The sequence below is a fragment of the Rosa rugosa genome, chromosome 3, assembly GCF_958449725.1.
Source record: "Rosa rugosa chromosome 3, drRosRugo1.1, whole genome shotgun sequence".
Classification (NCBI taxonomy): Eukaryota; Viridiplantae; Streptophyta; class Magnoliopsida; order Rosales; family Rosaceae; genus Rosa; species Rosa rugosa.
The window spans coordinates 38,226,854-38,297,074 of NC_084822.1; the positions used below are offsets into that span (position 1 = coordinate 38,226,854).

The 70,221-nt window shown below is 38.9% G+C and overlaps 7 protein-coding genes and 2 long non-coding RNA genes across 30 annotated transcripts in view; 4 read left to right on the forward strand and 5 right to left on the reverse strand.

Annotated features, from left to right (window-relative positions):
- Window positions 1-1,885: 1,885 nt before the first annotated feature.
- Window positions 1,886-5,530, reverse strand: LOC133739081 (cytochrome b561 and DOMON domain-containing protein At3g25290-like). The gene is made up of 5 exons (XM_062166796.1): window positions 5,352-5,530; window positions 5,060-5,253; window positions 2,985-3,714; window positions 2,566-2,808; window positions 1,886-2,340 (listed from the first exon to the last, which is right to left on the reverse strand). The coding sequence occupies exons 3-5, from the start codon at window positions 3,609-3,611 to the stop codon at window positions 2,068-2,070; spliced, it is 1,143 nt and encodes a 380-aa protein (XP_062022780.1). The 5' UTR covers window positions 3,612-3,714; window positions 5,060-5,253; window positions 5,352-5,530; the 3' UTR covers window positions 1,886-2,067.
- Window positions 5,531-6,991: 1,461 nt separating this feature from the next.
- On the reverse strand, window positions 6,992-8,125 carry LOC133738318 (auxin-induced in root cultures protein 12). Its single transcript, XM_062165834.1, has one exon. The coding sequence runs from the start codon at window positions 7,989-7,991 to the stop codon at window positions 7,263-7,265; it is 729 nt and encodes a 242-aa protein (XP_062021818.1). The 5' UTR covers window positions 7,992-8,125; the 3' UTR covers window positions 6,992-7,262.
- A 4,854-nt stretch (window positions 8,126-12,979) lies between these two features.
- Window positions 12,980-15,369, reverse strand: LOC133736194 (protein NRT1/ PTR FAMILY 4.2-like). The gene is made up of 5 exons (XM_062163636.1): window positions 15,252-15,369; window positions 14,714-14,931; window positions 14,212-14,616; window positions 13,994-14,106; window positions 12,980-13,697 (listed from the first exon to the last, which is right to left on the reverse strand). Exons 1-5 carry the CDS (start codon window positions 15,367-15,369, stop codon window positions 12,980-12,982), a joined length of 1,572 nt encoding a protein of 523 aa, XP_062019620.1.
- Window positions 15,370-23,275: 7,906 nt separating this feature from the next.
- On the forward strand, window positions 23,276-29,031 carry LOC133738160 (uncharacterized). 22 transcript variants are annotated; one of them, XM_062165613.1, is made up of 10 exons: window positions 23,276-23,674; window positions 23,793-24,016; window positions 24,098-24,193; window positions 25,024-25,090; window positions 25,234-25,298; window positions 26,070-26,144; window positions 26,299-26,379; window positions 27,652-27,701; window positions 28,322-28,399; window positions 28,606-29,031. In XM_062165613.1, exons 5-10 carry the CDS (start codon window positions 25,260-25,262, stop codon window positions 28,709-28,711), a joined length of 429 nt encoding a protein of 142 aa, XP_062021597.1. In that variant the 5' UTR covers window positions 23,276-23,674; window positions 23,793-24,016; window positions 24,098-24,193; window positions 25,024-25,090; window positions 25,234-25,259; the 3' UTR covers window positions 28,712-29,031. The 22 variants fall into 22 exon arrangements, 12 of the variants coding, with proteins under 12 accessions (XP_062021597.1, XP_062021594.1, XP_062021595.1 ...); XM_062165610.1 differs by having other exon boundaries at window positions 23,277-23,674; window positions 25,024-25,156; XM_062165611.1 differs by having other exon boundaries at window positions 23,277-23,674; window positions 25,024-25,144.
- On the reverse strand, window positions 26,489-27,645 carry LOC133738163 (uncharacterized). Its single transcript, XR_009859993.1, has 2 exons — window positions 27,002-27,645; window positions 26,489-26,964 (listed from the first exon to the last, which is right to left on the reverse strand). It is a non-coding gene; the product is annotated as an uncharacterized LOC133738163 (long non-coding RNA).
- A 20,928-nt stretch (window positions 29,032-49,959) lies between the features above and the next one.
- On the forward strand, window positions 49,960-51,976 carry LOC133737692 (zinc finger BED domain-containing protein RICESLEEPER 2-like). The gene is made up of 2 exons (XM_062165199.1): window positions 49,960-51,756; window positions 51,857-51,976. The coding sequence occupies exons 1-2, from the start codon at window positions 49,960-49,962 to the stop codon at window positions 51,974-51,976; spliced, it is 1,917 nt and encodes a 638-aa protein (XP_062021183.1).
- Window positions 51,977-61,417: 9,441 nt separating this feature from the next.
- Window positions 61,418-62,269, forward strand: LOC133737694 (ADP,ATP carrier protein 1, mitochondrial-like). Its single transcript, XM_062165200.1, has one exon. The coding sequence runs from the start codon at window positions 61,418-61,420 to the stop codon at window positions 62,267-62,269; it is 852 nt and encodes a 283-aa protein (XP_062021184.1).
- Window positions 62,270-64,552: 2,283 nt separating this feature from the next.
- Window positions 64,553-66,470, forward strand: LOC133738200 (large ribosomal subunit protein eL32z). Its single transcript, XM_062165663.1, has 4 exons — window positions 64,553-64,691; window positions 64,914-65,008; window positions 65,883-66,064; window positions 66,155-66,470. Exons 2-4 carry the CDS (start codon window positions 64,919-64,921, stop codon window positions 66,282-66,284), a joined length of 402 nt encoding a protein of 133 aa, XP_062021647.1. The 5' UTR covers window positions 64,553-64,691; window positions 64,914-64,918; the 3' UTR covers window positions 66,285-66,470.
- Window positions 66,471-68,229: 1,759 nt separating this feature from the next.
- The window catches only part of LOC133738507 (uncharacterized), a 2,456-nt gene continuing 464 nt past the window's right edge, over window positions 68,230-70,221 (reverse strand). Inside the window, exons 1-2 of the long non-coding RNA XR_009860137.1 lie at window positions 68,683-70,221; window positions 68,230-68,598 (exon numbers count right to left, since the gene is read on the reverse strand). The exon at window positions 68,683-70,221 is cut by the window's right edge and continues 464 nt beyond it. This is a non-coding gene — a long non-coding RNA (uncharacterized LOC133738507). The remainder of the gene's footprint in view (window positions 68,599-68,682) is intronic.

Sequence of the window (70,221 nt, forward strand, 5' to 3'; positions counted from 1 at the left end):
GCATTTATTAATCACAACATATTATTTTATTACATTATTTACAAACTTTTTAACAACTTTCCTGATAACTTTCCTTACGTTACCAAACATCGGAATGAAAAGTTGTTGGGAAATTTCATTTCCCTTCCCATGAGAAAGACAAAGGAATTACTTTCCTTTCCGTGAACCAAACGAGACCTTAATCTGGAAAATTATGGAAGGATCTCCTGAAAATGAGAGAAACAATTTTGATTTTGTTTTTAATAGTGATTTGTAAATAACAGTTCAATACATTATACACATGAGGTGAGCCGGGACAGGCGCCCTCCTCAAGCCCCAGTTTCCTTAAATTGAGGTAATTGACCAGTTGGTTTGCTTCGGACCTCAAATGCAGTTCAAAACTACAAATTAACTGAAGAAAAATTTAACTGGTAGTTCAATTTCAGGATGAGTGATTGTGCAGATTAATTATAAGGTGGGTGGGTCACTGGTCCTCATCAAAGAAAGATGGCTTTATAAAAAGTATGATTGGTCTGAGCAGAGCACTTTAGGTTGCAGTTTATTTGTATACTCTAGCTTAGCCAGTAGACACCGAGTGACTGGGTGTCCCGCACCATGCTTCAATTCATTAGGGAATATCCCACCTATTTCACCTTGCTTATTATAGGTAATTTACTCACCAATCTAAAAGCACAATGCACGTCTTTTACTCCATTTTCACTCTAGGTCCTCACAATACTCTTAGAACAGTCCCACTTTAGTCAAAAATTACTAATTTCACCAACCGTTATGTCAAATTCAAGAGCAAAGAGTGTTTTAAATCACACGATTATCTTTAACCTACCAAAAAGGTACAAAAGAAGAAGACAAGGAAAGTTGGTTTGACTTCAGATGCTAATGAGGGCATCTGTAATTTGTAAAGTTTAGAAGAAACTGGAATCTGTAACAGTAACCAAATAAAAAATAAAAAAAATTACGCAGTAACCCAAGAACCTTTCCCTAAACAGTTTTTTAAACTCTCTTTATGCCCTTTAATTTTAATTTCTCATAATAGTGTCTTCCTAGTGAGAACACAAGTGTCCCCTGGCAAAAAGAGGTCTCTGCTTCCAAGTAACAAGGGAGGAACTAAAAGCCATGGAGCACATGGGGATCAATCAATCACAGAAACACAGCTATGGTACAACAGAAATCAAAAGCTAGCAGGAATAATCAAAAAGATGAAAGCAGCTAGCAGTGGGGTCCTAAAAGAAAGGTCAAGATGATTCTCAAAGGCAATAGCTTTTGCTGTTGTAGGCAACAAATGAAATCTACCCACTCACCAAAAGACACATCTATATTTCCCAATACCGTCAAGAAATTTCCTAGCAAGAAATTGACTAATGTGAGTCATGTGTGTAATGCAGTGCCCATCACAGATCAGATAAAATAGAATTATGAAGTACTGGATTAGTCACCAAAACATAATGATCGAGCTTATCATGACAAAAGGCATCTAAGATGAGCTGCACTAGTTCTCTTCTTACGCATGGGTTACAATTACAGTATTAACCTATTTTTTCCCTGCCGGTTGTATATAAAATGTGTGTTTATCTTTCTCATTACACAGTGAGAAAAAGTACGCGACCAATAGATTTGACATGACTTATTGAAAGAGGATGAACAAAAATTAACCAGAAATCAATGCATTACATGATGATGTTGGAATATAACCCAGATTTCCAAATAATTCTGCCACCAGAAGTAATATTTTTGATTATAGGCAAGAAGGCAAATTGGTTTCTATTTCAGAGGAAAGCTGCATGAAAGGGTTAAAAAAAAAAAAAAAAATTACGATTCTAACTGAAAATTAAATTACTCGCAGCAAAATTACACTAACCAAAGAGGCAATCGATAAGCATGTGGGAAATTGAACATATTGTAATATAGGTATATACTAAATATATATGAATCCTAAATAAATAAATCTGTTATACAAGCAAGAGACGGAAGAAAATCGAAGGGATAATGAACAAAGCGAGGCCACAAGGATATTACAAGATCAGTATATCTGCAATGGGAGACCTCGATCACCCTTGTCGACTGTTGACTCTATCCATCATATGGCTTGGTGGACTTACTTGACCTTCTGTTTAGTACAACAATCCAAGTCAATATTTCCAAGACTACGGCGATCCCACCCAACACACAGATGGCAATTATGTAAGCGGTTTTCCAATGGTTAGTAGGATTTAGTATGTCTAAGCCTTTGAAAATATTCACAATGCCAAGCACTAGAATCGCATATCCAACGCTGTGGTGGTAGATGTTCCAGTAGAGCCTGTACTTGTGATCCTTACCAGGTCTCAAGAACAATGCAAACATCTGTAAAAAGTCCAAAGACGGCAATTCCATCATAAGAAAACAACCAAAAAACTAAGTAGCGCAACAAACTAATCTGCCTCAACATGCCTAATCAAGATAACAGTACCGAACAAATATAGCACCACACAACAAATATTCAGAGAGTTCAAATTCTCAATGCTATCAATTACCAAATCACTTTTATCCGTTACTAATAGTGTAAATAAAATTGGGTAAGAATTTTACCTGCACAGTTGCAAAGGTGAAGAGGGTAATTCCGATGTTGCGGTGGGTAGTGTATTCACCCCTTCCAAGCTTCAGTCCGGTGGCCCAGCCGGCGACACCGATGGCATAAGCAGATATTTGGCAGGATATATGGAGATAAAACCATGCAGGATCCGCAGACGGAAAAGTCCTGATGTACCTTGCTATAATAATCCCCAGTGGAAACAAAAACCCCCAACTCACAGCATTCAGAATTCCATGAATCTGAAACACAAAACAGCAAATTAAGGAATCCCCAACTTTAACAAATTGATCAAATTGCCAAAAAAAAAAAAAACTGATTAAATTCATACCTTTACTCAAAGTTTCAGCTTTTAAGCAATTAAAACTATTTAAAAAGTAATTAGCAGTTATGAAAAGAATTTGGAAATTAAACTCACATTCCTGTCCTTCAACTTGGGATCGGCTCCGGCCCCGGTGACACCGGCATTAGTTCCGGTCAAGGTGAGAGTCCCCTTAGCCTGAAGATTGGGTGCATCAAAAGCATGCTTCGCCGGAAACCCATCTATGACGGACGGCCCCACCTGCCAGACGTGGTTCACCTGCCCAGTCTTCACCTTCACCTTGGCAAACAACCGGAAGACCCCGCCGGAGGACTCAGCGGCCGTGTCCCAGACGTCGAAGGCGAGCTTTCCGGGTACGATGGAGCTGTAGGAGCTGATGTTGAAGGTCTTGACGGCCATGGCGCCGGAGGAGGTTTTGTAGGCGAGGAGCGTTTGGGCCCCGGCCATGCCGGTGCCGGTGGGGTTGATGGCCCAGGAAGTCCATCCGGCGGGCTTGGCCGGCGGCGCGATGAAGGCGATGGCGAGAGTGGAGTTGGCGGAGTCGTAGTACCAGTGGAGGGTAGAGCTGAGGGTTGGGAGGTCGGCGCATTGGGTGTAGAGCATTTTGTTGGCGAAGGACTGGGAGGAGCAGCTCTGGGAATACGCGGGTGAGATTAGCAGAATCACAGTCAGTGAGATTAGCGTCGCCAAGTTCTGGTTAGCGCAAGAAGAAGAAGAAGCCATTGTTGGAGATAACAAACGCTTTCTCACTAAAATTTTGGCGGAATATATAGAGCAAGGAGAGACTGATTCCGTGTGCGCTACTAGCGCTAGTCTTCTGAGTCTCCTAATGAGAGAGTGACGCGTGTGAGATGCTTTGTTTTGGATTCCACGTGGACAGTTGGCAGCTCAAGTAATTTATGGAATGGAAATTGATTCAAGGAACCAAAAATCAGGAGGCAATAAATGGAAATTGAATGATAGCCAAGTAAGAAATTATAAATATAATGCCTAAATTGATTTTAAGGACTAAAATCACAATCAAGCAGAGGCAAAGAATCTGTTAGACTAGGATTTGTATGATTTTGGAATATTTACACGTGTGGGATTTTGGGAAATTGTATCCCTGCCCGCAGTGATTTTCTGCCCGATAAGATGTGATTGAATTGAGCTGATGCAAGGTTTGTGTCATGATTACCTCAATAATAATATTACATAATATTTTTTTTTGTTGGTTAAAATTTCGATTTCATTAATTGTTTGCGTCTATACTCTATAGAGAGGGAGGTTGGGGTTGGGTTAGGACTACGCACGTTAGATAGAGAATCGAATTCTCTTTCTTTTACAGAAGTCTATGCTTGAACAAAATTCTCAACAAAAAGTCAAAAACACATAAACAAAAAAGAGATGCTTAAACAAGGTTGACATTTTTAATTTGTGATGGAGAAAAATATTGACATTTTTTTAGATTTTCATATACAGTTGACATTTTTATGACTAATGAAATTGAATGGAAAAATCATTAGATTCTCTTGGTATCAGAAAACCGATTCATGCATGTTTAACTTTTTGCTTTTTCAGTTGGGATAAGAGGTAGACCTCATTGGCTATTCGATGTACTAATATCTGATATACTTATCTAAATTGCTTAATAATATGCAATTCCTTCTTCTGAAAAAGAAAAAAAAAAATTACATGTTTAACTTTTAATTACTTGGCAAAGTGCAGGATTCTTTTATGACTGTATTAAGTTGTGTGAAGAAATTACGCATACACTAAAGTTCCTCCTTTAATCAACCTATGAAGGCAAATCTCTTTATGGGCAACTTAATCCCCTCCAATAAAGAAGATTTAGTCTAGGTTTTAGCCTGATTTGTTTTCCAAATCATATGCATGTTCATTTAGTTTTTCTTAATAACCAAGTGAATGGGTTTTCCTAATTGTTTTTGCAATGACAATCGATAGATTCCAAGATGAATAAGTAATGTCAATTTCATTACTTGGATGCAGTCATGCAGTCAAGGAAACAAGTTGTTGGCATGATTGTCCGAATGATTCTTAATGTAAGAAGTGAAGAAATTTTTGGACTCTAAATTTTGAACTTCTTTGAAGATGACAAAGAGTCAAACTTGTAAGAAATGCGACTATGAGACGATAGCTCTTGATGTAAACAAAAAAGAAAACAAACTTACTTGAAATTCAATGAGAATGCATTTGCATGTGATGAACAAACAGCCGTGGCACTCAAAGGTCACCACCAGCCTAGGGTCTTCCTCCAACTGGGTTGCAAATATACTTGTTCGATCGCCTCCTTTAACCAGAAATGGTGGCTAAGCTAATTGCAAAGATGGAGAATGCTCTGGGCCACCGTTTCTCCCTTCGATGTCTAACAAGATGTCCAGGTTTAGAAATTATTGATATATACCGTTACAGTAAAACAGAAGAAGAAGCAATAACAAAAAGGACACAGACATTATATTTCACCTGCACGTAAATTACGGATGTCTGACCGATCAGTATATAGTTGATTGCCTGTAGAGTTGACTTTAGCCTTTGAGCTAAATATAACCTGGAATGTTCTATTTTATTCATACTTGTATGACATTTTACTATTTTACATATACGGTAAAAGAACGAAAGTAAAAAACAACAGCAAAGCACAAAACAACAAACTTTCAGACACCCTGCAGTCCTGCACCAGAAAATGAAACCTTCATACCCTAAACAACAAATTTTAACAAAGAAAAAAGAGAAAAGAAGAAAAAAAAAAAAAAAACCTGAAAACAACTACAACTAAAACCTAAGAATCAAACATAGCGAGTCACCAGATAAACAAAACACCAATACAAAAATCAACAATTAGGACGAACTTTAAAAAAAAAGAAGGATAAATTCTCTTCACGAGTTATATATACTCTCACAACTAACCAGGAGAATGTCATTCACACTTCTTATAACGACAAAATTCCATATATAGCAGTTTACTAATAAAATAATATACTTGATTAAAAACCTAGAAAACCCCCGAATTAAGAAGGGGAACCCCGTGAAACGGGGAATGGGATCAAATAAAAATGGTCCAATTATTCATCGAAGAATCCAAGATGCAAGTAAGAAGCCAAGTAGCTAGGGGTTTGGCTCATTTTGTTAATATCAATAATATGTTAAATTAAGTGGGGTTTTTTGCAAGGCAAGAAACCGACTAGCTACCGGGACTAGTGGACGATCACTGACTAAAACATAATTAACTCTTTCTTAATAAACAGTTGATCGAGCATACCTGTGTCATGCACAAGTATCTGCAAAATTATACTATAACGTTTATATTGAATATCTGATATTCTCGTAGATCTAAGACAAAAAAAGCGTGCCTACAACGAACCGTGTGTCTGCATTGAAAATTGATTAAGGAAATATCTGGTAAGTTTTGTACTGAAGCAGGTGCACTTGGGCATATAAGTCACTCGGGTGGTGGCTTTCTGGACCATTTCGTTTTTGGTTTCATGGAAAGGACCATTCATCTTATCTTAACTGGTAGCTAGCTTTCTAAATAAAGTTGTGCAAAGCTCCAGAAGGATATATAGTGGTTGTGCTGAGACGAAAGAGAGGGATCCTATTGTGGTGGTAATGGTGGCTGTCTATTAAAAATCGATCGTTACTGTCCAAACGTTTCACACGAGAATGAATTTCGTAATTTCCAGGCCATAAAATGAAAATTCAAAAGACTTCTCTTTCAATAAGTGACCCTTTTCGTCTTTATGAAAAAAATAAAGCGACCCTTTTTCATCGATAGGCTATCGACTAAAATAAGAATCAATTTTAAACTATTTTGTTTATGATCGCCACATCGTAATTATTATTGGAGGAAAAAAACACAGTTACTATTAATATTTGATCATCAACACAAGTGTTCTTTTTGTAAGTAACTGAAGCTAGACCACATGCAATGCTTTGATTTTTGGCCAAAAATGAAAACTCCTTTTTTGGCTTTGAGTGCTCCATTTCGAAAAAGCGACCCACTTTTGTCTCGATACAAAAAAATTAAAGTGACACTTCATGTTTATATGTCAATCTATAAATCTAACATATTCCACCAGTGGGAATCTTCTTTGAATAACAAATCATGAATATAAACCATATGGTAGTTCAAAAATTATTTAATTATCCATTCTCACAGATCTTTTTTTTTTGAGAGAAACCATTCTCACAGATCGTATCACATTTTGATCAGCAAATAACTATTAAGAAAGCTAGCTAGAACCGTATTATCAATGACAATGATCTATAAATAATAACAAGCAAATGGGACTAATAACTAATATTATTCTGGGAATACAAAGAAAATCTCCGACCCCAAATTAAAAAAAAAAAAAAAAGAACAAGAAAGGTCCAAATCTAGAAAACAAGAAGAGTCCCAAGGACCAAGAGCAAAATAGAGAACAAACCCACGTGTCCTCCTTCACGAATCCTCAAGGGCGCTCCACTCTTAGCACTCGTGGGACTAGCCGCGCCGCCACTAGTGGTGTTTGTGGTGTTGGTACTGCCGGTGCCGGCCAATCTCAAGAGACCGTACGCGGCGAGATTTTCCTTGCCCATTTCGTGCTTCATGATAAAGCCGTTGGACTGGTTGACTCCAGGGCCCACCTGCCAGACCTGGTTCAGCGTCTCTGCCTTCTCCGGAACCTTGACGGTGGCGAAGAGCGTTAAGTTTCCGTCGGCGGTGAGCTCGGCGCTGGTGTCCCAGACGTCGAAGGCGAGCTTTCCGGGATTCAGTTCGCTGTAGGATTTGATGTCGAGGGTTTTGATCATGGGGGTGCCGTCTTCTTTGGTGTAGGCGACTATGGCTTGAGCGCCGGGCATTTTGGTGCCGTTGGGGTTGATGGCCCAGGCGATCCAGCCGCCGGACTTGGGAGGTTTGGCGATGAAGGCGACGGCGAGGGAGGAGTTGGAGGCGTTGTAGGTATAGTGGAGGTAGGAGCTGAGGGAGGAGAGGGCGGTGCAGTTGCTGAAGGACTTGTTGTTCTTGAACTTGGCGGAGGGGCAGTCGGCTGACTGAGAGGGTAAGATTAGCAGAGCCGAGAGGGAGATCAGGAGGAGGAGGAGGAGGGGAGAGAAAGAAGCCATTGGAGAGAGAGCGAGTGAGAAATTAGTGTTTGCTTTGCTCAGTGACCCTAAAATTAATGTAGAGGAGAATTAGGTAGGGTTATTTATATCCATTGCTGGAGTGAGGTGGACAGAGACCCGGTGCTTCACTGCTTCGTGATTGGTGCTCCGAGATTTTAGAGCAAATGCACGCATATTTTGATAATTGCCAATTTTATCAAGGTGTGAATTCAAATCAGTGCGCGTCTGATTTCTAAATGGGCAGACTTCTTTTGAAAGCTCTTTGTTACCGTTCTGATTAAAACAAAAGTAGTAAAGAGTTAAAAAAAATTTCAGTAAACAATTGTGTTTTTTTTTCTTTTCAGTAAACAATTGTCTTAAATTCTAACAATTTGAATTAAATCGAATACGAATCATTCATTTACTTAAATATATGCATATACAACATGTAAACAACGTACTGCAATTCATTCTAAGGTAGTGAATGCTCACCATACGATTGAAACCTCAAGTTTCTTTACATTTTAATGAAATACCGATCAAGTGTATAAAGGCTAAAAATCCTTTGTTTCCTAGCATGGTGTGTGTATTGCTATTGAACATGGGTCACGACTCACGAGCACTAAATGAAGATATCCCAAAAGGGGATTAAACTGGGGGAGACATGTGGGCTACTTGCATAATGCAGAGAATACCGTTAGATGAGCACCGAATTTGGGCGGTGAATTCATGGGGGTCGTCGGTGGAATGGGGGATTGGTGAATTATTATGAATACATATGAGAAAATTCCATCTAATTAAGGACTTGTTTTTCTGCGTCGACCTCGTAATAGCAGGACTTGCTTTGCCTCCACTTTTATGTTGGAGACGCGACTTTATATTTTATCTATAAAAAAGCAAACATGTGAACAGCACGACTTGGAATTTGATTCCTCTTCTTTCTGAAAAACTACACCGGGCCACCCAACCTTTCCAAGTTCTAAGTTTCTAACAAAGGAAGGTAATGGAGTATGGATGGAAAAATATTGCGTGCATGTGAAAATGGTATATGCTTCGATGTTTCCATCTTCTTTATATGAGAAAACTCAGAAAAGAATGAAATCCCTTGTTGTTTTTGTTTTTCACATTTTCCTATGTAATCACTTATCTCAATTGAGTAAGAGTTTTAGTAGTTCGAGATTTTGCAAAAGAGGTAGTTTTTGGATACTATTACATATATTTTTGAAAGAAATTTTGTTTTGGAGAAATCTTATTATTACGTAATTAACTTGCGTGTATGAGATGTTATTTAATCTTAATTGAAACGTACAGGTAAAGAGAGTGTGAGTAAAAGATTGAAGAAATAGTTCGTAATAATTTTTAAGTTTATATGAATCATTAAATCAATTTATAACTATTTTGTATGTAATATGATGTGTGTGTTGTTTAGTCATAGTCTATCATTCTATTGTGTTCAAATGAAAATCGTATGCGGTTCAATCTTTCAATCTTCTTTACGGGATTGATGGTAAAGGAAGTGGAACACTTTTTTTTATTTTGTTTTTCACTTTTTCCTACATTGGAATCACATGTCTCGATTGAGTAATAGTTTTGTTTTAGTAGTTGAAATATATTCTTAAACTTTTGCAAATAAGATAACTAACGGATAATTTAAATAATAATGAGAAATTGCTCGTGAGCTGTGACATGCTGGTAAGTTATAATTCTAACATTATTAAAGGTCATGAGTTCGATTCTCATTGACATATGTAAGGGTGAGGTGAGCTAAGGGGTTTTATTTTTATTTTTAATTATAATAAGAAATTATTATATAGTACCGATCACCTTTGTATCGTATTCCGGATTAATGTGATCGGTTTATTTATAAACCTTTTCTTCTCTTTTTTTGCTCATGTATTCACCTCCGCTTACATGCCAAGATACTATTGGTCTGGTTCACTACCAAGATACTATTGGTCTAGTTCACTACTTGGTAATGACACATGATATTTCAATACCCACAGAATAATTACTCAACTATAACATATTATTTTAGAAAATTTCTTAATTTGAAGAAAATGTTTGATTTTACGGTTGATAATTTGCTTGACTTTTTCATCGTAAGATATGTACAAGTAAATGCGTGACGAAAAGATAAAATAAGTAGTATTACTTTATTGATTTATAGTATACCGCTAGACCTGATGAAAACAAATCACAGTGCACAAAATTCAAGTAGTTCTCCAGAAGACTACACTTTCCTTTTCCAATTGGTAATTTCGAACACATTCCTCTCATTTGTTCTACTGTCAACCTAAAGCACAATTTCTATTTTTCGCTATACTGTCAATACCTTTGAACTTCCTCTGTTTTCTCAATTTGCAAGTTTTTCTATTTATTTCAGCTCCTCTTTTCGTCTGATTCAAATAGTCTTGTTAGTAGAAATTAACTATTTATAAAATAAGGTCAAGATAACACTATCAAGTTATTGACTCTCACATGCATCGAAGGAAAACGAACTTAATTCTCCATCCCTTTTTCTTGACTTTTGCACGATTTGTTGGTGTATTGACTTGCACGTTTCTTCAGCCTGTGAATTCCCCCATCTCCGGATTTAAATAGTTTGCGTGGTGATCGATCTGAAAAATAAGCAACTTATTGAAGTCAGAATATTAGGAAAAGTGGTTTCTAATGGACGAGGTTCACTGAATTATGACTAGAATTCTTACAGAGAGGGTAATGTATTGAAAAAGAGCTTTATGAGTGAAGAACATCTTTGTAGCGTAGGAGATGGTTACGTATCAAAAAAGATCTTTAGTTCTTTATGAGTGAAGATCTTTGTAGCGTAGATCAGAAAAGTGTTGCATGGACTCTTTTCTTTATTAGTTTAATTTTGTTGAAACAATAAGAAAATTAGTACGTTGTTTTTTATTGGTTTCATAATTACTTTTTTCATATTTTAAGTTTACACCGAGCCACACAACTCTAACAATCTCTACCATCTACAATAAATGAGATTTAATATTTCTCACCAATTACTTTTGAGTGATGTCATGGTTCATCCCAACTCCACTTTCAATCATGATTTTTTTTTTCTTTAAATCGCTCCACTTAGCCTCCGAGTAACTCTACCTTGTATGACTTGGTCCCGGTCAGACCTTTGGGTTTGATTTGTATCACCTTCAGAACTAACAGGTGTAGGGTTTATCTTGAAAATCCTTAGTATTGTAAGGAGTAAAACAAACAGGTCGGTGCATTGTTGTACGTCGTTCCTTTTTTCCGATACGAGATTTCCATTCACATCTTGAATTTACATCGAGTTAAACAGCCCCACAACCTCATTAGTCGAGAAGATTTCTTTTCTAGAAATATGACTACGTAACGAGAGATATGTGGCGAAACTGTCAACACTCAACCCGACAATGCAATATTTTGGTGAACCACTGTTGCGATCCAAGAGCATTGAAGTTGAAAGAGGATCAAAGTAGATGAAGAAAATAGCGGGAGAAACGACAACATGTGAAATTGTGAATCACTGGTTGACATATTGCATATGTTCCAGGGTTACATTTTCCTTGAATTGTTGACACTTAACAACCAATACCCCATTGAAGAAGCACCACCCAACAGCCACATTGATTGCAACTTATGATGTGACACACTTGATTACCATTACAGAATTGGACACAACTAATGAACACGATCATGATCATGACCGGCCAGGATTTGATTTGTTAGACCCCAAATTCAATCATGAGGAGATGGGGAAAGGCCCATTGAGCAGCTGTTGTTCGGTTGTTCCATAATTGTTTGAGGGAAACATGTACGAGGAGAGCTTTATTGATGAGAATCAATGAGTATAACTGGGGGACGTAATACCGAAGTTTTATAAAATACAATGATAAACTCCGAAAGTACCTATGATTTGATAACTTCTTTAATCTTCGAAATGAGGTTAACTATAGTATTAATTAATTCGTTGCATGACACTCCCGACTAATCAATTTTTCTCCTTGATCTTTGCTAATTAGTGTTTATTTCCGGCAGTCAGCTCTGTTTATATTCATTCTGTTAGTAACTATTCGTATTCCGTATCAATCTATGTTTGATTTCTTAGCATAGCAGTTCATTTCTCGAGTAAAAGAACGCGAGCATTGGTCCAAGATCAAGCATATCATATACTCCTAGCAAGAAGAATTGCAAGCAAAGTTAAGACAGAGATATTGTCATATTGCTTTTTGTAGCCGTTGCGCCTCTCCTAGCTTGAAATATAGCTACTACAGCGCGCCATTGACCTTGATGCTGGAAAGTGGTGACTGTTTCTGTGTGTGATCATTCAAAGGGAATAGAGCAAGGTCATGGTACGTGAGGGGGAGTACTGATAGTGGTGGAGTCGGGAATTCGAAATTGCATAGTTTTCTGTTCTCTTTTGCTCCCTTGTACCACACAGAATGTCTGAAGACTGAAACTGTGCAACGCAAAACTCATCATGATTGTGTTTCCATTCCTTCCACATAGGAGTGGAAGGCCAAGAAAAGTGATTGTTTCCTCAACTTGAGCTGCATTGAACTGTTATCAACTCATGCTTTGTCTAACAAACTTAGAAAATAAAAATCATAACATTAAGTTAAGATAATTAAAAAAGAAAGGAATGATGGTGCAGTGTCAAACACATATAGTAATCAAGTCCATGTTTACCATGCACTAATCACCTTTTTAAGAGCCATACGATAAGAGATGATAAAGAAACCACTTAAACCAGTGATGGAATTGTATTCTTCTTCCATCAGCTCTATTTGAAATTAGTCTGGCAGCAGATACTGCAGAAGCAAGTACCTTTCATAATTTTGTTTCAGAAAACCTGGACACAAGGAAATCTTAATTTATTGAAAAGGGTTTATACAAAGATCTTATGAGATAACTAGGTTTTATAATTCGATGTTCTATATATGATACATATATATATGATGCGACGTACACTCATACAGTATTAACTTTGTTACAACAAACGTACCATGAAATGGTAATATCTAATACCTCTTTGCCCAATACATGTAGTTGAGAAAATTCAGGGAGTTGAGAATGCTAAGAAGTGTGTAAAACAGATCCAAGCGCCCATGATTCAAATTCATCCCTCCAAGCCACTCTTTCCCATATTTTCCACTAACTGAATTTACTATGGACACCAGCACTGAGCTCAAGAAGTAACCCATTGATGTTGAGCACCATGACAAAGCAATGCACATGCTTCTCATGCTATTGGGTGCCTCGGAGTAAAAGAACTCGAGCATTCCTCCAAGAGTGAGCATATCAGACACTCCTAGCAACAGGAATTGCCACCCGAGCCAAAATACCGATATCACATTGCTGTCAGCAGCCTCTGCACGCCTCTTAGCTTCGACTAGAGCAGCTGCGGCCATTGAGCCTGATGCTAGTGCTAGCCCCAGTCCGATCCTCCAGAGTGGTTTGAAAATTACGTTTTTTCCAGAATGTAATCGTTCGTATAAGGGAATGGAGGATAGCATGATGATAAGAGGGATTACTGTTAATGATGGAGTCGGAATTTCAAAGTTATGTAGTTTCCTATTCATTATGCTCCCTTGTACCACGGAGAATGTTTGAAGTTGAGCTAGGCAACAGTTCATCATGATTGTGCTTGCAAATATAGGTAAAAGGGCAAGAAAAGTTCTTGTTTCCTTAATTTCAGCTGCATTGACTCTGTTGTCTATTAATGCTTTGTCCAGGAATCTGAGAAATCATACTTTATGTTAGATAACAGATGCATAGAATCAAGATGCAAGCTATACATGTCACCACCATGACACAATTAAGGAAGAGAAATGCTAGCAAACCTATTCTCTTGAAAGAAACCATTCACTTTCAAGATCACCCTCTAAGACATCGTTGCAAGAAATCAGTCGAATTAGAAATGATTTACACATAAAACGTTATGAAATATATAATGGAGGATGACAACAATAAGGGATAAAGTTCTAGCATTCCTCCTAAGGGACAGATTGAGATGAGAGGAAAAGAGAAGTTACTTAAACTTGTGATCTCCATCCGCTCTGTTCAGGTTGAGTGCAGCTACTGCATACTGGTTCCCCAATCTCTCATCTGGCGAGGCTTTCCAGTTTTGAGCAGCAGAAGTAAGTACCTTTTACATTTCCAAACACAAAAATCAAAATGCAACTACAACAGTATAGTCTATCTGTACTTCATTAGTATTTTTCCAATTGCATTTTCATCAACTTCCGTTTACCTTGATGATCCTTGTTAATGAGCTCCCAGTGGGTCGTTTGTGCCTATAAAATGGACTTCCACTGATGAAGATAAGAAGCGCCAAACTCAAAACTATAACTGTTATGGGAAAGCTCCAATTCCAGCCTTTGTTCTCTTCCACCCAAACCATGACAGTTGAGCTAATGAGTCCACCAGTGCATACGGAAAAGAAAAACCAATTGAAGAAGGCAGAGATCTGTCTCTGATTGCTGTGATCAAGCTGATCAGCACCATGTGCAGGTAAGTTGGCATTGAGTCCAGCAGCACCAGCAGCAATGGCGTAAAGGCCAGTGTACAGAATTGCTGCTTGAGACTGAGAAGGCTTTAACTTCAACGCCGGCCGTAACCTTCTGCTTTGAGATTGGATTGTCAGCAAGATTAGTCCCTATATATAATATCAGTCAAGAGGTTTGTTAAGATCATTTAGGATTAACTTAAAAAACAGATGATAATGACATAGTTTGAAAGATAAACATGTTTACCAGCAACTCAATTATGCAGGAAAGAATGAAGGTTGTGAATCTAGTGAAGAGTGAGTCACTGATAAAGCCTCCCATGATGGTGAGCAGAAAAGAGGTTCCCATGAAATTGGTGACCATATTTGCTGATTTAGCAGGTGGATAATGCATTGACTTTGTGAAGTATGTGACAAAGTTACTGGCATTGCATAAGAAAACCATGTTGGTAAAGACCTCAACAACTGCACCACAACAAGAATTTTATTGTGACCAGATCAATATCATCCATCAATCATAATAGTCCTACACTTTCGTATCAAAGTACCAAATTAAGGTTTGCTTGATCCCAGTAAGTAATCTGTATGTTATGTACTAAAATGAAAAAAGGAATCTTAATTAGATTGTGAAATATGCTCCTGGATTAGTGGTTTAGATGGAGATGAGATCATTAAGATCCTGAATTATAAAAAACTAAGGTTCCTCAATATTAGATGAATTAAGATCCCATATGCAGTGTCATTATACATAAAGAATGGTTAAGATCTGTGCTGGTGCAACTTACCACATGCAAAGGCAGCAGCTCTAATTCCACCATGGATTTTAGGATTTGCCTTTCTTCCTTTCCAATCAACATACTGATCATCACTTTCTTTCTGGTAGGTATCTATCTCCATACTCATCTCTAAGCCCTCAAGTGATCAAGTTTCCGAGCTTATACTACTATTATTATGAAGACTATGAAGGTTTATATAACTGGGATGGGATTTTGAAGAAATGAAGAAAAAGAAGGAAACTGGAAACAGAGATGAATTGGTGCTTAATCAGATATGGATGGAATAGTGAGGATGAAAAATTATAAGATGATAGTTAAAAAAGATGGAGACAACTTTGATGGAAAAATCATATCTCTGCATGTTGGGAAATAAGGCTATGCAGACACTTGTTTCCAAACACTGGATGAAGTTTTGTGAATGCATAGGGATAGAATTGGATTGATGAGAGAATCCAGCATTGAATGCCTACCTATTTACTTGCGTGACACCTTGAATCTCAAAGGTTTTGATTAGAAAATAGATCATTCTAGGCCATTAGGCCATTGCATTGCATGCAGAGTTTTTTTTTAACGTTAGTAGTCAATATCATTAAATCTTATATCTGTTTGGGGTGATGTAATATCGCATGCAGCTATGCTAATTCGTCTACGATCCACCGCCACTAAATCTACCTCTGCGTTACAGCTAGTGACTGGGTACAAGTATCGTACTTATGCATATTTGAGTGTGTCATTTATATGCCAATTGCGCCGCCACAGCGCTCTATGATGGGTCCTTACAAACGAATGGGCAACTACGTTGGATTTGAGATTCCATCAATCGTCTGCCACTTAATGTCCTTGCTAGGCGATCTCTTTACCGCATGTCTTGCGGATTGTCACTTTGATGAGACAGTCTTCCAGTCGTTAAGAGGAGATAAGAACACGAATGTTCAACAGGAATGACAAGAATTGTCGTGGTTTGTCCTCACTATGTCTCATCTCGATCCCCACTAAAGTGACAAGATCACACATATCTGCTGCAAACATGCCTGCAAGGAAGGATGTCCCTACGAGAGGACGTAGCGCCACCCTACACGGAGGTAGGCATGGCGCCAACGCCAAAGAGAGTGACACTCTAGCGTTATAGGCCATGGCTCCAGCTATGATGCGTGGGAGGCCCGTGGGTTCGAAGGATACTTTGGCACATTCTAATCCTTTGATCATCAAGACTCAAAATCCGTCTCATAAGAATCTTCCTGATTATGGTTATCGTTGGGGGACGCCTCAACGACAGAATCTATTCCTGAGAATATAGAGCTCTATGAAAATTACACTAGTGTACATGAGACGTGGGATAGAAACTCCATCATAATGATGATGTAGTTGCGCATTTCGTTGCGCATGAGTTTGTTGAGTCAGATGATATCGAACCACGCTCCGTTGATTAATGAATGCCAACGTAAAGAAATTTGGCCTAAATGGAAAGATGCGGTCAAGGTTAAGTTGAATTCTCTAACGAAGAGGAAGGTTTTTGAGCCAGTGATGCAAACACCTCCTGACATAAAACCTGTTGACTAATGGGTCTTCGTTAGAAAGAGTGATGAGAAAAAGATATGGTAATCTCGCCTTATGGCGCAAGGCTTCTAAAAAAATGCCTTTGAATCGACTACGATGAGACATATTCTCTCGTAATGGATGTCATTGCACTCCACTACCCTGTCAATTTGGTAGTTTCCGAATAACTGAACATACATCTTACAAATGTGGTCACTACCTATCTATATAGGGATCTAGATATGGAATATACATGAAGGTTCATGGTGAACTTCATTTACCCAAGTCAAGTGGCTCTAGACCACGGAGCGCGTTTACAATAAGGTTGAAACGCTCACTAAAAGTGACTACTTAATTGGGAAGGGATATGCCCGCGCGTTTCCATAACAAGTTTCGGATTCTATCGCGGTTCATGTTGGACATGATCTTCATTGGAAGTCCTTAAAAAGTTAAGGGAAACCGCTGAACACTTGAAATCCGAGTTTGAGATGAAGGATTTTGGGAGAACACGATTATGTCTCGGTTTGGAACTTGAGCATCGTGTTAATAGATGCTTAGGTATTTTGACAAGATCAAACCTTCAAGCACCCCCATGATCGTCTGTAGTCTTGATCCTGAAAAGGATCCTCTTCGTCCGAAGGATGATGACGACGAAGATGTGCTAGGGGCGGAAGTGCCCTACATAAGTATAATAGGCGCATTATTGTACTTAGCTCAATGCACAAGACCAGACATCTCATATGTTGTGAACTTGTTAGCTAGATATAGCTTTGCGCTAACATGACACCATTAGATTGGTGTAAAAGATATCTTTCGGTACTTGAGATATACAATTGATGTGGATTCGAACCCATAGAGAAGATGGATTCGAACCCATCACACACCAGGAACGCCGCCAACATTGGCCTGCGTCCTCTATCCCCATCCCAAAACAACATGTGTTTTGGAAGGTTTTGCTGATATTGAGTATCTCTCTGACCCACACAAAGGTCATTCCCAAACTAGTTAAGTGTTCACCATGAGTAAAGACCGTGATATCTTGGAGGTCTACATAATAGACCCTAATTGCTATATCTTCGAACAATGCATAGATTATTGCTCTTCACGAAGTGGTTCGTGAATGTATATGGATCGGATCCATAGTTACGCATGTTCGAACAATTGTGGTTTGAAGTCTACCACAGATAAGCCTACGAGCATTTAGGATAATGCTGCTTGTTTTGAACTAATGAAGCAAGACTACATCAAAAGCGACAACACCAAGCATAATCAGCAACAACAGACTCTCCTCAAGATCAAAGTGAACTAGGTTCGATCTGAGGACAGTGTGGCAGACTTGCTCACTAAGTCATTGCCTAAATTCCACTTTCGAGAAACATGTTGATAGCATCGTTTGAGGAAGTTATCCGAACTCCCATGACCTTGGTCATCATGGGGAGATGCAAACATCAGGGGGAGATGTCTACATGTATGGTCTCGAAACGTGAAGGGTGTGTTGTGCTCTTTTTCCCATTCGACCGATGTTATTTTTGTCCCACTGGGTTTTTGTTACTCGGCAAGGTTTTTAATGAGGCAACGAGAGGAGCACCACGTTTGGGTGACACAAGATGGAGTGTTCAAGTAAATCCAGAATATGTGTCTGGCCCAAACTCTAGGTTACTTGACCTAGTTGTAATAGAGTTTTGAATTAGAGATATTCTCGGAGATATTCATAGATATCCGATTAATTGTACGATTATCTTTCTTTGTACAACTCTGATTCTATGTCTTGTAATCCTTTATATAAAGAGGCCCCTATTATCAATGAAAGTACGACTCAATTCTCTCCCAATTCAGTTTTCCTTAAACAATAATGAGTTTTTACAAAAATTAGAAGATGTCCAAATACATATTTTGGAGGTGTGATAGAAGCACTCATTTGTGTTTTGAGTTTTTCTTAAAAAAAAAAAAAAAATTTATTTTTTGTTGAAGAGTATTGTTCTTTAATAGATTTTCAATTCTTTTGAATTTAACTTCTTGTTGAAGGGAATTAATTTGGTTGCCTTTTGCATTAGTTAAATTGATGTCTTTGGATTTAGAATTTTCTTATATATATGGGCGTGGGGCTCATCATACTTTTTCTCCATCCAACTTTAAATTAGAGCTAATGTTACGTGACCAAGGGAACAACACTCCTCGTACAGTTGTACCTATTTACAAGTTTCAAAAAAAGTGTAAGTGTCTAATGAAGCCTATGACTTAATTATTATAGGCAAACACTTAATTGGCAGCCTAAAAAAAATATAACAAATTACATTTAAGTTATTGACAAAAGATGACTTAACAAATACATCATTTAAAGATTGAATTAAACATATAAGGACTACATCTTACAAATAAGAACAATGTGCTCTCTACTTGCCACATGTTATGAGTTAATTTACTTTTTTACCCTTAACTACTTCTTTTGACTTCTAATCCCTTCCATAAGGATTAAATCTTACAAATAAGGACAATCTGCTCTCCACTTGCCACATGTCATAAGTTAATTTATTTTTTTACCCTTAACTACTTCTTTTGACTTCTAATCCCTTTATGTTACTTTTTTTTTTAGAATAATCCTTTTATGTTACTTTTTTTTTCATAACTTAGCTTTATCGATATTTTAAGCTCTCCAAAATATCTTCAAAACTAGTTTTTAGATACGAATATTTACCCCATATATCAAAACTTCCATCGAATTTTCTAAATTTTAATTTGCGCAAAATATCCATTGAAATTTCCACAATTTTGAAGTACCAAAATTTTCGTTAAAACCTAAATTTTGAATTTCGCTGAAACTGAGTTCTCCAACTTTGTCTCGACCAAAACATACCCTATCAAAATTTATCATAAATATGAAGTACCAAAATTCCCGTTGGACCGATTTAGTTGGATTTACAAAGAGATGGGTGGGCTTATTGAATAACCCGCAGTCCCGCATGGTAGAAAAAATGGGTCAAAATCTGAATACATAACATTGGAGAGTCCAACTTTTCCCCCGAAATTTATAACGACGAAGTAATTGACAGTTTGGGGACATTTTTCAAAATCCGACAAAAGCCATGGCTTCCAATTTCTAGACTTCGTCTCACTAGTACGTTTCCTAACACAAATCCCCTCTTTCGATAATGCACTCGTCATCGTCCAATCCTGCTACTACACTCGTCCAATCCTGTTACTACACTCGCTGCACTCATACTCGTCCAGTTCTGCTACTACACTTGTACTCGTGTTCTGCTACTGCACTCATCCAATCCTGCTACTGCACTTGTCATCGCCTAATCCTGCTACTGCACTCGCTGCACTCATACTCGTCCAGTTCTGCTACTACACTTGGTACTAGGGCTGGGCAAATAGACCGGAAAACCGAAACCTGACCCGGACCGGCCCGGGACCGAACCGAACGGTTCGGGCTTTTTAAAAAAAATTTGAAAGTTATTGAAAGCCCGGCCCGATACCATTATTAAACGGTCCGGGCCCGGGCCTGAGAATGTGAGAAAAAAAAAGCCCGAAGGCCCGATATCATGATTATAGCGACATATGTCCGCATATTACTCGTCCCAAATCAAGCTTACCATAGAGTTGCAGCAGGGGATTATGAACCCAAGTAGATATTTCGATCAAACCCTAGCCTATCACAGTATCTCACAACTCAGTCGCACCCAAGCTTTCTCTCTCACTCCCCAGTCCTGATCCGATCAAACCCAAGCTCTCTCTCTCTCACTCCCCAGTCCCGATCCCGATCCGATCAAACCCAAGCTCTCTCTCTCTCACCCCAGTCCCGATCCGATCAAACCCAAGCAAAAAGATATCCGATTACAGAAATGCGACGAACAACTCTCTCCCGATTCCAGAACACCAAACCTAGCACACACGACAAGAACACCATCATCAGGAACCAAAGCTGTGACAATGTTGCTGAGAATGTTGCGGAATGTTGATGTTTGGTATTGAATTTTTTTTTCTATCAGGGAAGCAGCCCATCGAAGCTAATTGAAGGTAGCTGTCTAGGCGTCTAGTCGGTCTAGCTGATATCTGGAATTGGTGGCTATCAAGTTGCTGCTTCAGTGCTTCTTGAAGTTAGAACTTAGAAGCTTGGATAATTTGGAAGTTTGGAACATTGATGTTTATGTTAACTTGGTTAAATTCTATCTGTGTTTGAACTTTGAACTTTGAACTGTGAACTGCTGTGTTAATTTAATTTGGGACCTGGAACTTATTCATTGTTGATTGTTGAATGTTGAATGTTGAATTTGATACAAGTTTTCTGCATGCATAGAATGATAGAATAAGATTTGGATATGGAAGAAGTTTAAAAATTTTCCCAGAAAGAATGAAAGAAAGGCAGGTCTCCTGCTGTCTCTCGGGCCTGAAAAAAAACCGAGGGACCGGCCCGTTTTAATTTGGTCAGGGCCCAACTCGGTCCTAAAGTTGGTTACATGACTTTTGGGGCCCGACCCGATTACTTCGGGCCCGGGCCGGTTTTTGCAAATTTTTTTTGGGCCCGGCCCGTGCCCAGCCCTACTTGGTACTCGTGTTCTGCTACTGCACTCGTCCAATCCTGCTACTGCACTCGCTGCAGTCATGCTCGTCCAATCCTGCTACTGCACTTGTCATCGCCTAATCCTGCTACTGCACTAGCTGCACTCATACTCGTCCAGTTCTGCTACAACACTTATACTCGTGTTCTGCTACTGCACTCGTCATCCAATCCTGCTACTGCACTCGTTGCAGTTATGCTCGTCCAGTTCTGCTACTGCCCTCGTACTCGTGTTCTGCTACTGCACTCGTCCAATCCTGCTACTACACTCGCTGCAGTCATGCTCGTCCAGTTCTGCTACTGCCCTCATACTCGTGTTCTGCTACTGCACTCATCATCGCGTAATCCTGCTACTGCACTCATTACACTCATACTTGCAGAATTAATGAACAAGAAATCTTAAGACTTGATAACTATGTACATATATATTGACAAAAGACTATCCAAGTTGATTTCAGTGTAAATAAAAAAACTCAAAGAATACTCATAGAAAGCAGATTAACAAGGACAAAGCAAAGCTGGTCATATTGCTCTTGATCTGCTTCCTCTCCCCTGCTATTGCTAGTGCTCTTGGCTTTGGGTTATCTGATCCTGAATGACAAGAAATGCATTAAATCTTAAGGCAGGAGTTAAATTCTTCACAGCAACATTATTCCAATTTGAAGAACCCATACCATGAATTATATCCTGCAATTCTTCCTCTGGCATGACCGTAAGTAAGCACAGTAGCATTGTATCCATGGAAGAGTGCATCCACCAGTGGAGCAACAAAATCATCATACACTGAGCTAGAAGGCAGTGCTGTGCTACCATACACATAATCGTAGGTGAATGTATGAGTCCCAATTTGCACCTATTCAAACACCCCAATTGATCACAAATCCCTTCACATATCTAACTTCACAAATCCCTTTGATTCAATAACCACATCAAAACAATAAAAATCAAATCAACAGCTCAAAAATCTCACCTGAGGTTCACCGGGAACAGGAAATGCAATCGGTGTAGCCGACCAAAATCTCGGAGGTAATCAACGGCCTGATGTTGACGGCAACTGCCTGTCCACATATTGAGAAGAAGAGCATATTAAAGTGTAGTACCGTACTGCCTCAGCGATCGCGAGCATCGATGTTGGCCTTGCGGCTAAGCAAGAACCTGCAAACTTCGACGTAACCCTCGCAAGCGGCGATGTGCAGCACAGTGTGGCCATCCAAGTCGATGCTGTTGACGTCAATGCCTTGACTTAGAAGGTCTTCGTCAAGATTCTCCGGCACGGACAGCTCCGAGTCGTCTTCGCTAGGGCTACGGCAAATCGGGTCGAGCGAGGACTGGCGGCCGAAGCTGAACAGGAGGTTGTTCCGCCTCGGGTTGAGCGAGGAAGGTTTGATGGATCTGAAAATGGCGACGGTTTAGGGTTTCTGATTTGGGTTTGCATTCTGCGTTTTGCGTTTTGGGATTTCAGGTTTTGGTCGGTGAGGATTATGCCAGTGGCATGAACGTAAATTGTAATAAAAACTTAGCATTTTAGTCATTTTCTATCAAAATTCGAAGCCAGGCCTGTTTCATTTGGTTTTGAGCATGAGCTTGCACTACTACAAAAAATGAATCACACGACACCTCTCATACGACGTCACACTGTTTTCCGTGGTGTGAATAATTTCTCATTATTCAGACGACGGTTGTAAAATTTCCATCTTCTAATATGAATTCAACCAACGGGTGTTTTTCATGCTGAAATTATGTATTGCTTCAGAAGACGTTTATAAATGGAAGCGTGGTGTGAGATTAAATTGTAATAGAGGCGGCAAGTTTCGCACCAATTGGCACCACTTAAATTTCCCTATTGTACAGTGGTAATACGACGGTTAGCTTAAAACTGTGGTATGAATCTATAGATTTCTAAGAGCGAAATTCCCCCCAACATTTCCCTCCATTCTCTCCCCCCAAACCCACTTCCCTCCCACCCAGGCAACAAGAAAGGGCAAACTGAAAATTTAAAAGTGGCATTCAGACAACATGTATATGGAAAACGTGGTCTGATGCCTTATACATGCATGCATCAACTAATGGCTTGTCTGGCCATGTGTCCATTTAGATCAAATTAGAACACTTGAAGAAAAGAAAAAAAAGCCTTAGACCAACCCTGACTCTCTCTTTTCACAACTCCACAGCTACCCGGCCTCCGACTCACTCCACATCTACTCCCACTTTGAAGCCCTAAACTCTAAATCCACCACCTCCGAAGCCCCGACTTTCTGGTACCAATCCCTGCCTCCGAAGCCCTAAATCTGAGATTCGTCTTCGAATCTGGTTAGTTCTCGTCCTCTCAAATCTGGTAAGCCCTAAAATTTGGGGGTTTCTAGTTTCTCGTCCTCTCGCCCTCACTATATATGCACGACACTCACTTTTGATTCGGATTCTTCACAAATTACAAATCACACTTTTGATTTCAGGTTTTGATTAACTGAAGGTTTTTGGGTTCTTCACTTTTGATTTGGGATTCTTCACAAATCATATTATCCAAGGCGACCTCGATCTCTTTATATGAGCAGAAGAACCCGAAGCTCAAGCTCCTTCGACCTGATGAACTGTTTAAGAGATCGAGTCGGTGCCTAGCACAGATGATGAAGAACCCCATCGCAGCTGTCCAGCTCCAAAGCTGATTCTCTCCTAAAAGGTAAACGTCCCCAATGTAATTTCAATTGAAATTTTTGGGTTTGGTTTAGAGTCTCCTGTTAATTTTGTTTTTTTTTTTCAGGTTCTTGTGGGAGAGAATTGGATTGTATGTTTAAGTGTGCCCAAGAAGATGGGTTTGGCTTCAGTTTGATGCAAGGCCCGGAAATTCTTGATTTGGGTATGTTTAAATTTAGATACTTGAAGACAATTTTGGTTTTACTGGTTTGTTTTTAGCTTTATTTGCCTATCTTTCATTTGTTCAAGAAAGGAAGTTTAAGGGAGATATTTCATCAGTTCTTGCTGGTTGCTTAGTGTCACTTGTGCTTCAGATATTTCCTTCCAAAGGCCTATTTTGATCTAAATTTTGCAATGAAAAAGTATGTAGTCTGCTTGTTCTTCCTTTTCAGCTCAATGTGTTGTGTGGTTTTCAATTAAATAGGCCATATCTATCGGTTCAAAAGACTTTTTTTAAGCTTGCTCTTTGATTTTGTGATGCACTATGTGTCTTGGAGTACTGGTATGTATATATATATATATATATATATATATATATATATGACTACTTGTTGTTTTCCCTTTTGATTTATAATTTGTTGTGATTATTAATTTGCTCAAACCAACCCTACATAGGGGGCATGCGTTTTCTTTCACTTCCCAAAGCATCAGGCCCAAAGAGAAAGTCATTGGTTTACATGATTTGATGTGATATCCTAAAATGTTTCGGGTCATATCATTTAACAACTGGCAACTTTTTTTTAGTCTTACCCAAATTTCTGGGTTGTCTGTCAGCTAATGCAAACTGGGTGTTTGGTAAATCCAAATGTATAGGTCAGGGACTTAGCTAACTAGTGTATGTGTGAGCAATTGGTTTACTAGAGAAATAGAATCAGGGAAAACAAAAGGACATTAAGTGGAGATAGAGAAAAGCAGAGAATGAAGAAGAAATGACTCATATGGATGCATTCTCGCTTTTGTTCAGTTAATGAGTTTTATTGTGTTGGCTTGAAGGTGGAGTTTGATGCAAGTCCCGGAATTTTTTAAGGGTCTGCTATTCATTTACATCAGTTGCTTAGAGGTATTCGGAAGCTTTGGAAGGAGTAGGACAGGGTCTGCTATTGATTGTGTTTTGGTAGAGAATTTGGTCTGTGTTTGTAGTCATTGAGATTGGATTGCTATTTGTTTTGCTGCTTTTTTGAGCTGGTTTGATGGACTGTGCAGATTCTATCCCTTTCCCCGAAAGGGCCATGTCATTGGCATTTGATATCCTCAATGACCTTGTGAAGGTCAGCTTTCTCACTAGTTTTTCAATTTTTCACAAAATGAGGTGATATTGGGATGACTACTAGTATTTGTCACAAAATGAGATATTCTAAAATGAGTTTTTACTAATTCAGCTCTTCATATTGACTTGTGTAGCTCCAGAATGACTTGGCAGATATACAGTATTCTGTGTGCAATCAAATAATTCTTACATAAATTGTAATAGAGTACTAAAGTCGTATCATATTATCTCTGTGCACTTAATGTTGGCAACATAGGATAATCAGATAACAATAGTGTGTTGTCTTTCTTATGTATTGTGAGATTAATATGATAAGCTTTGGTGAAAAGAATTTTCTCTTTGGTTCTGAGTTTTAATTGGGTTAGTTTGGTTAGGATGAGTTCCTGTCTGTCCAATTGTCTTCATAGAAGAGTACGTACTGTCCAATTATCTGATTATACTATGTTGGCAACATAGGATAATCAGATAACAATAGTGTGTTGTCTTTATTATGTATTGTGAGATTAATATGATAAGCTTTGGTGAAAAAAATTGTCTTTGGTTCTGAGTTTTAATTGGTTTAGTTTGGTTGGGACGAGTTCTTGTCTGTCCAATTGTCTTCATACAAGAGCACTGCTCATTTTCTTTTACTATGAAGAGTTAACTTAATTATCCATATGTTATACCAAAGCAATTATCTGATACATTTAACATCTAACTCTTCTAGGTGCATTAACTGGAGCTATAACCACTCCCCTTGATGTGATTAATTAAAACCAGACTAATGGTACAGGTAAGGCCATCTGCTGTTCTGCATGATATTTGTCTCCCCGTGATGTTACTTCCAAATAATATGTGCGCCCTGGTGGTAAAGCCTGAAATTTATTGCAACGGTCCCATATTTTTGTCTATCATATATATGAGGGGCTGTAAAGTTAAGGCCAAATCAAAATTGATAACTAACTACGCTATGTGCCTCCAACTGTTTGCTCTCCTTTTTCTTTCCTTTTTTTTTTCAAAAGGGATCTGCCAACCAGTACAAAGGAATTGGTGACTGTGTTCAGACTATTGTGAGGGAAGAAGGACCTCCCGCTCTTCTGAAGGTATGCATTGAGCCTTTATATCCCTTGTTATATAAAAATATAAAATATGATTGCCATGCATCTATTGGAGTCCTTGAAAATTTAAACAATTATGCAAAATGTTGTGCTCTTAATATTGAGTTTGTTTTTTCTTCAATTCTTGTAAGTTATGTTTCTCAGGGGAAGTGAAATTGATTGTTTAGTCTTATGCCTTGTACATCAAGAATCTTGGAGTTACTTTAACTCGACCTCACTAATATGCTGACTTGACTTATATTTGACTATAACATCAATATGGTGACCGGGAAGTAAAATGTGTACTCAGATAACCCAGCTTCATGTAATGCATTGTTGGCAGAGAAATATAAGCTCTTTGCTGGCCACAAAGAAGGGAACTGTATTGGGAAGATGTGATATGATAGCATCTTTGTGGGTTGTGTGGATGGAACGAATAATTATATCTTTGAGGGAGGTGGGTTCATTTGGGATAGGGTTCTGAGATTGGGCTTTGAACATCTGTCAGAGTTTAGAAAGTTATTTTCAGGCATTTATATTTGGGGAATGAAATTCACTCTTTATCAATAACTTCATATTTTATAAAATAACCTCCGTTCTCTACCCTTTTCATATTTTATAAAATAACCTCCGTTCTCTACCCTTCACTAGGGTGTTGATATTCAACTTGGAATGGCAATTGATAGTATAAAAGAAGTAACTCTCATGACTTACACTCCCACTTGACTTGTTATAATCTTGCTTCTTTTTTATATATATATTTTTTTTTTGATTTTGGGAACTTAGTATGCTTCAGAGTCTCTTGCTGTGTATTTTTTTTTTAAAATTCTTGTGGGAGAGAGGTGTAGTGTATGTTATAGTGTGCACAAGAAGATGGGTTTGGCTCCAGTTTGATGCAAGTTCCCTGAGATTCTTGATCTGGGCATGATTAAATTTAGATACTTGAATTCAATTTTGATTTTATTCGTTTGTTTTTACCGTCATTTGCCTATGTTTCATTTGCTCAAGAAAGGAAGTTTAAGTTTTTTACTTCTATTTGATTTTTTTTGTTTGGGTTTTGGTATGAAACGGTAGTACGTACTAGTGTAACTAATTCAAATGGTTTCAATACAATCTTGGACTATATGTTGATTGGGGGATATAGGCATAATTGGGACCTGGTGAATACTTGGACTATATGCAAGATAAATAGCTCATGTATGTTTCTCTCTGTTTTTTTTTTTTTTTCATTTGTACAACTTTGATATTAAGATTGTTTAACTGTTAATATGTTTCCAGGTGTCGGATGCAACTGCAGCTGATCCTAAATTGCTGGTCTTTTTGAAATCGTACAGGAATTTCTTACACACTGAATCTAGTAATTAGATCTACCTAGCTTTTCTAATTCTACTTTGGTTTAGAATAATCAATGGTTCATGAATTATGAGATTCTGAGTGCATAACATGTTCACGAAATCATCAAAATGTAGTGTATAGAATTAAAAATGCAGAATAATATGGGAATATAGGAATGCTAAATTAACACTTTCTCTAAGCCGTGGTCGTCCTCTACTACTAACTTTCTTCCAGTTTTATTTAACAAAAGAACATAAACCTGCTCACCTGCATTTCTAGGTATTCTGTGAACAAATTGAAAAGCTAGGAATTTCTTACTAGTAATAGGTGTTTGGCAAAAGTCACCCTTGATTGATTTATCTTCATATGTATCTGCTAGTGTTGATTGGGGGATATAGGCATAACTAAGGCCATATTTGGGGATATACTTAGCATATTGTACACATTTTATTCATTTTAAAGGTACCAATGTATCTGCTTTGAACTTTCAGAGACCATCCCATAATGCTTAGTGCTCTGGACTTCATCTATAATTTTTATATAGTAGACTGCTGATTTGAGTAAAGAACTGTACCATTACTGGTATCTCATTGAGACTTGATTGATTTTGCAGGGTAAACATGGTATCGAGAAACAACCGTTTCAGCTTCCTGATTTCATTGCTGCAACTGGTACTAAGAAAATTAGACAGGTAAATTGGTCATGAGGTTTTTTATTTGGATTATTCTTTGAGCACCGTACATAAGTGCTCCTCTTACTATCAATGAGAACTCTGACTCTTATGTTCGTACTGATACAGAAATGTTCCTTCATAGGATAGTTCCTAAGGTTAGTATGTTTACTGTAATATCTCATACAGCCTTAGCAGCATATGATGTTTCCATCTTTTATTTTTAGGGGGAATCTGCATTATGGAGACTTGCCTGGCACACATCAAATCATCAATGAGGATCACTATGGGGCACTCATCCACCACCTCTTTTTAGTTCGCAACAAACGCTGAAGTTGATGAACTGCGTAATGAACTCGCAAATTATGAGGTGAAGAACCTACTAAAGTTGGGAAGTGTGCTGGGATGAATCATTGTTGGTCTTTTTTGGGTATATGCAAGGTCTGAAGTGCATTAGGCAAGATGTTGGTCCTTTTTGGGTTGGCCTGAATTGCATTTCTTCTATAGATGTGATCATGTACGGATGAGACTATTTTAGCCACATTTGTAGATGTGATCTTTTCTATTTTTTTTGATACAATTAGCATTATCGGATCCATTTATGGGATTATAACAGCTATTTATTATAAGAAATTTTTTATTCATTTGGTCAATTTTTTGTTCCAGCCAAAATTTGAATCTTGCCATTACCAAATCAAACAACAGTAGGAAAAAAAGAAAATACGTCATCTGATGAGGATTATAGGGCTGAATCAAACAAATTTTCAACAATTCACACGACGGTTTTTACCGATATCATTGTTGGATGCACACAAAGACAACAAGTATTAGCAAAAACCATTGTCTCAAATGTCACAATACAACGGTTCGAGTTATATCTGTCGTGTGAAGGCACACATACATTGAACTTTTAGGTCATCACACCACATTTTATGCTGGAAGAACTGTCGTGTGTATACAATTCACACAACGTCTTAAAAATAAAAACTGACTTCTGAACAACAAAGAGACAAGGCTGGAATCCTAAAAACCGTGGTATGAGTAGAAGTCACACCACGGTATATTTCTGTCGACAGCTTGTCGACAGCATGGCGGCAGATCTGCCGGTCTATCAGACGACGGAGTTAGCTGAAAACCGTCGACCCAATGATCGGTATACGACGGTTGAAAACCGTCGTCTGACAACGTTTCATCAGACGACGCCTCGATAGACCACGGAAATGCAAAACGTGAGACGACAGTTTTAAACCGTCGTGTGAAGCCTTTTGTGTAGTAGTGTTGTGTCCTTATTTTTATAAAACTATTTGAATGTGGGTTTTCTGTGTTTATATATTTGGTCTTGTGCTACTATGTAATTTTCTATTTTCTATCAAAATTCGAAGCCAGGCCTGTTTCATTTGGTTTTGGGCATGAGCTTGTGTCCTTATTTGTATAAAACTATTTGAATGTGGGTTTTCTGTGTTTATATATTTGGTCTGGTGCTACTATGTAATTTTCTAAAAAAAATAATGTACATTACTCCATAAATTTCAATGACTTGATGGTCAAGGTAATGTATCTTGCGTGTATGTAAACGATCAACATTCTTAAACCCAATAAAATTCGAAAGTCTCAATTGATATCAGTATAAATTGTATTATTGTCTGATACATAAATTGTATTAGTATTGTATGGACTTTTAATTGGGTTTTTGATTTTTCAATCATTAATCTTATTCCTGCTTCGGCTCGGAATGGTATTAATAGTGATTAACTGATTATATAGCCAATGGCAACTGGAATATTCCTCAATTGTCAGGCATTCTAGACCAAGACATTGTTTATGCTATTATTGGTATTCCTCTCTCTACGACTGATTCTATCGATGAGTTTGTCTGGGGTCCTGCAGGTAATGGTATTTTTTCTATCAAGTCTGCCACTTGGCTGCAATGTGATATGAATATTGATCTGAACTTAAAACGTATTATGAATGTTATTTGGAAGTTAGACATTCCTCCAAAAGCCAAAAAAAATTTCTTGACTTCTTTTCAGAGAAAGACTGAAAACCCAGGGAAGAATAACTCGTTATACTAATTCTATTGATCTTAACTGTACGTCCCTTCTATAATAATGGGACAGAGGATATTAATCATTTATTTTTCTCTTGCCCTTTTGCTCAGAATGTTTGGAATCTGGCTGGCTCTAATATGCAGGATTTCAGCTCCTTCTCTGACTGGTTCCAATCTTGGTTTCAAAAGGATGCTCGAAACTCTAGCACAGAAAACCTTGTTATCCTTTGCTGGAAAATCTGGGAGGCAAGAAACAACCTCATCTTCAGAAACATCTCTTGCTTCCCCGGCTTTTGTTGTCCATCTTGCTACCTCCATAGGGACCAACGATAGAAGACATAATCCTGCCAACCACATTCACACCAACCATCTCCTTGCAACGTCCTGCCATCCTTCACATCAAGAAGTGGTTATAAAATGGTCTCCCCCTCTTTGCTAGTCATCGACTCAATCAACAAAGTTTGCACTCCACCTTGGAGGATCATAATTCTCATCAAAGATATTCAAGTTCTTGCAGGCAACATTGAAAGCATTAGTTTCAAGTATGTGCCGCGTGAGGCCAACTTTGTGGTCGATGCTATTACAAGCCTTGGTCATGATGATGTGGATCGTCCCAGGATATGGTCCAAGAAGCTTCCCTTAGCAGCTTTGTCGGCTTTTAATTTTAACCAGTTTCGTTTAGGTTGTTCTAGGGGCTTTGTGTTGTAATTTTCTTTCCCTTCTAAAAAAAATCAGACAATAATACAATTCCAATACATACCATAGTTTTCCTCCCTAAATAAATGCACCGACCAATTAGAGCGCAAAGTAACTGATCTTTAATTGGACTTAGTTTTAATTGTATCTCTCCATACCAGTAAAAGTAGCAATACACACATATTTTAAACCTACTGACTTTCACACTAATAAAAAATCTGTGGGATTTGATCTTTAGCTACAGACATCAATGTGAGATGATCAATTGGACCCTACAATGCACATGTTGCCAATATTACCCACTGAAATCTGTGTGACATAAAGTTTCTCACAGATATCCGTATGTCCCAAATATTAAACATATACCAACATCTGTGGGAAAAGTTCTACACACGGATATATATATATATATATGTGTGTGTGTGTGTGTGTAATAACAAAAATATAATTTATTAAATACTTTTATATACATAGACATTGGTAGCAAAGGTTTTACACACAGATATCTGTGTCTAATAACAAAAAAATGATTTATTAAATTATTATATATTCATAGACATCTGTAACAAATGTTATACACACAGATATCTGTGTCTAATAACAAAAATATGATTTATTAAAGGGTTTTTGTCCATTTACCCCATTCCTAGAGATTTTTTTCTCACTTACCCCATTAAGTTTTTTTAATTCCCTCTTACCCAACTCTAAGGATGTCTTCCCTAATACCCCATTAAGTTTTTTTTTAATACCATTTTACCCTCACCCCTTTGTTACTTAGAGAGAGAGAGAGAGAGAGAAAAAATGGAAGAGAGAGAAACCATAGGAGACTTCGCCGGAGCCGGTCGCCGAATTCCGGCCAACTTCCGCCAGAATCCAGTCACCGACCGCTACCCACTGGAATTTTCTGAAAACCTCTATTGCCCCCCGATAGAAGGGCAATAGAGGTCTATTGCCCCCTAATAGATGTCTATTGCCCCCAATAGTCTACTGCCCACTATTAGACGTCTATTGCCTTCCAATAGAGGGCAATAAACCTCTATTGCCCCCAATAGTATACTGCCCCCATTGCCCCCCAATAGAGGCAATAAACCTCTATTGCCCCCCAATAGACCTCTATTGCCTCTCAATAGAACTTTCGGTCGCTGGAATGAGAACTAATCTTCCTCAAATTAGACAAATAAAACTTTGATTAAAGAAAAAAAACGAGAAAATTACATCAATTCAAAACGTCTATTGCCCCCGAATAAACATTTAACAGACCTCTATTGCCCCCCAATAGACATGTATTGCCCCCTCAATAAAAAAAAATTCCCCTGTTTTCATTCCTTCTTGACCTTCTGCCTCCATTTTACCCAAAAAGAAAAAGAAAAAAAAAAGAAATTGATTTGGGCACCGAACCCCAAAAACCACCACACTTCATCATCAACCTGAGTCCCATCCCTCATCAGACCACTAGCTTTTGAAGACTATAACAATCCAAAGAAGAATATTAACCTCAGAAACCAATAATGCAAAGCGATATTAACAAACCCAGCTGAAGCGACTTCCTTCAAACCTTTCCTGCTGCCCAATCCCTTCGAAACAACGTCTTCGCCGGAGATGATGGTAACTGATTTCCCCAGACCATGATGAGCTACTTGATGAGCATTTCAGGTATTATCTCGTGCCAGAAAAGTTCACCGGTGAGGAAGATAACACTGGCGAATGTAATCACCGAAACTTAGGCCATTTCCGGTGGCGACCATGGTGGCGCTGGGCAACTACTCGAAAATCCTCCTGGGCTGGAACGACGAGTGCCGGAATGATAATAGCGACGACGGAGAGGCTACAGAGGCTCGGGATCGGCGATCAATCGAATGACGACGAGAACGTCGGAGTGACTGGAGCTCCGATCGGAGCTTCTTCGTCGTCTTCAGGCTTGGACTGCATCTCTGGCGCGACGATTGCAGAGAGAGAGAAACCGGAGGTGGAGATTAGGGAGAGAGAGAGAGAGAGGGGTTGCTGGCAGCGTGGAGAAAGAGGAGAGAGGACAGAGTGGCATCATGTAATTTTTTAATTAGGTGAAGGGCAAAGTTATCATTTCTCTTTAAATTGGGTCAGTGGGAATAAAAATATGTTGTTGGGGTAAATGGGATAACTTTAGCTCATTTTGGGGCTTTTGGTCAAGGACCCAAAAAAATTATTGTATACTCATAGACACAAATATCTGTAACAAATGTTATACACACAAATATCTGTATCTAATAACAAAAATGTGATTTATTAAACTATTGTTTACTCAAAGACATATGTAACAAAGGTTATACACACAAATATCTGTGTCGAATAACAAAAATATGTAAAAGTAAAAATGAAATCGGAATTGGTCTACTCATTTCATTTCATAGCCCCTTTTATATAGAGATAGAATTACAATGGAAACATCGATTAACATCAATTACAATAATGATAGTAAATGTTGATTGTGATGTGATTGCGATTCCTTGATTCCCTCTTTCGTCAGTTTCTTTGACGAAGGCACATAATGTGCTTTTCCTTTAACACTCCCCCTTGTGCCAAGTCAAAGACGAAATGGGGCATGAGTTGTTGCCTCACTAAAAACCTTGCCAAGTAACAATAAAAACCCTGTGGGACAAAAAATACACCTTAGTCGAAGGAAAAGAACACAACGCACCTTTTACATTTGAGGATGACATGTGTGTGTTAGACTCCCCCTGACGTCTACACCTCCCTCTGATTCTTACATTAATCAAGGGAGTTTGGAATGTCTTCGCATTCCTATGTTTTTCACATGTTTCTCAAATGTGGCCTTAGGCAATGATTTGGTGAACAAATCTGCCACATTCTCCTCAGACCTTACTTGATTCACTTGAATCTTGAGGAGAGCCTGTTGTTGCTGATTGTAGAAAAACTTTGGCGATATGTGTTTTGTATTATCACCCTTGATATAACCTAGCTTCATATGTTCGATGCAAGCTGCATTATCTTCATAAATGCAAGTAGGCTTCTTCAGTGGTAGAACTCAAACCACTAGTCCCTCGAATATGTGTAATGATAGCTCTTAACCATATACACTCACGAACCACCTCATGTAGAGCAATGATCTCTGAGTGGTTCGAGGAGGTAACCACAAGGGTTTGCTTGGTTGATCTCCAAGATATCGCCGTGTTCCAAATGGTAAATACATAACCAGTTTGGGAACGACCTTTATGTGGGCCAGAGAGGTACCCAGCATCAGCAAAACCGACCAAAACGTCATTTGGTGTTTCAGCGTTGTGAGTGGCGTTTTCGCCATCAACATTTCCTTTAGGGATAGCAGTTCCATCTGCGGTCCCTCATGTCTCTCTGTAGGGAAAGAATAGTCCCAAGTCAATGGTTCCTTTTAGGTATCGAAAAATGTTCTTGATACCATTCCAGTGACGCTGTGTTGGCTAAATCTAGCTAACAAGTTCACTGAGAATGCAATGTCTGGTTGAGTACATTGGGCTAAGTACAATAATGCGCCTATTGCACTTAGATAGGGAATTTCAGCTCCCAAAACCTCTTCGTCATCTTCCTTTGGACGAAATGGATCTTTCTTTGCATCCAAACTTCGACCGATCATGGGAGTGCTAGCAGGATGCGCTTTGTCCATGTTAAATCACCTGACTTTTGGACATACACAAACTGGTAGATTAGTATTCCACAAACTCGGTGTTCTAGTTCAAGACCTAAACAGAATCGAGTTTTCCCAAGATCCTTCATCTCAAATTCGGATTTCAAGCAGCTCGCGGCTTCTCTTATTTCATCAAGAGTACCTATTATGTTCATATCATCGACATATATAGCTACCATTGCAAATTTGGAACTTGTTTTCTTTATGAATACGCAGGGGCACAATTCGTCGTTCTTATATCCCTTCCCAATCAAGTAGTCACTTAGAGACGAGTATACCACATCCGTCCGGATTGTTTCAATCCGTAAAGTGAGCGTTTCAACCTAATTGCAAACGCACTCCGTGGTTTAGAGTCACTTGTCTTGGGTAATGTAAGGCCATCAGTCACTTTCATATATATCTCTGAATCAAGATCTCCATAGAGATATGCAGTAACCACATCCATGAGCTGCATTTCCAGTTGTAAGACCTCGGAAAATTGTTATTAATTCCTAAATGTTTCCTGGGATTAATAAGGTGTTCGTTTGTACGATTTCGTGGTTCGAGGGTGGAGTGGAATTATTTTCAGACGAATAATTATTCGAAGTGCACGTTTTAGGGGGTTATGAAGTTTGAATTTTTATACGTTAGGATTCTGTGGAAACTTCCTTCACGAAAGTTGTAGAGCACGTCGATACGAGTTCGTGGACATGTGGAACGCGGAAATCGGAGTTCGTATGAGAAAGTTATGAGCGATTGAAATTTGGGGAAATTTCTATAAATATAAGAAAATCCGAGATTTTTTCATAAATCCCAAAACTTCCGAAATTTCCATTTTCTTCCCCAGATTTCTCTCCGTTCTCTCTCCTCCGCACGACCCGACCCGAGACGATACCTGGCGATCCGACCCGATTCAATCTCACAACTCCGGCCACCAACGGCGACGCAACCACCGGTCTCGGACTCAGACCAACGTCGCTGACCGCCCTTTGGTGCTCGTCGTCGACGATAACGGCTGGAAGTAGCACATCGGAGCGCCCAAAGTTATTCTTTCGGGATCTGACCTGTTTTCCGATCTCCGGCGACTTCCCGGCCGATTTCTTCACGGTTCTAGGATCGCCTCTTCCTGCTGATCATCCCCATATAAGCCTTGCATCACGATTTTGAGTGTGGAGCGAAAGATCAAGGTTTGAAGTTTTCGACGTCCCTGATTCGATCTAGGATCTGATCAGACGCACGAGATTGATCAAACTTCCAGGCTTGATCTAGGACGATCTAGACCGAATCTCACTTAGCTCCAGGTATGAAAGTGGCTCATCCCTTCATTTTGAACAAGTTGTAGTTGATGACTTTAGCATCGGAGGTGGTTGATCCGGCGTTGACCGCCGTGGTTGACCACAATCTGAACCACCGCTTGTGGCGGCGCGTCTGGCCTTATTTTTGTGTTCTGTTTTCAGTTTATCCATCTACACATCGATATGGTCGTTTTGATATATTATAAGGTTATTTTGGAGAAAGTTGATGCATGTTAGGGTTTTAGGGTTTTCGGTTCGATCGATGTTCGATCCGTGAGGATGGCCGTCCGTTTGACTTGTAGTTTTGTTATGTTGATCGTATAAGTGTTCCGATGATTTTGTGTGGTCTCGAATGGGGATACAACCGTTGGATCATCGTATAATTGTGTTTTTGGTGAATTATGTGCTAAGTTGAGATTGTATGTGATTAGGTGTTTGATGGAATTGTTTTGGGCGAACAATTGTTGATTTTGTGATCTCGGCTGTAAGAGAAGACGCAGCGGGATTTAGAGGTGAGTAAATCTCACATGGTTCATTTACGAACCAAATTATTTAATTGTTGGAATTGTTGTGATAATTGTAAATCGTTTTCAAATTTAATGCTTTTTTTGAAATAATACGAACTCGATCGACTACGGTTCATAGGGCTACGGTTCCCAGGTAAAAAAATGAATTTAAGTATAAAATGAATTTCTTCGTTTTAATACATATGAACTATAGTTGGTATTAGTGGTCATTCCTGCGTGAATGACTACGTATATATATATTTACGTGGAATATATATATTGGATGACGTGACATTGTGATATGATTGATTTGTGATTTATTCATAATATCGTTTGAACTGTTGCTTATTGTGTTGAATGAGTAGTCGAGTTCGGTAATGTTTTAAGTCACGTGGGACTTTAAATGTTTTCGGATCTACGGATTCGGGTCACAAGTAGTAACAGAGGCAATCATTATCGTAGGTTTGAACCTCGGCCGAGGTGACAGGCTATGATTCAGTTAGAGCTCTAGTCTGTCTGCCATTGTATATTCAGGGGAGTAACACGAGGGTTACATGAAGCCTTTGAATATACGTCTTTATTTGTATTTCAGGGGAGTAACACGAGGGTTACATGAAGCCTTTGAATACATGTTTTTAATTGAGAGTGTCGTGTGGGTTCTTTCTTTTATTGTCCAAGAGGGACTTGATTTTAATATTATGGGTGAGTTGGGATAATATGATTTTTTATCACTTTTGTGATGTATGTTATCTTAAGGGGTAAAGATGTCGAGTTTTGAAAACGAGTAATGTTGTGAGATGATTTATTTGGAGTTGATGGGTGATCATCGACTTTGGTGTTGATGGGTGATCATCGACTTTGGTGTTGATGGGTGATCATCGACTCTGGTGCGACTTGTTTGACTTCTTTATCTATTTTCCGTGTCATTCTAATTGTTTGATTTTAAATGTAATCTCCTGAACTAAGTCATATGCAGGGATTACTGTCTTTTGAATTGTTTGTTTTAAGGTAATCTCCTGAACTAAGTTATATGCAGGGATTACTGTCTTTTGAATTGTTTGTTTTAAGGTAATCTCCTTAACTAAGTTATATGCAGGGATTACCGCTTTTTGTATTGTTTGTTTTAATATAAATTCCTGAATTAAACTCTATGCAGGGATTTATATGATTTCTATTGTTTGTTTTTAATGTGATCTCTTGAACTAAGTTTCCATGCAGGGATTGCTATGACTTATTTTGTTTGTTTTTATGTGATCTCCTGAACTAAGTTTCTATGCAGGGATTATTGATTTTGCTTAATTCTTATTGTGGGTACAGTTGTGGGTTGTGATCTGTAGTGATTGATAAATGAGTTGGGGTTGCATGATTTTGGCAACCGCGTTATGTTAAGGGAAATGAGTATGATTTCCTGATTGTGCCGTTGAGGCAAAGGAATAGTGATCTAATAGATTGTGGGGATGTAAAATGAATTGAGAGACAGAGCATGTGGGTTTTTAGTTGGGTTGAAATTGTTGAGCATGTTATTGATTAATTTGAACTTGACGTTTTGTTGTGATAATTGCATATTGTTTTGTTAAGCTAAGATGGTGAAAGCATGTATTTTGTGGAATTAAATATTGTTGCTTTAATTATCTCACGAGCTGAGAAATTATAAGCATGAGTGACGTGAGTCACTTTATTTGAGTTTACTCATATGGGCTGAAAAGCTTACCGGGTTTGTTGTTTACATTCCCGGTGCACTATTCTATGGTGTAAGGGTTATTGTGCAGGTTAGAATATCGGGTGATCGTTATCGAAGCTGAGGTGGACTTTCCGTCACGTGGGTGTAGAAGGGCGCTCATAATTGTAGTCTTTCACTGTGTAGTGAGTTGGTGAGAGTGGTTACAGGTTGAATTGATATTCAGTTTAATTTGTAAACTATTGTAATGTAATATGTGACTCTAAAGAACGAGTCGATATTGACATTGTGAGTTCAGTTTGTTTGTCGCTTAGTTTATTTGAAAATTTTTCTAAGAGTCTTCTTTTGTATTGTTTGTTCTCGCGTTTCGGATTTGAATTCCTTTATTCAAAATTCGGGGCGTGACACCAGTCCTTCGGAAACTACCAAGCTAACTGAGTAGCGGAACGTTATAACGTCCATTACGGGAGAGTATGTCTCCTCGTAGTCAATTCCAGGGCGTTGTGAGAAACCTTGCGCCACAAGGCGAGCCTTGTACCTCAGGACTTCATTCTTCTCATTACACTTTCTGACAAAGACCCATTTATGTCCTACAGGCTTTACACTTGGTGGGGTTAGCACCACCGGACCAAATACCTGTCTCTTTGTCAGAGAATCTAATTCTGCCTGGATTGCTTGTTTCCATTTAGGCCAATCTACTCTTTGTTGACATTCTGCAATAGAGCGTGGTTCGATATCATCGTGCTCTATGATTTCTTGAGCAACAGTATATGCAAATATATCATCAATGTGTATGGAAGATCTTTCCATCAACTCATACGCACTCTCATAATCCATTGAGATTTCTTTGTTCTCTGGAATCATTTCAAACATCGGAGCGTTCTCCAGTATTGATTCATGGACATAACTATAATCAGAGACAATCTCATGAGAGGGATTCTCTACATTGATGATTAATGGATCAGTTTGTGCCTTACTCGCCCTCTTCTTCCTTGGGTGAGTGTCAATCGAACCAAGTGGCCTCCCCCTCTTCCTTTGGGGAGCCATGGCCTCAACCACACCTCCACTAAGTGTGGTTGCAGGGCCTCTATCTGCGGCGCTGTGCCCCTTGTTGGGGACTTCTAACCTTGCAGGCACATTTGCAGCTGGTATATGTGATCTCGTCACTTTTGCGATATCAGTAAACGCATCAGGCATCGAATCTGCTACGTTCTGAAGATCGATTATTCTTTTCACTTCACTTTCACATTGTGAAGTGCGGGGATCAAAATGAGACAGAGTGGGGACAAACCACGACAATTCCTGTCGGTCCCTTGGAAAATCATTTTTCCTATCTCCCCCTAACGACGGGAAGACTGTCTCATCAAAGTGACAATCTGCAAATCTAGCGGTAAAGAGATCGCCTATCAAGGGTTCCAAGTAGCGGATAATTGTTGGAGATTCGTATCCAACATAAATACTTAATCGTCTCTGAGGACCCATTTTGATGCGCTGTGGGGGCGCTAGGCACATATACTGCGCAACCAAATATGCGTAAGTGTGAAATGTCAGGCTCATATCCAGTTACCAACTGGTACGCAGAAAAATGGTTGGCTAGCAGTGGGTCTGAAACGAATAAGTAAAGCTGCGTGCAATATTGCATAACCCCAGGCAGCTATAGGTTGGTTGGTGCGCATAACCAGTGCCCTAGCCACCATCTGTAGCCTTTTGATGGTGGCTTCTGTGAGACCATTTTGTGTATGCACATGGGGTACAGGATGCTCTACATCGATCCCAATAGACATGCAATAATCATCAAATGCTTTTGATATAAACTCTCCAGCGTTATCAAGCCTTATAGACTTGATAGGGTGATCAGGGTGGTGAGCCCTTAAACGTATAATCTGTGCTAGGAGCTTTGCAAAGGCATCATTTCTTGTGGACAATAAAGCGACATGTGACCAGCATGTCGAAGCTTCCACCAGAACCATAAAGTACTTGAATGGTCCGCATTCTGGATGGATAGGTCCACAGATATCTCCTTAATGTTTTGTTTTGTGTCTTTAGCATAGGAAGGTCTCGATCCTGTTTTTGCTAAAGAGCAGGCTTTGCAAAACGAGTGATGTGCCTTTGAAATAGTCAATGAGGCATAATGGGAGGGAGGTAGTGCTTTTGGTACTTCAGAAGGCAGTGGCTGCATTTGAGCAGTACTAGGACCGACACCTTGCATTGTGGAGGATTTTTCTCCAATGTTATTTTTCAATCGAAAGAATGGATGTCCATGTTAGTTCTTTAAAATACAGATCATCATGTTACGACCGGGGTGCCCTAGGCGGTCATGCCAAAGCTTGTATGAGTCAGTGTTCCACATTTCATTGTTGGTGACAGCATAGGATTCAATGATATGAATCGTAGTGAGGTACAGTCCACTAGATTGACTCATAAGTTTCTCTAAAATGTGTTTCCTTCCACATTCATTAGAGGTAATATAAAGGTATTCAGTTCCATTCTCACAGTGTGTTTCTACATGATAACCGTTGACACGAATATCTTTGAAACTTAACAAGGTTCGATTAGCTCTTGGTGCATACAGAGCATATCTCATATTCTTTAGAGTATTTCTATTTAGGTAGAATGATAATCTTTTCATTCTAATTTTTTTTCTTTTTTCTAGATGTATTGCTTTACATCTTTATAGTGCTATTTCAAACCATGTAAATATGTGTAGTAAATAAAATCGAATAAATTCAATGCTTCAGAATAATATCCAAAATTTATTAATAAGCCAACGATAATCAAATCAAGGTCTTGTTTAGAATTCTAATTCATCAAACCACTATTGAAATAAACTTTAAGACCAAGCAATAGTCTAATTAAAAAATGAGGCATTATGCCTTCACATCTGTCTTTGGAAAATAAAATAAATAAAGCAGATCAGTCAAGATTGAGAGCATCCATTGACTGAGCAAGTTCCTCGTTGTCATTGAAGTATGCAATTGTGAGGTTGATGTCTAGGTCATGACCTCCCTCTTCCATATAGTGAGCCTCTTGTTCTTTAGACTCCCTATACCTCTTGTAATTGGCTGCTACTCTGTTGCTTGCTTGGCAGTTCTTGTACCAATGCCCAATGACTCCACATCTATAGCATGGTTCATTGTCAACTCTTTCCTTTTTGACAGAAGCATTCATAGGTGCCTTTTGCACCTTGTTTCCACGACCCCCACGTCCCTTTCCACGTGGTGCATTGTTGCCACGTGGGTAGGGATCAACACGTCTAAACCCCTTTGCATTGGAGTTCTTTCCACCTTTCATTTTTCCATAATTAGCCTCGGGAATTTTCTTTGTCCCAGTGGGCCTGGCATTGTTGTTCAAGATAACCTCATTATGCCTCTCAGCCACTTGCAGTAGGCTGATCAGCTTATTGAATGTTGTGATTCTTTTGTTGTCATATTCCAGCCTTTACTGGTTCGCTAGTATAAGTGCTGAAGTAGGAAAAGTGGAAAGAGTCTTCTGGATCATATCATCTTCTGTGAGTTCCTTTCCACAGAAATTGAGACGTGCCTTCAGGCGCAACATGTCCTTGTTGAAGTCATTGACTCTTTTGTAGTCAAGTAAGCGGATTTCATTCCACTGAACGGTCAGTTCTGGGAGCAAAGTATCATGAATGTTTCCAAAACGTCCCTTAAGGGCATCCCACAGTTCTTTGGGTGTCTTCAACTGAATGTACTCCCAGTGTAGGCTAGGATCAATATGTCGCCTCAGAAACATTAAGGCATTTGCTTTCACCTTATTAGATGGTTCATCATCTTTGGGGTCGGTAATGGTGGAAGTGTAGTCTTTTGCCACAAAGGCAGATTCCACATCGGAAACCCAACGATGGTACTCAAGTCCTTCTGAGTCCAAGATGTCATCGAGTTGGATCAGCCATCTACATAAACAAGAGGGAAGATATAAATTACGCAGTCATAAAGACATCCGCGTGAATTATTTTCCAAAAATATGAATTAGATTTCAAGACCAAGATTCGTAATGGTCACATTTTTTTTTTTCAATGCTATGTGAAAATACTTTATCACGGTAATTATGTGTTTATAATGCGCATGAATTTTCATTATCATGGTAAGATGCAATTTATATGTAGCATGCTAAATAAGGAATAACCATAGCACATTTAAACATAGCATATATAAAAATAAATTACATGGCATGCTCAAATTTCACAAATATACAACAAAATATATGCTACACATAATATATCATGCGTAAAAATATAAACAATAGCATAATATAAAAGCATGCTTAGAAATAATTATATAAACGTAAATAAAAATTACAAAACATGCTCAAAATTTCATAAATAATATATAACAAAATATATATATAATCATGCTTAAAAATAATTATATATAAAACATAAATAACAAGGCATTCAGATGTTTTTTTTTTCTGGTTTCGATGTGAAGAAGAAAGAGAAAAAAAAATTTAGGTTTTTTTCTTGGCTATTGGCTCTAAGCGTGCTGATAACGTGTAAAAGTAAAAATGAAATCGGAATTGGTCTACTCATTTAATTTCATAGCCCCTTTATGTAGGGATAGAATTACAATGGAAACATCGATTAACATCAATTACAATAATGATAGTAAATGTTGATTGTGATGTGATTGCGATTCCATGATTCCCTCTTTCGTCAGTTTCTTTGACGAAGACACATAATGTGTTTTTCCTTTAACAAAATATGATTTATTAAACAAATTTATACTTATAGATATCTGTAACAAATGTTTTACTCACTGTCATCTGTGTCTAATAACAAAATATCATTTATTAAACAATTTTATACTCATAGACAATTATAATTTTTTACTTCTTTCCCTAAAATTTAAAAAAAAAGTTAATAGATTTTGAATTTCAAAACAGAATAACAATTACTCACAATAATAAGAGTACGTAAAAATTAGGACTAAATTCAGTTTGCCCCCTCAAACTTTGGGACAAACATCAGTTTGGTCCCTGACCTTTTTTTTTAATCATGATGGTCCTCTCACTTCTATTTTCCATCACAAGCCTCTAAAATTCAAAAATGACTCGAAATGTGACGTCATTGGCTGAGCTGGACTAGACAGCAGGGCCCCATTTGTCAGATTTAATCACCCCTAAAAGGGCATAATGGACATTTCACAATATTTTCCCTCCAAAATTTAATTTACATAATCTAATCCCTTTTCAACCACAAAAATGATTCCAAAATGAGGTCCAAACCTCCAAATAAACCTGCTTAACAACAAATAATGAACATGACCAGAAAAGTACCAAAACCTGAACCAACACATGAACAAGACCAGAAAATTACCAAAACATGAACAAGACCAGAAAATGACTATAAAACTACCAAAACATGAAGAAGACCAGAAAATGGCCAGAAAATTACCAAAACCTGAAACTGAGCATAAAATGGAGTGCATAAATTACCAGAAATTGTTGTAGCAACCAAATAGATGCATCAAAGTGTTTTACATCCAAACCAACAAAAAATACAGCTTGGATCCTCTGTTGCACAAAATCATAGGTCTAATAATCTAAACAAAATATTAGACCTAGCAACCTTCTGGCATAGCACAAGGTTGCACAAAAAATTGCAACATGCATCTCTAAATCATAACCTAACCTTGGTTGCTAACCCATACAGCTCCTGCTCTATTTTCCACCATTGTTTGCATTTTCTCGGATCCTTGCAGATGACCTTGATGAAGCCTATGAAGAAGCAGCTGATCTTCCCTTTCTTGAAGGAGCTTTTGGAGGTTTGCCCTTGCTTGAAGCAGCTGTAATTGTTGATGCTTTTGATGCCCTTGCTGCTGCCTTCTTTTCATCCCTCTTTTTCTACAATAATGAGATGAAAAATAACTTAGAAAACCAATCAATAACCAAATGACTAGTTGCATCAGTTTACCTTCTGTTGTTCAGCTCTTCTCTTTGTCGATTCTCTAAACTCATTTTTGGTCTTTGGCTGCTTTTTGCTACCCTTGGCCTGCAACAAGTAATGTGGTCAGTGGCCACAGCTATATCATTTGCAAGTTCTACTAATAACCAGAAGTGTGAAAATACCTGAGTTTGAGTTTGAGTTGATGATGCTTCTCCTGTGTTCAATTTCCTCTTCTTTGCTGCTTTTTTCCTTGGGTGGAAGATGCCTATGACAGGTCTTCACATTGTGACCCAGTATGCCACAGTTGCCACACTTCAAACTCTTTTAAACCCTGCCAAGCTTTGGACCCTCAGACTCCTTTTCAGATGCATCTTTAATCCTTTTGGTTCTTGGCCTACCAGGCTGCCTATTGTACTGAGGTGGGAGGATTTGGGGTTCACCACTAGGGATCCATAAGTCCATTCCATTCACTGGCTTTACTGTGTTAGAGTAAACAGTCATGTAGGTCTTGGTGAGGTAGCAAGAATCCACATAGTCTTCTGGTGTTTGTCTCATGAAGTTGATAGCAGCTATGGCATGCTTGCATGGTATGCCTGTGAGGTCCCATCTCCTACATTCACATGTCCTCCTGGTTAGGTCAACCACATGCTTAGATCCTCCAAAGCTTTCTACCTCAATCTGAGGGCTACCAGAGCCATATGGTATGCAATCTGTTGCAGATTTAATCTTGTTCTTCTCTAGGAGTTCTCTAGGCTTGGGACAGATAGGGTCCACAGCTTTGCTCATCTTGTCTCTTCTCATTGCAATCCTCTTCATCATCTAGACCCTAATATCTTCAAAGCATGAAATCACAGGTTTGCTTCTAGCAGGTAAAATGAAAGCATTGAAACTTTCACATAAATTATTAAGAAGAACATCACATTTCAGGGTGGTGCCAAAGTGAGCTCTAGACCAATGCTTTGGGGGCCTTAAAGGATCTACAAAATGAAATTCAACCCAAATTAACCTTAGGATGCCATCTTCATAACACAAGTACTAATACAGTAGGGTTAGAGTATTGAAATACCTTTTAACCAGTCATAAGCTTTGGGGTCCATTTGCTTCATCAAAACTAGCTCTTTGGTGTAGTAGGCCATGGTTGTTGCTTTGGCACTGCCCAGACCTGATCCTTGAAAACTTTCCCAGGAAACAACTTATTGAAATTGGTCCACAAGTGTCTAACACAGAACCTATGTTCTGCAAGAGGCACCACAGCTTCACATGCAGGTAGCAGTCCCTTCTGTTTGTCTAATATGAAAGTTCAACCATTGCCATCTCCTGTAATCTCCAAATCTTTCACCAACAATGTCAAAAACCAATCCCATGAATCCTTACTCTCCATCTCAACCATAGCATAAGCTACCACCCAGGTTGTGTTGTTTGGATCCAATCCCACTGCTGATAATAGCTGCCCACCATAAGCACTCTTCAAGTGGCAACCATCTAGCCCCAAAATGGGCCTGCATCTAGCTTTAAACCCCATCTTCAAAGCTCCTAAACAAACATACATTCTCTTAAAAATAGGGAGCTGACCAGGGTTGTTGAAATCACATTTGATATCAACAGTGCTGTTTGAATCTACCCTTTTCAGCTCCTATGCATAATCCTGTACTCAAGCATATTGCTCCTTCATGCTCTTCTCAAGCAGACTCAATGCAACCTTCTTGGTTCTATAAGCTTGTTGAAAAGAGACTCTGGCCCTCACACCAGCTGCCATTGTCTGTGCAAGAGACTCTGTGGTAACAAACAAGTACAAAAATAAACACATTGCAAACTATATTAAACAAAGGACAATTCAAAAGAAAGAAAGAGTTGCAGAGATTATACATGTTGAAATACCAGGATTAAGCTTGATTTGCTCAGCAAACTTCTGTGTAAGGTATGGTGTTTTTACCATACTATTATCAAGAATCCTTGGACAGTTGTGTTCTCCATTGTAAGTCTTTATCATCAGGGTGTCCTCATGCTGCATCTTTGATGCAAACAACTCAAAGGGACAGTTTGGTGCCTTGCAAATGGCTCTAATCCTCAGCCTATCATTTTTTCAGAAAAACAGCTTCCCAACCATTTTGAATGGCCCTCTCTCTTATGGCAGCTCTGAGTACCTTTGCTGTGGCAAACTTCATCCCTTTGCAGAAGTGTGGATCCCTCATATCAACCTTAGGATTAAACTCAGGGAATCTGTTAGGGCTGGGCATCCAAAACCGAAGTCCCGGTACCGTCCCGAAATCCGCCGGTACGAGCCGGGACCAAAATCAGAAATTCACTATTTGGGCCCGTCCCGTGGAAATGGACCCGGTACCGGTACTAGCCCAGTCGAAACCGATTGATCCCGTCCCGTCCCGTTTAAGTTAATTAAATTAAATCTTTAATTTTTTATATTACTTGGTTGGTTTTGATTAGGTAGTTTAGTCAAATATGTGGGAACACAGAGGAATGACCACACCTGATCAAAACATTTTGACCTAAACAGCCTAAGGCCCTAAGCCGCTAAACGAAGACCTCGATCAGTCGATCCCCAATTCACTAACGTCTGTTCTAAGCTCTCTTCTCTACACTCCACTCTCCACTCTCCAGTTCTTCTTCTGTTCTTCATCTAAATCCCCGATCCAGTTGGGGACATCATTGAGTATGAAAGTGTATGCAAATTTATGTATGATGTGCCCTGCTCCCAAGATTAGGAGGTCAAGTTTTAGTAAAGGGGAAAAGTAAGAGTATCGTACCCATGGGATTGAGTAACTCTGCCCTAACTAGATCACCGTGAAAAGAAACCTAGAAAAAGCATGTAAAGTCTACCTTTCTACAAATTCACAACCTTAGCCCTTTGTAAGATAAAGATCAGGAGGATGGTATTTGCAATTGTGGCAGTGAACGGTTTGGTTGATTTTAATTTTTATAAAGTAAAATAAGTTGCACAAAAATAAACTAAGCAAATAAAAATAAAATAAAATAGAGACTTTGATCAATGAGATAAATAAGAGCATAGGTTTTTGCACCTAGCCTCCCTCATGCATATAATGTAACCAATTTTCTAATAACAACATGCTTTGATAAATTCCCCCTCGGTTTTCGCTAGAGAAACCGAGATACCAACTAATCATGCAACCTAACCATGTCGCTAGAGCAAAGCTAGATCACACAACCTTAGTCCCATTTACATTCGCTAAAACATAAAAGGGCTTTGATGTCGTAAAGCCTAAGGTCTCTCGACTCTTAAACTCATGGCACCAAGCATTAATTTTAAGGTAAGGACCCAAGCAATCTAGTTCTTCCCATAAGAATAAGTTAGACCACCATCCTATTAGCTACACATGCTCCTCGGTTACAAAAGATTGTCAAGCTTAAGTTTCCGATTTCATTAATTCCTACAACATGCTTCTAGGTGACAAATCCAAAAACACATGTAAGAAAGCATTAAAGTAAAGTAGCTAAAGGATTCAAAACATGCATATTCATAAAAAACATGGCATCACACTATTTTATACATGAGTTTGGCTAGGGCTAAGGCCTAGCCCCAAATTTATTCTACTCACAACCCATAGTTACATAAATCAAACCCATATACATAATAACATCAAGCAAAAGAGAGGAAGAGTGGAGAAAGTGGTTGGTTACCAAACTAGCTCCCCTTGATGCAAAACTAGTGAGAGATGTTTCAAAGTATGGAAATTTCAGTTTTCTCAAACCCAAATTGCCATACAAATCCACAAAGCTCTTAGAAATTAACTTGAAGAACAAAGGCTTGAAATGATGAAACTAAGGTGTGATTGATCAAAGATGTAAAGGATCTTCGGTTTTTGGTAAAAACCCAAGACACTTTACACTTTTCTCTACACAAAAGCTAAACTAAACTACCTAAAAGATGAAGAACTATGGAAAATGGAGAGGAAATGGAGAGTGAAAGGAGATGAAATGGATGAAGGAATAGAATAAAAATGTCCAAATGAGGGGAGGGTGCTTTTATAGGCCAAAAGTGATGAATGGAGGGTGGAGATCAAAGGAAACGAAGGGCTAGATGTGATTGATAAATGTGTAAGCACAAATTATGGATCTAGTCTTTGACTCCATATAGAAATGACTTAGAATGCCCATAGATATTTTGGTGGAGGAGAAAAAGTAAGGGTATAAGGGTCATGTGTAAGGGAACAAGGTAATAAATGGGAGACAAATGTGTAAGGTGTAAGAATGAGACCATTTGTCATCATTCAAATTTTGAATTTCAAAATAACCTAGACCTAAAGTCTCTAACCCTAATTAGCTATTCCAAGTCCTCCACACATGTTCTCGACCGGCCAACTCGGCCGGAAATGTCCGGAATCCGGCGTTGACCACCGTTGACCTATTTTTTGTCCGTTTGCGCACTTTCTTCTCCTATCTTCCTTCAATTGAATCTCCACCGAGACTTAGGAATTGGCCTCCGACCTCTTCATAAGAAATGTTCCTCCATGAGTGTAGATCATCCTGGTAAAATTTCAGAGCTTAGTTTACCGTGGTTTGGACGGAAATTCTGCCGGAATCTGTACAGGTCCGGTTTTGCAGTTTTCGTCTTCTAGTGCAGAAAATTGGACCGATCTTTTGAAGGCCTTCCACTCCGAAATAGCTCTTACACTATTCATAACAAATGATCATTAGGATGTCTAGAATGGATCTGGAAAGTTTCAACTCATTCGTAGTTCATTTGGTCAATCTGCCGCTCCTTCTTCCTTGCATAACTCGGTTTCTCCTAGCCGGAGTAGGAAAATGTGCTAAAGTTGAGTTTTTAGGGCATTTCCAAGCTTTTCCATTATTTCCTAGCATGATAAGAAAAATATAATAAATATATATAAATAAACACAAAGGTTAAGAAAAAGTGCAAGATTAGGGGAATAATTACTAGGTAATTATGGACCTAACAGATCCCCAATTTCTTTCCAATTTCCCTTCACACAGCAAGCATGATGAGCCTCAACCTTACTTTATTGTGAGGATTTGATTTTCAGCTTAAGCTTGTTCAAGCACCATCCAAGACTCTAACTCTCTTAGTAAGTAGCCTCAACCTTACTTTGTTGTGTTTCTTGTTGGGTTTGCTGGAAATTGAAATTCACCAAAAAAGATCAGAAATTTCATGTTCTTAATCATCTGTTTATGTCGAATTGTATTTTGTTTTTTTGTTTTAGTCAAAATTTCTTCATTTCATTCGATAATTTAAGACCGGGAACCACAAGACAGTGTGGTCAAACAATTTTGAATCATATGGTAGGAGCGATGGTTGTTGCTATTATATCATATAAATGGTAGGAGTGATGGTTGTTGCTTCCAGATTTAGTTTGCTGTGTGGTAATTGGATTTATACACTCTTAGATTTGGAGGAATAGAAACAATACATAATTGAGCTCATTATTCAGTACTGAATATTGTTGAATTATATACGAATTTGGATAATTTATGTTTCTTGTTTACTTAATTTCAATTGGGTTTTCCTTGATATAATGTTTATGGAGCTCTTTTGCTATTTTATACTTCTATTTTTGATATGAGACAATGGATTGACCTGACCCTGTGTTGCTGTGAAATGGATCTAAAATTGGTAACTAATATAGAGAAAAGTACTTGTTGGGCTGTCTACTGTCTAGCATGTAGCAGTAGCTAATGAAATATTGACCTATGATTCATACTTTTTTTTGCCATAATTTCTTTTTGCTTTCAATCTCTTAGTTTGTTTCTCCAACTATTATGAAACAAAAATACTAACCATAGCTGCTGATTCATACTTCATCTCCAGGTCAGTTATTTGATTCAAATCGTTCGATGGCTAGAGCGAAGAAGGTAGTTGCTCGGCCTCATCCAACCGCTTCGGGGCTTGAAGACTCTTCAACCGCAACTTCACCTTCTGCTCCTCTTCAAATTGAAGCTCTTCCTCCAGCAACTTCAAGCCAGCAAGCTCCTACGGGTTCAAACCAGCAAGTTCCTACTACTGCAACTCAAAGTGATCCTTCTAATCCAGTTAGTTCAGCAACTATTAAGCGTAGTTTTGTTTGGGAGCACTTTAAGGAGTATGATAAGGTTGTTAAGGGAAAAGGTGCTGAAGGGAATGATGTAGATATTGTTAAGAAACGAGCTTATTGTATTCATTGTCCTAGAGGAAAAATAGGAGATTTTGCAGCAGATAGTTCTAGAAATGGGACTTCGGGGATGATTAGGCGTATTAATCAATTCTGCAGGTATTATCCCCCAAATGTTAGTAAGAGTCAGAGGATTCTTGTGGGAGATAAGTCTCTAGGAAACAAACTTACTGCAGTAGCTTATGATCAAGATGACTATGTAGATGCTTGCGTCAAAATGATTGTCATGGATGAGTTGCCTTTTAGCTTTGTTGAGAAAAAATGTTTTAACCGGTTTTGTGCTAGAGTGTGCCCTTTGTTTAAAGTACCCTCTCGTAGGAAACTAGTTAGAAGGTTCCTAAGCATATATGATGCACAAAAAAAAGAACTATCCAAAATTATGAAGGATTATAGAGTGTGTCTCACAACGGACACTTGGACTAGTGTCCAAAACATCAATTATATGGTGCTTACTGCCCATTTTATTGATGTTGATTGGAAGATGCACAAGAGGGTTATAAATTTTTGTGTTATCCAAAACCATCAAGGGGCAACCATAAGTAGACTAATAGAGTCTTGTTTGCTGCAGTGGGAGATTGAGAAGGTGTTAACCATAACTGTTGATAATGCATCTGCAAATAAGTCGGCTTTAGAGTGGCTTAGATCAAAGATGAATAAGTGTTCATCTTACAAAACAGTTTTAGGTGGTAAATACATGCATGTGAGATGCACAGCTCACATAACCAATTTGATAGTGGGACATGGCTTGAAGAGGCTGCAAAAGAGTGTTTTAGCCATTAGGAATGCTGTCAAGTATGTTAGGTCTTCACCTAATAGACTAGACAACTTTAGGAAAGCTGTCGAGAAAGAAAAACTTCCTCTTACAGGGCTGGTTTGTTTAGATGTCCCAATTAGGTGGAATTCAACTTATCTAATGTTGGAGGCAGCCTTGAAATTTAAGAAGGCTTTTGCAAGGATGGAGGAAGATGATGATGAGCTTTATCTAGGTTATTTCAAGGAACCAGAGGAGGAATATGATGAGGAAGGCAATGTTGTTCCTAATAAGAACAAAAGAAACAGAGTTGGACCTCCGGATGAACCAGATTGGGAAAAGGCTGAGATTTTTGTTGATTTGCTTCGTGTTTTTTATGATGTGACCCTTAGAGTTAGTGCAAGCTTGCATCCAACTGAGCATACAACATTCCATGATGTTGTTACCATGGAGAGAAACATAGAAAACCTCTTCATTGCACCCGATATGGCAATTGGTTCCGACACTGAAAATGTATTAACTGATATGGCTGCAAATATGAGAAGCAAATTCTTGAAGTACTATGGTGGCTTTACACACCTGAACCACTTGGTTATTGTTGGACTTGTGTTGGATGCAAGATTCAAGCTTAGAAATTATACACATTTTTTGAAGGAAGAGGGTATGGATGATGTCGATGTGCAAAGTAGAACCAATGAGATTAGATCTTTGTTAATGGTGCTATATGATGAGGTACAACTCTTTTTATTTCAGTGTTTCAAATATTAGATTTTATGATCTTATGAGTATTAATACTGATTTTATGTGTTTATACATGTTCTTGCTTCTATAGTATGTACCGATCATAGATGGTGGGAGACATATGCATAGACATCAAACCCTACAAGTTCAGGCAGCACAATCACGAGTAGAAGCAGCAATACGAGAGTTGGTGTGCGGGGTCAGTTGCTAAACTCTTGGAGAAAGGTGGTCCAAGAGAGTGAAGAGGCTGTAATGGCACATGAAGTTGATCAATATCTAAATGCTCCCCTAGAGTTTGTTGAGGAGGAGGAAGATGGCTTCGATATTTTGTGTTGGTGGAAGATAAACGGACCCAAGTTTCCTGTGGTGGCAGCAATAGCAAGAGATGTACTTGCTGTTCAAACATCCACAGTTGCATCGAAGTCTGCATTTAGCACTGGAGGGAGAGTTATTGATGCTTTTAGGAGTTCATTGACTCCTAAAACAGTGGAGGCTTTAATCTGCATGCAGAATTGGTTGTTGGGAGATGATATTGCTCAAGAGGTAGAGGAGCTTACAATTGAGAACATAGAGTTCTATGAGCAGGCTGAGAAAGGTACCTTGATCAGTTTCAATATCTAATTTTTGTTTTCTGTTTTCTTACATGTAGTTTCTCTATTACTAACTTTAAATGCTTACTTAGATCATGAGAGCACTGCCTCCAGCAGAAATATGCGTTCAACAATCCCGAAAGCAAAGGGGAAGGGAAAGGCTGCAGTGGTAAATGTTGACTAATGAGTTTATGAGGTTGTAAGACTGAGTGTGATAAACTGATGAAGGTTTTTTCAAATGTGTTTAATACTTCAAGACGTGTAGTTAACTAGTTTTTATCATGTAATGGTTTGTAGACTTTAAATTTCTTATTTCAGACTTTAAATTTCTTGTTTAAGACTTACTTAACTTATTGTTGAATTCATGAATTGGTTTCTGTGTTTATTCATTTATTGAACTTATTGTTGGAATGTTGATCTATTGAATTGGCTATTTGTTGTGTTGCACAATGCACATTGCATTTGTTTCCTGTCATAATCTGCAATTTGCATTACTACATTACATCCATTACTACAATCTGCAATCTGTCATAATCTGCAATTTGCATTACTGCACTTGTTTCCTGTCATAATCTGCATTACTGCAATTTGAATTCATAATTTGCAATATGCAATTTGCAGTTTTGCACATATTGTATTATTTTCCATCTTCACTAGTTCATTTCTTCTTTTCAAGAAGTCTTCAATTCATTTTAGTATTTTACATTGTTTGATTTGGTTTAAGGCAAAATTGATTGTGTAGACTTATAAGTTGCAGTGCTAAAAGGACAGCTGCATCCTAGAATGATTGAAATCTGAAAATTTTGGATAGCTGTTAAAGTACTTAAGTGTGGGGAAAAAAAAAAGAAAAAGGAATCGGGTATCCCCAATTGGGCCCGGGCCCGACCCGATCCCGATTGGTTTCGGTACCTTCGGTACCAACTTTGAAAAAACGTAGTCCCGTCCCGTCCCGTCCCGAATAATATTTTCAGTACCGGGATCGGTATCAGTCAGTAACCGGCCCGTCCCGGCCAGTGCCCAGCCCTAGAATCTGTCGTTACCTCCATCATCATCAGAGTTATACTCTGTCCCTAACCTTTCCTCATCTGAATCATCTGCCCCAAACATCTGTTCATTGTCTTCTACATCATCAAAACTTTCCTCATTAGTCTCCTGACCTCTACCTACTTCAGAAAGGCCCTCCCCTGGATTAGACACAACCTCAGATTCTGTTAACCAGTCAAAGAGAAAATCATCATCCACTCCATACCCTGCATAATCATCATCATCTTTTGCAGGGTTGTAATCATCATCATCAGAAGCTTAAACATAATTTTCTTCACCCCACTCTGCTACCTCATCTTCAAGCTCTTCGTGAAACCAGCCATCATCTGCAACTTCATTTTCAGGCTCTTCTTGAAACCACCCATCATCTTCACGCTCATCTTCTTCAATCAGTTCCTATATCTGCATTTTCTTCTTCCCCTTATCACTAGGGTCAACAGTTGGAGCCCTACTAGCTTGAGTTGGAACTTCATCTTGAGCCTCATTGATCTTCACACCAGGTAGAGCAGGTACAGCCTTCTTTCTCTTTGCACACAGTTTATACCTCCTTGATGGTGTTGTCACTGGTTTTACCACCTCAGCATGCCTTTTAGGTGAATCAGGAATCTCCTCAATCTTCACCCCTGATTTTGGCTTCCTTGGTGTACATACATGTACATTTGCAAGCATAATTAGCTATAATGGGCCACGCTCATTGTACCGCCAAAGGTACTAATTCCAACTACAGGAATGACATACCGATACACCGCCAGGCGAGCTACAACCTCAGCGTCGGATCACCCCCAGGTCACCGCCGACGCGCCGCCACGCGCCGTGCCAAAATGGCATCAGTAGCTCCCAGAGCTGGGAACTGAAGCACATCAGTCCCACATCGAAAACAAGGAGGAGGTCAGCCTCCTCCTCACCTATAAAAGGTTATCTCCTCTCTCCTCATTAATTACTCATTCAATACTTACCTACTGTTACTTTGTCAACATAAATACATTGACTAACTTAGGCATCGGAGAGTTGAAGACCGCCCAGCGCGGTCTCCCTCTGACGCTGCTGTGTATTTTACTTGACAGGTAGCGGAAGCTTTGAGAGTACCACTAGTATCGATCCGTCCACCGGATCAGCGTTAGCAAAGGTTCAGCTACCGCCGAACTTTTAGACATTAACACTTGGTGAGTCAGGGAGCTCCTCTATTATAACCCTAGATGATCCAGCTTGACTGCATCCCCAATTAGGTATCTGATCCTCATACATGAACAAATCCTCCAAATCTTCATAACCCGGGACAAGCTCTAAGTGGTCTAGGTACATAATAACCAGTCTGATTTCTAGCACCATGCAACACATTCTGATGACATCCAAGTCATTGTTTAGCTTAGACATGGCTTCTTCCTCACTGCCAATAGAGTACCAGTAATCAATCCTTGTTCCCACATACTTAGACTTGATCCCTCTCACCATGCCATCCACCTTAGTCAATGACATTTTGTCCTTGTCCACATTATCATAGTAGCTAACAGTTCCACCAATGTACTTGCTATCCTCATGCTTTATGTAGCCACCATGGTATACCTTGATTGTAAAATAATCATGATGTACTGCAACACAAGAATACAAAATCAGTGAGCACAATCTCCTAGCCAAACAAAGCAACATATGACAACAAATGTAAGGCTGCTGACAGCAGGGTTCCAACATAATACAACAATAAGCCCTAAACAATAAATAGGGTAGCTGAAAAAGGCAGCTTAAACAAATGGTTAACCCTTATCCACCAACCCATTTCACAACGTTTCCAACCACTAAAACAGTAAGACCCTAAACAAAATTGAATTCTCCAGTAGGACCACAAAGTACACTACCACAGTACCACTTGTAATCACGGGCATTTTGTTAAATCCCCTATTTGAGCTACCCAACAACAAGCACATGCACCATTCATTATTCAATTTCAACCAGAAATAGATAAACCCTAGAAAATTAAAAATTAAAAACATAACCCTAAATCTCGAAACCCTCAATCTGAAGCTTCTAAACTCTATCTCTGATAACCCACAACTATAACCCTAAATTGGAAGCTTTTTTATTTTATTTTTTAAATTTTAAATTTTTATAGAAAAGATGATCAAAGGATTTCACTCCTACCTCCATGGTGACTCGAACCCATGACCTAGATCTTAGGTAGTGGGTGCCCTAAATTGGAAGCTTCTAAACCCTAAATCCATAATACTTGTAAAACCCACACAAATAAATTCATTGAAATTGAAAACCCTAACTCACCGTAATTGGGGATTTCGTCTCCTCCAGCTTCGATTCGAGGTATCCATTCATCTGTGGGGGCCCCGGCCATGTTGCCAACAAGTCGTGTCTATAATACAGTAATCTCTTGATCTGGGTTTCGAGTTCTGTATGGAGAGGATCGTGATGAGAGAGAGAGAGAGAGAGAGAGAGAGAGAGAGAGAGAGAGAGAGAGAGAGAGAGAGAGAGAGAGAGAGAGAGAGAGAGAGAGAGAGAGAGAGAGAGAGAGAGAGAGAGAGACTGAGTTTAGTGTTTCATTACGGGTCTTGACTCGTGTAATGGATTCGTAATTAAGTCAAAACGGTCACAAGGGGTTTTTAGGACATTTCGGCCAAATTAAGGGGACAAAGCAGAAATGTGGGCCCTGCTGTCTGGTCCAGCTCAGCCAATGACATCATATTTCGAGCCATTTTTGAATTTTGGAGGCTTGTGATGGAAAATAGAAATGAAAGGACCATCATGATTAAAAAAAAAAAAATCAGAGACCAAACTGATGTTTGCCCCAAAGTTTGAAGGGACAAACTGAATTTAGTCCTAAAAATTACTCACAGAAATCAGTGTGAGTAAACAATTCTCACTGAAATCAGTGTGAATTTAAACAAATTTGAATTAACTAAGTACACAAATGTCGATGAAAACTCTAACTACCACTGTTTTATGTCTGTAATAAATTTGCATCTCTCTCTCTCTCTCTATCTTTAATAGTATTCTTTTAACAGTTTACACATATCTGAGTCGAGTGCTTATATCTCTCTTTTCCCATAGCCTATCTTCCCCTTCCCAGTCTCAGTCTCATCTTCGATCTTCCCAGCCTCACGCGCATAGAGAAAAGTCTAATGCAGGCCCCAAACATTGAAGGCAGATCGTGTTGCTGGATCAGAAAGGATATTGCGTTGGTGCTCCAATCGAGGTGGTTGATGATATCGTCAGAGGGTGCAAATGTTTCGGGTTGATTCTCCTTTATGATTGCCGATACCATCGATCAATGTTTTGTTTCATATCCCACCTATGTTAGGCTGGACTTGGTCCGATCTGTTGAACGACTAGGATAGTGATGCTTGGATCGGTATGTTTGGCGGCGTTTTGAAGTCGAATATCAGCTGCATCTCTCTTTTGTTTCTGTTTATGTTTTTTGTGTTTTGTTCTTTAGTTTCCTTGTTGTTGTCAACAAGTCCTTAGTACTCCGGTGAGGTTACAAATCTAGAAATCTAGTCAGATTCTTTAGGGTGGAGGACTTGGTCTGAGGTAAGTCTTGATGCGACTTGTTGGCAATGATTTAAGCCCAGATCTGATTTTCCTGAGGAGAGGAATTAGTTTTCATCCCCTTCTCCTCCTTGTATTATTTTTTTTTTATAAAAATTGGGAATTAATGCTAGATATAAAGATTTATAATTAGAAGTGAATACTGTTATTATTATTTTTTTATATCAAGGAATACTGTTATTTTCAAAATTTAATAAATCAGTCAGATTGCTTTTTTTTTTTTTTTTGAAAGAAAAGGGCTGGTGTAGCGGCCCTCACGCCTTAACCATTAATGAAACCATAGAATACACCGGGGGGGGGGGGGGGGGGGACATAGTGCCTTAACCCCAAATTACAATAAGCCCCAAGAGAACCACCCGAGATAATAACAGGCGTCTCATATAAGAATATGCATTCTAACATGCACCCTTTAGCGAAGAGTGCTCTACGGGCTACTCTATTCGCTTTACAATTGTGGTGACAAACCGGAAAGATAATGCTCACTCGGAGCCATGAGTTACCAATACTATCAGCTTTCCTAGTATGCTGCCACCGGAAATATACCCCGGTGACACTTAGCTTCATTCTGCCACTAGGAGGCTTCGACCATTTGACAAAGCAAGGAACTCGCCTCCTACCTAGAGCAGACATGGCACGCAAGGTGCGCAGGCCGGGACAAAGCCCACATCTCCAAACCAAAACGTGGTTAGGACTTATTAAAAGCATAAAATAAGCGGCAACTAAAAAACCAAACAAGCTGAAAATTAAAATCAATATAGCCCTGATTGGGCCCAAGACCCGACCAAAAATGTGGAAAAGCCCCACCAAGCCCGGAAGAGTTCCAGCCGCATTCCCACCGTCACACACCCACCACCATCTGCCGATCGAGCCTTCACCGCCGCCACAGCACTGCCATGAATACGCGGCCACTCGCCGGACCGGAGATGACAACTCCTGTTGGCCAGATACCAGATCTGGAATGGGTTTGGCACCACCGATCGGTTCAGATCGGATCGATCTCCCCCTGGCAGAAAGATCTCCGATCCTAGCTTCCCTCCGCCGCGCGGCCCCCAACTCCGTCGAGCCTTAGCGCCCCATAGCAGTGAATGCAGCCTACACCACCCTCTCAACCCCGACAACCACCATCGAACCCGACCACTCTTCCAGCCATCCCAATCTCCTTTCCCCATCATCGATCCAGATTTCAGACCCAAATCCTCCACCAACCAATCAAGCAGCCAAAGTGGCGCCAGAACACGAGATCCCGTCCGACGACGACGTCGCTAGGACGTGCCGCCGGACGGAGAAGCAAAACAACTTTTTTCTGGATCTAGCGCGTGGAGGCGCGTTCTAAGTTACCATCACACACAGATTGTATTAGTTCACACGGATTGCACATATTCATTTCACACTGATTACCATCACACACAGATTTCAGTGGGTAATGAGACTAATACATACGGATTAAAATCAGTATGTAATAGCCTTTTTATTAGTAGTGCTCCTTTTTGGTAAGTATTCAATCCTTTGAGAAATATTTAGCTTTCTAAATATTTTATTTCAAACATAATGCCCGTAAGAACACATTATAATTGCATAGGTACGAGTAAATTCATGAAAATCTCCGAAACTTGAAGTAAATTATTCATAAAAATGCTGGTGGTAAACAACAAAGGGAGAGCTACTTAACAATTATCACTTTTGATCGTTGAACCAAAAAATGGTGTTTTGGGGGATAAAGAACAAAGAAATAAAAAAGCCCAACAAGCTATCTCAAAAATTTGCAACCGACATTCACTAGCTAGCTTGCCGGTCAAGTATGTGTTTATTTTATTATTATTATTATTATTTTGGGTGAAAGTATATGTAATAATTTGTATACTAAGACTACGCCCCATACCCAAACCTCGAAACTTACTGAGATCAATCGACAGTATCATGAACCCTAGCAAAGCTTACAAGTTATTGGGTTTGAGTGGCAATGCAAGCAAGCAAGAAATAAAGCAAGCTTACAGGAGATTGGCATTGAAGTACCACCCTGACAAGCACACTAACTCCTCCAAAACCATCAAAGACGATGCCACCCAGAGATTTAAACAGGCCACAGAGGCCTATGAAAGCCTCACGAACCCTAGCAACCACCAGCACTTCCAGCAAGCCTATCATTATTACTATCAGGACATCTTTTATTATTATCATCAGGATGTCTATTTTTATGATAAATATGGTTTCTTGCATAAAACTTCATAGTATGATCCCTCCCTTCCCTTCTCTATTTCAATTTAAAGCAATCGATATTAATTAATTATATATATGTTAATGTAGATTATATTTCATGATATGCAGTCCCGCTATAGCTTTGATGATTGGTCTTCTGACTTCGCCTACATCAGTATCATGTTTTCACTTTGAGGTATGTGTTTCTATATATTTTCTTGCATGATCGTGTAGATTTTTCATCCCCATATACTTTGATATTCGTAGTTCTTACTAGCTAGCTAGCTGACCGTTATTTACTATGTTTTAACTTATAAATGAATCCCCAACAACTTTATCAATATTTTAAGTACAGTACTTAAGAGTGAAGACTCCAACATGAACAGTGATATGATTAAAGTCTATACCTGCCAACAATGGAGTGTAAATGATAGTCTTTTACGGCGATAAGGTATATACACGCTGTAATTTGCGCGTCGTAAAAGACAAATTTTCTAGTAGTGATGCATAATTAAGTAGATTTATTTTGGTAGTGAAACTGAAACGTTCATTGATTGATAAGATTTTATGGTTGCATTGAGTGGGTTTAGCTCTTGAATTTTGACACTAATCAGGTTTATGGTTGATGCATGGATTAAGGTATGTGAAAGAAAACTTACAAATATATATATATATATATATATATATATATATATATATATATATATATATATATATGAAAGGGTTGTATAAGATTAGAGTTTAATTATGATATGCATGTGTATATGATATGTATAAAGCATGACTTTCACTTAAACAAAACAAGATAAACAATCAGAAGCAGTACAGCAAAGTTGAATCATGAATATATACCTTGGCAATGACTCTAGGGACGTCACACAATTCACATTGGCAACCTAAACAAAATATATACCTTGAATCATGAATGTAAGTTGAACTGGAAACAAAGTAATAATTATGGGAAGACTAAAACCAATAATATTATCCAACAGAATGGTCAATTCCATATGCATTAGAAGCCATGCAGATCTTAAATAAAACTCTTGTATAATTAAGGGAGGAAACAAAGATAAAGAAAAAAAAAGGGATCCGACCCAACTGAGGGAGTAAAGTACTGAAATCTTTACCAGAAGTCTGAATGGCTCTTCAGCCATTTTTGCAGCTAGACCAAGAAGACAACATTCTTATATTGGTGATATTCGATGAAGATAATTCTTGGTCATCCTTTGTTCATAAAAAGCTACATGAAACATTAGTTTGGATGGACAAAGAAAAAGGATACAAAATTCCCTCAGTATCAATTTAAGCAACATTTCCATTCCCTCCATGCATGTTAGTATGAAGCTGAAAAGTAACAAACAAGCTCAGTCAGCAAGACTTGATGTATAGAACGTGGTATTTGAATCAAACTGCATGTAGATCCCTGCGTCCTGAAGCATCTCCAACATTGATTCCCTGAGAAATCACCGCACACAAATCTCATCGCTCCATTATAACTCCGATTTAGTCACTTTTGAAGCAATTTTAGCTTGAAATTGACTTCTAATCATAAAATTGTGAGCAAACAAACTCAATTCCGGCGAGGTCCACAAAAACTAAGAAAATCCATCAGGAATTTGAAAATTGATTGAAATCAATTACCAGTGCGAAATGATCGAAACGTAAAATCGAAGTATGTAACGGAAATTGAACGGAACCGAAGGTTCATGAAGCTTACACTTATCGATCGCTTCGAAGAGGTCGTCTTCATCATCAATGTCTTCGAGTTCAACGAGCTGTAGCTGGCTTTGTTCTTCGGCTCTGAGGACCATCGCAGTAACAGCGTCGGATTTCTGGGTATCGCTGGGCCTCCGGCGAATCTTCCTGCACCGCCGGCATCGGACTCCCGAAATCGAATTTGAAAAGGAGATTTTGAGATAATGAGCCTCTGAGAGGAGGAGGAGGGAGGGAGGGAGAGAGAGAGAGGATGATACGAGTTTGGCCTAGAATTCTATTTTAAAAAGAGAGGAGAGGAAGTTTAATTTTTGGCCGGGCGCTCTTCGAAGTTCGAACAACCACGGCATACAACAGGGAACGCAGTTAAAGAACACAAAATTTCAAGTTTAATGGCGCGCATATAGTTAACGTCGTAAAATTGTGTCAAAAAATTATCATTTATGGCGTGTATTTAAATGCACGTCGTAAATGATACTCATTCACGGCGTACATTTAATGCACGCCGTAAATCTCGCGTCGTGAGTAATCAGTTTTCCTGTAGTGTACTACAGGCAATGAACGCAACGAAAAAGAAATATTATGCCGATTTTCGGGAGGCTGAGCTTATCGGAGTTATATCTGCTGCTATTGTGAAAACAGCTAGTGCTCCAATTGACCGTGTCAAAATACTAATACAGAATCAGAATGAGTTGATCATGAATGGTCGGCTTTCAGAACCATACAAGGGGATAAAAGATTGCTTTGGCCGGATTATCAAGGATGAGGGTGTCAGCACTCTGTGGAGAGGAAACACTGCTAACGTTATCAGATACCTTCCTAGCCAAGTGTTAACCATTGGCTTCAACCATTATTACAAGGTTCTTTTCAGCTGTGATAATCATCTTGTGGGGAACCTAGTATCAGGTGCTGCTGCTGGTTCTTCGTCTCTTTTTTCGTTGTATTCTCTCGACTATGTAAGAACACGTTTGGCAAGTGACATCAAGGCCACAAAGGGCGGTCAGAGACAGTTTCAGGGTTTGATTGATGTCTACAGAACAGCCGGTTTTCAAGGCACATACCGGGGATTCAATATCTCTTTTGCTGGGGCTGCTGTGTACCGCGGCCTCTACTTTGGACTATACGATTCTTTGAGACCTCACCTTGCTGATAGGGCTAATTTCTTTTCTTGTTTCTTGCTGGGATGGGGAGTTTTCACGACTGCTGGATTGGCATCGTACCCCATTGACACAGTGCGAAGAAGGATGATGATGACCTCGGCAATTTCAGAGAATGCTGCTTTTGCTACATTTAGGAGAATCATAAGAGATGAAGGTGTTAAGTCTCTGTACAAGGGTGCCGGGGCAAACGTATTACGCGGTGTTGCAGGTGCTCTTATGCTTGCTGTCATGCTGTGTATGACAAGCTAAATGTGACCCTTTGTTCTTGCAACAAATCTATTGCTGCGGCTTAATTAATTAATGCTTCACATCAAAGAGATGTGGTAAAATCTTGCTTAATTAGGTAATAGGAATTGATCTGTGGGTAAATAAGATCCCTCCCAATTATAATCTAACAGGAAAGAACATACCAGATGAGTATAGAAAATTAATTAAATGAATGTGAGAAAATCTCATGGATAGGGGTGTAAATAAGCCGAGCCAGAGCGAATACCAAGGTGATCATATTCGGTTCATTTGTTTTTTTATCGAGCTCGAGTCGGGCTAAAACTCGAATTTTTTTTTCCGCTCGGCTTGAATATTTTTCTTAAGCTCAAGCTAGGCTCGGCTCGGCTTAATTTATTGGACGAGCTCGAGTTTGAACAGGCTTGTCTTGGCTCATTTGACTTTAAATTAAAAAAAAAAAAAAAAGTAAATTTAAAATAATAATTCAAATTTGATGACTAACCATCACACAAATCCCTTTTGACTTTATTGTAATATGTTATACTTAAATGCTCAGATTCTTTTCCAATTGAAAAGGAAGATAATAAAAAGAAATTAAAGATTTGAGATTAGAAAATTATATTTTTATTTATATTATAAATTTTATTGAGTCGAGTTTTAATACACGTTGAGTTTTAACAAACTCGAGCTACTCACGAGTTAGACGAGCCGAATATATATTATTGTTCAAGCTCGGCTCGTTATTTTATCGAGTTTATTATTGAGCTCAAGCTCGGCTCATTTATCTTACGAACATGAGCCGAACGAGCTAAAATCGAGTCGAATATGAGTTGAACACAAGCTGTATCGAGCCAATTTACAGCCATACTCATAGATGAAAATGTACATACTGGAAAGTTATATGCAGTGGAGTGAAATGTTTTTTTATATTATATTTTTAGTTTTATTATTTATATTTTTACCCCTGAGTTATTTAAATAATTAAAAAGTTAACATAGTGTAAGAATTCATACGTAATTTCATATCCACTTTGGCCGATAAAACAAATTAGCATTCTTGAAAGATGTATTCTTGCATCCAGTTATTACAATTATGCTAATTTGTTTCAAGTATGCTAATTTCTCCGAGAGATGTGAGATCAAGTTATGCCTTACAAAACTTAATGATAGATGACTTCGTCAGATTTTAGAATTATACTCATACTTGAAATCTTGATGGTCAAAACGCTTCCCTAGAACGTACAATCCAAAAATATTGTGGATATTCTTCAGCCAGATGCTCGGTTTGGAAGCAGTACGTCTTCTGCTTAAGATCATGGTAGTAGCCTTTTGAGAATCTTGAGCAATATTATCAGCTTCAATTGTTGACCTCACTTCTTGGAACTCAAATGAAGCTTCACATCTTGTACACATTTCTTGTAGTTTCTTCCGGAAACTAATTCTTCTTCTTGTGCTATCTTCAATAGTAGTGATGAAATCATGAAAACATCCTTCACCTCTTTAAGGATTGTGAGAGATCTCAAGCTACTTGGAGATCAATTTCTAAACCTGTTTGCATTGAAGCGTCGTGCTTAACTGGAATGAGGATTGTTGCACAATAACTTCATTGTTCTATCCTTGTTCATGGCAATATTAAATGGTGCAGCTTGTTTGTCTTCATTTTTTGGCATCATCTTTGAACAAAACTTCCATCTACCTGCTAATCCTACTAGCATCATCTATAAGGTTGCTGATGAATGGTGTGGTACGTGCCCAGGTAAAAGCTCTCTAGTGGCAGAATTTATAATATCTCTACGTTACCATGGAAACCCCCCTGCAAATTTTCAAAGTACTGAATATTGATGGCACTAATTCTAGTAAATTGGAGCAAGTGGTGTAACAAGGAACCACCATATATATATGGTGAGTGGGTTGTTGGTTTCCAAATCAATTTGGGTATTGGTGACATATTAGATGCTAAAACTTGGAGTCTATATTATCACTACTATGGACCAAAACTTGTTCACTAGTGCAGCTCCAGATTTAGCTATTTTGGTCAATCTGATTAAGAGAAGTTGTCTCACTCTCCACCCTATTGGATCTTTGCTTTCCTCTTGCCAGTCTCTAACGAATTCTCTTAATGATGTGAGTTTGATGAAATTGCTATTCCCAGAAGAACCGGGAATGCCCAAAATAATTAGTTGTTTTTTGCTCTTTTTGTGCTTACTCCTTCTAGGCCTCCTTGGTAACCAAAAAATAATAGAATAATAATAATATCAGTGGGCTCGGGGCTTCCTATGTTTGGGCTGGAGCTTGGGCTTCTTAGAAACAAATGAAATCTTACGGTGTGGTGCCGAGACAGCCAACCTCTCCTCTTTCGTATATATTCACTTGCTTCGACTAAAACCCTAGCCTGCTCTCTGCCTCTTCCTCCTCTCCACTCTCTCTGTGCCTCGCCTTTTCATCAGGTTCGAAACCCTAATCTCTCTCTCTCTCTCTCGTTAGTGTTCGTCTTCTCCATAATTTTGTGACCAGTACTTCCGAATCGCCCGATTTCCTGGATCAGAGTTTCGAAAACCATATCTTTTTTCTGCCTAATCTCTCCAAAAATGACTTTATGAGTGATTTTTTCTTGGTTATTACTAGCGTCTGGGTTATTGATGATTTTGTTGTTGTTGCTTGAATGACAGGAACAATGGCCGTGCCTTTGCTGAAGAAGCAGATTGTGAAGAAGCGCCTCAAGCAGTTCAAGAGGCCCCAGAGTGACAGGAAGATATGTGTCAAGGTATGGATCTCTCGGTCATATAGTCTTTCGTTTATATGTGTTTCGATTTTTGAATGCATATGAATTAGCTAAGACTATAATGGAAGTGTATGTATGTCTGCCTCGAATAGTTATTCTGCTTCGATATATTGGTGAGGATTGTGTGACCTCCGGACCGTTGTTTTGGTTTTTGTCCTGAGGAATTAAGTTCTAGCAAAATAGCTTGAAATGCTTACTTTTGTGGTATAGAAATGATGGTAATCTTACTCTGTTTTGTTGTCCATGAAGTTTGTAATTAGATATCAATCTGGATTCTGGAATGACGGGTTCTGACTGGTTGTGTTATTTATCGAATATTCTTTACTGTCAAAGTAGTGTCCAGTTGAACCGATTAATTGTTTAGTTTTCCGGTTGCAATTGTTTTCTTGCACTGGCTAGAATTGGTTGGAATACAAATATGATGAATTGTTTTCCAGTGAGGTACAGAGTCTTATTAATGGCACCATTCCTTACTTGAGGGTTTACTAATTGTTAGTCTAGTGTTTTACTAATTGAGGGTTTCCGTGTCATTAATAGTTGGAGTTGTTCCCCCTTTTTGCATGATAATCAACTCTTTCTGTTTGAGATCTTGCTTGTTTGTTTGGGAATTGGGACTGAAGTTTTTATGAATACAAATTTATTAGTTCACCCTGCTTTCTTGAGCTCAAATGGTATACGTATTACTTGCTTGCTTGTTTGTGATACAAATTTGTGAGTTCACCCTGCTTTCTTGAGCTCAAATGGTATACCTATTACTTTCTTGCTTGTTTGCGATACAAATTTGTTAGTTCACCCTGCTTTCTGGAGCCCTAATGGTATAATTTTTTGTTTGGACGTATGTGCTTATGTATGGCAGACAAACTGGAGAAGGCCCAAGGGTATTGATTCACGTGTCAGGCGTAAGTTTAAGGGAGTCACTCTGATGCCTAACATTGGTTATGGCTCTGATAAGAAGACTCGCCACTACCTCCCCAACAAATTTAAGAAATTTGTTGTCCACAACGTCAATGAGTTGGAAGTTCTTATGATGCACAACAGGTCAGAAACATTTCTTTTGAACTACTTGTGAATTTTTCATGGTTTATGATTTAGAATGTTTCTTACCCTTACTGTCCAATATAACTGTAGGACTTACTGTGCTGAGATTGCACACAACATTTCCACCCGGAAGAGAAAGGAGATTGTTGAACGTGCAGCTCAGTTGGATGTTGTTGTCACCAACAAACTCGCCAGGTTGCGCAGCCAGGAAGACGAGTGAGCTTTGGAGCTATTGTTGGACTTTCCTTTGTGTGTTTCCTAGTTTCAGCATTTTGGAAGAGATCTTATTCAGAATCTTATTTTTGTTTTCATTTCAGTATTGTTGAATCTAGACTCTAGTCTCTAGTTTACTAATCTGAGACATGTTAAATGATATGAAGTTATGCCTACTCATATTTTCTCTTGATTGCCTTGTTTTTCACTGCACAAGTATTTTTTATTTCTGCACTTACGTTTTTCTTGGTTCAACAACTCATGAGTTGGAAAGAAGCATATTTGTGCAAATGCAAACTTCTATATATAGATGGGAGAGTTGTGTGCTATGTGTATGACTGCTGGGTGTTTGACCGACTTACTTGTTTTTCAGTTTAATTGTGGAAATTGTGTTAACCAAATGACCGGTTCCTACTTTTAATACCCAGTACTCTTTGTACCCGCTTAGTCTGATCAGATTGTCATTCAAGACAGTTTTGCACAAGTACTGTTTGCCTTTCTGGGCAAGTTTGAAACAGTATGTTGCATCTTGTAGTTCCCACTTTCAGAGTTTGCCCTTCTGGACACATTGTCAACATTCCATAGGCTATGTTTGGTAGGGCTGTTCTTTGAGAAAAAGCTGGCTTCTGCTTATTTCTGAGAATAAGTGGCTGAAAAGCAAAGCTGCTGAGTGTTTGGTAAACTGGCTTTTTATAGGAGCTGTCAGTGGCAGAAGCAGTGGGAAAGTGTTTGGTAAATCAAACTGGCTTGTGCTTTTTATTTGTGGAATGACCAAATTGAACATGAGAGATTATTTTGCCTTGATTATATACCAAACAATGTTGTTCAAATCCTCTTGTTATTATTTTTAATCTTTATTATGTTCTTATTAATTTTTGTTAACTTTCAATTTTTATAATCATGGTGACTATATGATTAATATTGGACAAATTTAAAAATAACTTATACAAATATATTAGTAACATTAATAACAATTTGTTTCTGGTTCGCATCAAATGTTCACGTTATTATGCTCATTCATCAAACTTTGAGTAATGCTATTTCTTATTGTTTCCATTTCTTGTGCACCGTGACCATGATATTCTTTTTCTACATCATCATCCATTTCTATCTCACCACTTGACCCATAACCTTCTCTTTCTTCACTGCGGACAAAATGTCTATCACCATGTGCATGTATCTGTATATAATTATGAAGTGTCATGGTAGCAATGACAATCTTCACTTGCTTTTCAAATGAATAACCTTGCATGTCCCTTAAAATCTTCCACTTTTTTTTTCCAAACTCCAAATGTGCGTTCTATAACGCTTCTAAGAGAAGAGTGTGCTTTTTTTTCACTAAAAAGATGTATTGCTGAGGTGAGTGAAGAGTTTATGTCCATGCTACTAAAAAGAAAGATCCGCATAGCATAAAAGAGCAGCAAAGGATGATACAACGATAATAAAAGACAACCATCACTACCACCAAGACTTCATGTGGAAATAAATGGAGCTGAAGAATCAAAGACTACATTCTAAAGTCAACAGACAATGCCATTCCAATAAACTTGGTAGTAAATTGCTTACTTGCACAACAAATTGGCGTACACAAGATAACCAGTTAGGCTGGAAATTGTTATCAAACAAGGTAGAACATTTGAAAACAATTTGGAAATCATGGAATTTGACACCAAGTTCCAATTAAAAAGTAAAGAACCAATCAACTCACCCCAAAAACACACTACAACATAGCAGTCTTACATACCACCCTAAATCTTTCATCCTACATCTTCGCTACAACAGAAATTTCACAAAACCTTCAACCAGTGACTCAATGGCATACAAATCTATTAACTATTCAGGACCATGTCCGTTTGCCTCTTCCACAACATATGCAGAAATAAGCTTCTGCAAAAAGATACAGTCCAGTAAAATAACATCGCATTTGAGTCCAGAAACTACAACAATTCAGGTAACACTGTGAAAATGCTTGCAAGGTGACATTTCTTCAAAAAACAAAAAGTACACACATATGACAGAGACTACACAGAAACCCTTCACATATACAATCTTGGATATTAAACCCAACACAATACTCTGCTTCACCTACATATTCTAAATCCAAAATCCAAAATCAAATACAAACCAGAACTGAAAAAGAAAATGTAAACAGTAATCACTGAGCTTAAGCTTGCCTCTCATTAATCTTGCTCCTCCTTCTCTACATAAAAATTCCTCAAACCTCAAAAAAAAAAAAAAAAAAGACCTGCTTGATTTTCTTCATCATCGTCTTCAAACTCATCATGGTTGCCCTTGGAAGCCTTCGCCATGTCCGATACACACTGCAAAATGACACAATCAATTTCTGCCAAGAAAACAAGAAAAAGAAGCCAAATTTAGAGAGGAAGAGGGAAAAAAGAGAGTACCTTTGAGGTCGGAGGAGTGGAGATGGGTATATCGACGTCGGGGCTGCGGTCTATGATGACGGACGGAGATGGAGAGCGGTGACGGGGAGCAGCGACGATGTGAGGGAGAGAGATACGTCTGTGATGGGGAGCAGCGACGATGTGAAGGTGACGGGGAGCTTCGAGGATGCGGCGGTGAGGGAGCAGCGAGGATGCGGCGGTGCGGGTGTGATGAGGGAGAGATCTGGGGGAGCAGGGAAGCTGTGATCTGCGGGTGTGATGAGGGAGAGAGATGGGGAACAGTTACCGATGGGGAGCAGCGACGATGCGAAGGTGACGGGGAGCTTCGAGGATGCGGCGGTGAGGGAGCAGCGAGGATGTGATCTGCGGGTGTGATGAGGGAGAGATCTGGGGGAGCTGTGATCCGCGGGTGTGATGAGGGAGAGAGATGGGGAACAGTTACCAATTTGGGAAATGCGAAGGGTTAATGGTTCAGCTGAAATTGTTTCAGCTTGGAAGGGTATCTACCGGTATTTTGAAATTTTCATTAATCTACAGTAACACCGCTACAGTAGATTTTCGGGCTTCTGGCTTTTAAAAGCTGGGGTTCGGCAGCTTCTGCTTTTGGGCAGAAGCCACAGCAGCTTCTGGAGGAAGCTGATGAGAAGTTGGCTTACCAAACACTTATGGGTCTTCTGCTTATAAGCAGGGGAGCTAAAAAGCCCCCCCCCCAAACATAGCCATAGTCATTCCTCGTTTCTAGTTGCCGATTTACTCTGCAAAGTCTTTTGTACGATGAAATTGCATTAGCTTAATTTAATTTCCATCTATACCATGAAGAATGCTGATTATGCCTGTTAGTCAAATACTATTGGAATTTTCATCTTTGTTAATGGTAGTCATGTCACCAGCATGAGTCGTGAATGTGAATCAAAACTGAGATGCTGATTATGCCATGAAAAATGCTGATTATGCCTGTAAGTCAAATACGATTGGAATTTTCATCTTTGTTAATGGTCTCGACCCTTAGCTGACAAGGGTACCACCTGTTTTTTACCCATCTGGTCATCTCTGCCTCCTTCCTCTTCCCCTCCTCCCCTTATATTTGCATAACCCCGTCTGTCTCTTTCACCATGGTTGCGGTGGAAGAGTTCACATCTCAACTAGTGGCGGCTTGCTTGCGCTCTAAGGTGATTGAGTCGGCAGCTTCGGTGGAGGATGATGTCCCAGAAAGTCTTTTTGTCTTCCTCGTGGTGTGCCTTGAGTTGACGGATTTGGCGGTAATTATGTAGAATCAAATCGTGCTCCTACCCATCCTTCTGTTGCTACACCGGCATCAGTTAAGCAATCGGGCTCAACCCATTGTCTCTCTCCCTAGAATAGAGAAAGATCAGGGAAGATGCTTAACTTTCTTTGGAGGCAGGGGCAGAATTAGGAATGAAATGTGAAGCGCAAACTTGTCCATGTGCAATATTATTTGAAATATGAAGCACAAACGCGTTCATGGGCTTTCCGATGTGATTTGGGCCTCAAAACATAAATTCCGGTTAAAAGTCAGAT

Bases quoted from the DNA above. Each gene is read 5' to 3' on its own strand.
- LOC133736194 (XM_062163636.1), bottom strand. From the start codon at position 15,369: ATGAGTATGGAGATAGATACCTACCAGAAAGAAAGTGATGATCAGTAT. The intron at 14,932-15,251 runs GTAAGTTGCACC...GTTGTGGTGCAG, and splicing joins AGCTGCTGCCTTTGCATGTG to TTGTTGAGGTCTTTACCAAC. The intron at 14,617-14,713 runs GTAAACATGTTT...TATTATATATAG, and splicing joins CCTGCATAATTGAGTTGCTG to GGACTAATCTTGCTGACAAT.
- LOC133737692 (XM_062165199.1), top strand. From the start codon at position 49,960: ATGGCTAGAGCGAAGAAGGTAGTTGCTCGGCCTCATCCAACCGCTTCG. The intron at 51,757-51,856 runs GTACAACTCTTT...TTGCTTCTATAG, and splicing joins TAATGGTGCTATATGATGAG to TATGTACCGATCATAGATGG.
- LOC133738200 (XM_062165663.1), top strand. From the start codon at position 64,919: ATGGCCGTGCCTTTGCTGAAGAAGCAGATTGTGAAGAAGCGCCTCAAG. The intron at 65,009-65,882 runs GTATGGATCTCT...TATGTATGGCAG, and splicing joins ACAGGAAGATATGTGTCAAG to ACAAACTGGAGAAGGCCCAA. The intron at 66,065-66,154 runs GTCAGAAACATT...ATATAACTGTAG, and splicing joins GTTCTTATGATGCACAACAG to GACTTACTGTGCTGAGATTG.
- LOC133738318 (XM_062165834.1), bottom strand. From the start codon at position 7,991: ATGGCTTCTTTCTCTCCCCTCCTCCTCCTCCTCCTGATCTCCCTCTCG.
- LOC133738160 (XM_062165606.1), top strand. From the start codon at position 24,124: ATGTTTAAGTGTGCCCAAGAAGATGGGTTTGGCTTCAGTTTGATGCAA. The intron at 26,145-26,298 runs GTAAAGCCTGAA...TTTTTTCAAAAG, and splicing joins ATAATATGTGCGCCCTGGTG to GGATCTGCCAACCAGTACAA. The intron at 27,702-28,321 runs GTACAGGAATTT...TTGATTTTGCAG, and splicing joins TTGCTGGTCTTTTTGAAATC to GGTAAACATGGTATCGAGAA.
- LOC133739081 (XM_062166796.1), bottom strand. From the start codon at position 3,611: ATGGCTTCTTCTTCTTCTTGCGCTAACCAGAACTTGGCGACGCTAATC. The intron at 2,809-2,984 runs GTGAGTTTAATT...TTTGTGTTTCAG, and splicing joins CCAAGTTGAAGGACAGGAAT to ATTCATGGAATTCTGAATGC. The intron at 2,341-2,565 runs GTAAAATTCTTA...GACTTTTTACAG, and splicing joins TCACCTTTGCAACTGTGCAG to ATGTTTGCATTGTTCTTGAG.
- LOC133737694 (XM_062165200.1), top strand. From the start codon at position 61,418: ATGAACGCAACGAAAAAGAAATATTATGCCGATTTTCGGGAGGCTGAG.